This window comes from Anopheles ziemanni, chromosome 3 (genome assembly GCF_943734765.1).
Source record: "Anopheles ziemanni chromosome 3, idAnoZiCoDA_A2_x.2, whole genome shotgun sequence".
NCBI lineage: Eukaryota > Metazoa > Arthropoda > Insecta > Diptera > Culicidae > Anopheles > Anopheles ziemanni.
Window position 1 is genome coordinate 87,560,513 of NC_080706.1, and position 72,089 is coordinate 87,632,601.

Sequence of the window (72,089 nt, forward strand, 5' to 3'; positions counted from 1 at the left end):
TTGCTTCGGTTTTCTCGGTGTGTGTGTGTGTGTTTTTTTTTTCTAGGAAAGTCTGATTCTGGAGGGATCAACGAAATGTTCATCACTCGGGCTTTAGCGGGAGATTTCTTCAATTTACAAAGTGTGGTCGCGGTCGGGGGGAAAGAACTGTGGCGGGGACTGATCCGCTCATTAGCGGTAATGCAAGTTGATAGGTTTTGAGCAGACACGTCGAGCGTTCTTTGTGCGGGATTTATGCAAAGGTTGTCAAATCAAATCTTGTGAAAAAGCGAAAAACAAAGTTGTTGTTACATTACCGTCTTATACATTTTCAGTAAGATAGCAAGATTTATTGTTTTTAATTTTTAAATTTTTGAATTTCATCAATATTTATTTGAAGTAAAATCTCGTCTAGTTTTCCAATAGTAAATTCAAAATAATATCAAAAATAAATGCTTTCATTCCTTCCTTTCTCCCGTGTTTAAGTTATTGTACCTTTTTGTAGCTCTGTAAATTAGATCTAATTCGTATTTGTGTTTTCCGCATTTGAGCTACTCGAAATTCGACCTAACCTAAGCAAACTCGCCTCGTTACGTGCACGACGGCGACCATAATTGGTGGTTGGCCACACAAACACGCGTACAAACGCGGTGAAATGTGTGCAGTGCAAACATGATTATCTCGTGCCGGTATGATATGGTAATTGTTTTTCTCGAAAAGAAAAATCGAAAATGAAAAACAAAACCCGCTCCTATTCCGATGATCACACACCCGATACACGTGTATCCACGTGCCCCACGTGGCGGGGTCATCTCCGCCAACGAAAAGGGAAGCGGAGGTGGTGAGGAACTGAACTGAATAGAACTCATCATCACCGGCAAACTAGCCGGAAGTGGAATTTATAATTAATGTATTTGTAATCAAATCCATCAAAAATAACAAAACACAACCCCGTGGATGTTGGTTTTGCCCTCCCCCTCCCTCTTTTATGATGTGCATTCCGGGAAGGTTTGCATCAGCAGTGCACCAATTTCACCGGATCCGCAATGGAGGCGCCCAGTCGTTCACCTACTCGTGGATCCAGAGAACTCGGGTGGTTGGAAAGTGGTAGAGGTGAGGGGGTCCAAACGGAATGGATAAACATTCCGCAAACACTGGTCCCGACGATGAGCTGACCTTCCTCCTGTTGACACTGCACCGGCGTAGAACAATAGTGCCATCATTGTGGTGGTTTTGCTCGAGCGAGGGTGTATCCGATAGCCGCACACCTTCAGGCGTGACACGACCGCTGAAAAAAGGGCTAGTTTTCCATAATTGATCATTTGCAATAGTTATCACATAATTACACAATAAATCCATTAGACTGCGAGGTTATTCATGGTGGATTGTATGTGCCTGTGCCATCGGTGTGTTGGCAGCTTTGTCGCAGAACGGGGATGATTGGCATAGCAACGGTGCAGTAGGCGCTGCGTTGTAGAAAACATCAAACTATCACCTCTACTGTTCCTTTCCGAACACATGCACACTCCAACACACTGTATCAAAGACACCGTTGTCCTACCTGAAGGTTTGCCATAATTAATTCAAGGCGATCGAGCAACATGCATAATGGACGGTGTCCATGATTCATGGGTTGAATAGATTTCCCTTCCAGCCAAAAGGCTCATAGATTGCTTCTATTACCTCGGTAAAATGACATCAAATATGTCTTCTTCTTCTTGGCGTTACGACCTCTTGGTCATGCCTGCCCGTTAAGGGCTTACGAGACTTGTTTCCCTGTTGTACGTGGATAGTCAGTCCTCTCGTACAGGGGAGGGTCCGGTCACGGTTGAAATCAAATATGTATGGGAAGTAATATCCGGCCGGTTGGTCGGAGAGGAGAGGTTTGAGGTGGTCAGTGATTCAAAAGAAAAAAAAACGATCAGTGATATCGTAGATGTGCAATTATGCAATGATGGAGAATTAAACAACCAGATATCATAGTTTTTCAAACATCGCTGTGATAATAGCAATTTAATGTTTTCAACTCATGCTTAAAAATATATTGTTGCTCAATAATCATCCAAAAGGCCAACTAATTTTTTTTCAGTTTGCCTTTTTCCGGGAACTCTCGGCCAAGTGTATTTCGTATCGGGATTTGTTGGTTTTAAAAAATACTGTTATTTTTGGAGAGAAGTTTCATAGAGAGAATCACAGAATTTTTTAAATTTAGTTGTCCAATAATTTAATTTTCTTAAAGTAATTGTTATAAAATATGTTAAACGAAGAATAAGCAAACATAAATAACTTTAATGGAAAATTTCTTTCAAAAATAAATTTAATGGAAAAACGCATTTTCTTATTTTCGTGTAATATTAAAAATTGTTTTCCGAGAGATTTTCAAGATTTTTAACAAATTATAGACGTAAGAATTTTAAATTTCAAATACTGCCACGCAGGAGTAGACTTACTAAACGCTGTTCCTGAGAAGAGTGGAAAATTATGATGAGTGCACATTGCTCCATACATAAATTTGTTTAATTTAGTTGTTTTATTTATCTTTAACAATTGATCAATATTAATAAAAAAACGTAAAATTAGAAATGCAATTGTAAAATTTGAAGGAACAAAAATAAAATCCAATAAAATCATATGATTGAAGATTAGCCAACAAGATGATATTAAAACCCGAGCAAAAACCCCACAAAATAGGTACACGCTAACGATTTCCCACGCGTGATACATGTACTTTTCCGCTAATTTGATGTAAAACGGGTGATGATAGTTTCCTTGCCTCCAGAAGCCTCCCACCCCGGCCGCATAAGCAACCGCTTGAAGGATCAATTTTAATATCGACGCTGCGGACACGGTTGTCACGGTTGACGACCGAGTAGAGGTTGCGGCAGAGGTGATCCCCAATTTCCCACACTATATACTCACACACCGTTCCGGTCCATTAATGACCGTGTCGGTGAAGGTGTGTGGAATTTTTTTTGTTGCATTTTCCGCAACACGCGCTGCTTTCATCGGCGTTTCATCAGTGGCGGAAAATTGCTTGATTCCCTCGGCCATATCGGTGGGATGGGTAACCACTAAACAAGGGCTCCCGGGAGGCCTCGTCAAAAACTACCACCAGTGCCGGAAACGGACTGAAGTGGTGAAAACCCCCCGGAACCGAGGGACTCAGCGGTGAGCTTTGGTGCACGCGAAATTACGGTGGAATTTTATCGGAAATGAGATTAATCGTCAGCAATACGATTTGATTGCGTCTAATCTAAATTGATTGCACCGGAAAATGGGAGAAGAATGGAGTCTTCGGGAGGTCGGGAATCATTATCGGGGCAGTTTAGGTGCGTTGGTTCCCGATTTACGGCAAATCCGACGCACGGGATGCATTTTGTTTTACAATGCAAAGCTTATTGTATTTATATTCACAAAGGGTATTATTTGTAAACGAACACCAGAAAAGAAACCAAAACTTTTGACTTTATAAGTATAAATAAAGCACAATACATGGTATGAAATATGAAATAACAAATAAAAATAATCGTTGATCAGCAATTTAATATTGTTGATGGCTTTAATCGTCAAATATTTTTGAACAGTTCAGTAACGCAACTAAATAGAAATGGCTTTATTTATTCAAGGTATATTTAAGTTGAACAACCAATGCTTTAACAGAAATAAAAGCACTAAGGTTAATTTTGTTACGAACAAATTATCTCAACTTTTCCTCGTTTTCCTTCCTTTATCGTCATTAGCTGATCCTTTCGTTTTCCCGTGTGCGAATAAAAGAAGTTATTCCCAATTTCGTCACGAATCGTCAGACAGGGAAGTGTTTTACGTCCTTCACCCAACCGCTCCCCTAAACGCCAACCCTACCGGTATTCCGTTTGGCCAATTAATTCTGATAGAATTAATTTATTCCTCTTCCATTCCACCCGCGCATCCCACTTCTTCGCCGGCTGCTCATAAACACTCCTACGCCAGTGCAAGAGTATATGCTTATTTCTCTTTTACGGCGCTCATTCACTAGATCTTCGTCAGTTTCGTCTATTGCCGGAACGATTGGCCCCTTCGAACAAACGGCTTAACGTCGGCAACGAAGCAATTTTCTTCAAGCTTCTTCCACCCGGAGTGAGGTGAAGAACGAAATGGGAAAATGGAGCTACAAGAAACGGTACTACGAGTGATTATCGGTCGAGTGGTGGCAAAATGTGGCCTAATTTAGGGTGCACCTTTCGCAACTACATCTATTTGGTTCGTGCTACATTGCCGGATGGCGGAGAGGGGAAAGTTTTCCGGAAACCCCCAACATAGTGTGGGATGCAGTACGGAGAGTTTTTGTGCATAAAATACCGACGAACAATCGATAGCAGAGTTGGTACAGCCGGAACCGGATGCTGACATCAATTACACAGGTCTGGCCGGACCTTAAGAAGTTTACCAAATAGAAGCTGAACTTTGGAATAGGAAAGGTGAATGATAAAGAAAAGTTATACAAACCGTTGAAGAGAACCTTTCGCTTTATGAAAAGTTATACATTATTGTTTAACACACAGTAAGCACTATTTGTGAAGTTTTTTTTCTTATCAATTCCTTAATCACATTTGTTATTCTTTAACTGTCGTTTTATTTTCACCGTTGTATAAAATCACACTGTTATCTGTATTTTTCTCTTTTTTAAGTTATTATGTCTCCACTTCGTTTTTTTCTATACATGTTTTGTTTTCATTTAACCTTCCAAGGATACTCATCCTGGTCTGCGATCGAGTTACATATTCTTATATGTTTATCAAAATGTGTTTGTTTCATTACTGTATAGGTTTAACGAGTAGTTTTTTTTGCTTAATTGTATTTCATTTAGCATCCCGGTGAGCTTATCGCTTTCGTACGCCTTTCTATGTATCAACATGGTGCAGCGAGTACTGGTCATTTCGATCTAACATCTTCTCTGGCTTTAAACATTGATAGCTTCGAACGTGAAACGAAATGTGTTTAAGCAATCGTATTATCCTCCCTCGTGCGGGTTTTTTTTCCTCCCTCCGGTCCACTTTAACAGTCTTATTTCCTCGAAACTTGTAGGAAGAAAGGAATGAGAAGAGCTATTAGAAGAGTCGGGTTTGAAGCGCCCATTGATTTGTTTCTCTAGCAATTAATTTCTTACGATTGGATCCATCTTCATCTGGGCCAGTGTTTTTTTGCCAGTAGCTCAGTTCAATAAAAAATACTCTTCACTCGTTGCTGAGCTTGCTCAACACCAAATATTGTTGTTATTGCTCTTGGGATTAGCATAATTTTTCAACAAAAGTGGATTAATGAGGGAGGGAATCTCATTTAAATTTCTAAGTTTGCGTTCAGCAGGATAGAGTTTGAAATATTTATTATAAGTTTTATTCCCAATTGTTCTCATCAAATAAATTATTAAGATAACTAAAATCAGTTGAAGCACAATCACACTGATATCGATTTTTTATCAATTCAAAACCGTGATAATTTAAATGGTTTAAAGCAAGGTTTCCAGAATGCATATTTTAAATGAAATCCTACTAAGGTGTCCACATCATTCCGCCAAGCACATTAAAAAAAAGTGTGAATAAAATAACAGCAACATTTTCTTGCGCCTTTCCTCTTTTTCCCCGTCTACCCTACCTTTTGATACGCGACACCGCACAAAAACCGCCACCGAACCTTACTCCAACTTTGGGGACATTCCGAACATTTTTACATATCGTTATCATGCTCTTCAATTATTCATAACCTTTCACTTTGCCAGCCCGCCATCCGCTCCGCAGGCTGGGGCTTAGGCTCTAACTGTGCTTGCCGGATTCTCACCGGTGGATTATGGAAACATGGTTGCCCCCGCTGCTTGGGAATCTGAGCGACACGAGCGAGTTCGCTAGACCTTGCCATGTGGCCCGGGTCGCACAAGGATTTTACAAAAGTCTACGATCGATAATAAGGGCGCGAAAAAACGATGGCACTGGAGGAACGGTTTTCATGCAGATCGCGCGGTTGGTTATAGCATCGATAATTATTTTATAGTTTTGAAAAGCAAAGCACCAGCAGTTCGACAAAAGCGACGCAAAATATTCGCTGATTTCAACCTTCTGCCACCAGTTTCTTTCGTGCTTTGCATTTTCATATCTACTTGAATGTCGTGTGGTTTTCATAAACGCAATTGCCTTTGTTTTCTCACTGAACCTCGTCCTCCTTTCCTTTTTAACATACTTAAATTGTCATAAATCGTTTTGCAAATAATTTGGCACAAGTTCTTATAGCTAGCATATAGCATCACCGTCCAACAAAGGTTTTTTCATTAACCATTGTTTACTCAGGACAATGTACACCGACGTGAGGTTTGATTATTTGCCAACCTTCCTCCTTCACCCTGATTGGATAGCGTTGAGTACAGTTATGAAGAATTAAAGTATAGAGCAGAAAGGGTAAGATTTCCGATAATTTTTGCATTGGAAAAAGTATTCTTCTTTGTGGATTTATTATCAATTTATTAGTCATGTACTGCTATTCATAATTTTTATACATCAATCAACGTCTGTTATTTCATCTCGCGTTTGTACCGCCGGATTTAAGCATCTCTTCTTTGTTTTGGTGAGACTCTTTCCATTGGGAGGGTTGATGTTTTATCTTACATTCCAAAACGAGAACCATTTACACGGGTGATACATTGGACAACGGAGCAACTACCGACTACGGATACACTCACACAAACCGGCACACATACACAGAAACAATATCAATACTGCGTAAGTGAGCTATTGTTTCTCCTCACCAAACGATGCGCAGTGCAACACGGAAAGCGTTCAGTTCACTATTTGCAACATCTTATCATCGTTTTAATAATCGTTTGTTCGTGTGTTTTTCCAAACCACGTGTATAGCTAACAACAATCACTAAGGATCTCCAAACTTATCGCTCAATGACGTCCGTGGGGGGAGGGAGGGATTAGGTTTCATTCGCTTTGTTAAACAACGTCAAAAACTGTATTTAATGTACATCGTCATCAGATTCGTGTAGTGTTTATCTACGGTTTTGTAATAATTGACTTTACTATTATAACTCTCACAAAACACAGGTGTGACTCAAGGTTGTTCTCAAGGGAAAGAAATATTTTAATCTTGACACAATAATTATATTTCTTTATCTACAGAAAGTTAATCAAATTTTTTTACTGACGAATTTAATTCGATTCCATTATTTAGTTTAGTGTTCGTTTTGAAAACAAAGTATAATGTATGCAGAACTTAGAGTAAATAAAAATAAATTCATTCTCTTATGTATGTATTGCTTTCGCGTTACACAAGTGCCTAATAAGACACGTTCACAACCTTCATCCGTCGATGGACAACGTGCGGCGGCTTTTCGAGAGCTAATCAATCACTTCCGCTCATTTTACCCGTCAAAAAGGAGATTGAAAACAGGCTTCGAATTCGATTACGCCGTCACCTCGAGTACAAACCATTAAGCTACAGGGCACATTAACGACACGATCTAACGGCGTTAGGTGGCGCGAAACCAGAGTTACGGTGTGTATTACAGCGTTAGAAGAGGTGGCAATAGCAGCGCGAGTAGCAGCGGTAGAGCGTGCAGGATGCGACGCCAGTGCGATGCAAGCGATGCAATGGCGACCGGAAGTCCAAGCTGGGCGGTACCGCCACCTCCGCCGGTTCCGAAGATGGGAAAATGAATTTCTTCCGGCTCGAGCAGCTCCTCGCCCGTGTCGGAGAGTCCATTTCCCGGCACGCTGTGGACGGTGTTGAGCTTGTAGCCCGCGAGACCTCCGTTGACGTTGGCCGCTCCCGAGGACGAGGACGAGGACGATGGGGATGAAAATGAGTTTCCGCGCTTCCCGGAGGTCCCGGTCGACGGTGGAGGGGACACTGGGGACACGCTCGGCTTGCGGGGCAGCGTTAGGTTGACTCGGAAGATGGCCTCCGCTACACCGCTCGGCGACGACACGACGAAGTAGAACCGCCGCGGGACGTTCTCGTGCATGTGCACGTAGGTCAAACGTGCCTCCTTGCAGAATGGCGTCGGCAGGTCCTGCAAAATCGAGTGATAAAATGTGTGTGTGTGGGTAGCGTGTGAGTGAAAATGAAAATGTTGCAATGTTTGCCACCCACGAGCTGACGAGCGTTATTTTTCTATATCTATTTGTGCCCGCGGAGATCGCCTTCGGTGGTAAAAATTGGATGCGATTTGGATTTTTGATACGGTAAGCAAACACACACACAGACACACATACACATCTTGGTGGCCAAATGAATCCATACGAGATGGGTCGGTGGTAAAAGTTCACGTTCCACGCTGATGTGGTCACGTGCGTTATCATCAGTAAAATGAGAGTGGCTTTCGGTTGCCACCAAAGTGCAGCACTCTGCAAAGCAGGAAGTGCTGTGTTCTGATAATCCTGGGACGCCGGAGTGCAGCGTGTGCACGTGACTCATAATAATTTTTGGAAGTATACCGGTTATGCACTTTTGGGAAATTTTGTGGATATGCTCAATACATTGTAGAACATGCTAGTAGCTTGAATTCTTTCAAAACATTGAAGTTTGTTGATGTAGACTATGTTTATCCTTACTTCAATCTGTTTTTAAGTATTCCTGTATCAATTCTTCACCAATCTTTATACTCACCGTGAAACCATAAGCCACTACGTCGCTGCCGTACTGGTTTCCGGGAGTGTAGACCCGGTCCCCATGGAGCCACCGGGCAGCGTACGCAGGTGGATTGGCACAAAACTGCACAGACAGATGCAATGGCGTCCCGGGCAGGATGGAAGGGGTGGAGTTTCGGGCGATGACCGTGGGACTTACTGAAACGAAAAAGTGAAAAAGGGAAGAAAATGCATGTTAAAACATTGTGGGAGTCGTCTTCATATTCCAATTGAAGAACAATTTAGAACTAGCTTCGAAATAAATAACTCCATCATAAATATCAATTACATTACCCAACATTTCTTCTTTTATTTTAATGAAACTTCTATAAGTAACACCCGACAGTTCTCAATGTGGCCTAGAGGTTGTTCACCCTCTCCAGTGAGCATGCCACGTAGGAAAAACTCGTATTAAAAATAATATTGTATTAAAGATAGCACCAGTAGATATCATCACCGCATTTTGAAAGGAAAACTCGGGGGAATAATAAACGTCATTACGGTATGATACACATCTCGGCACATCTGCATGAGCCATGATGATGAAAAAAACACCCCTCAGTCCGCCAACCCTCCCCTCACTGCCGGCTTCAGGTCGGAGTCAAGCGACGAGACCAACGCTATAGCAGAATTTCTTTAATCAGGTTTCCGCGGGGCAAAGGATCTACTAATGAAACGGTGGCAAAGTATGCGGTCCGCCCGGTACTTGGCGGTACAGTATTTACATACTGGAGTACCTTTTCGTAAACGCAATTCACCTCGCAGTTCATTGGACCAAGGCCTCGGTGGCCATTGGGAGTTGTGTTTCGAAACGCTGATGAACTCTCCACGCTTCCTGGGATGGCGGGAAAAAACAAAAACGAAATAAATGAATCCGAACCCAGTTCTCTCGTTCGGGCGTTCGTTAACGCGCTCGAAGCATTGGAGGGAAAAAAACCCTTTTCATCAGAATGCACGTTCAGACGCGCACGGTTCCATCAGACATTCATGAATTATGTCCCCTTGGGCGTACCATTGATGTATAGAAATATGCCGCTTTTCATGCGGTTAACGAGACAGACTCATGAAAATGTAGATCTGGCTTAAGCAAAGGTGTAGCTTTAAACATATGTAGCAAACGTTTTATTTAGTTGACTTCCATGTGTGAGCAAACTATCAGGCAAAATATTTAAAACTCGTATACTACTAACAGTTTCAGACTTATACAAATAACATCGTAGAAAAAATGTTAAAATATGTCAAAGACGTCGAAGTAAGAAGTAGTAGAACAACTATGGTTAGTGGCAAAAATAACTCTCATTTAGTTCAACAGCATTCTTAACATTTCTAGAAAAGATAAAAGACAAGATAAGGAAGTCACACCCACCCCATACCACCCTTAGTTTGACAGAGAAAGGTGTAATAACAGCAAAGCAAGGTGTATACACATTCCATTTGGATAAAAATTGTATGTCATTCTCGTGACTAGAGAGCAATTTTTCATAAATCAGAGAAAATCAGAACAAAAAGTCATAAAATAAACAGAATAAAGACCTTAAAAAAAGAAAGTTACGCAAGTCGATGATTCCAAAACTAGTAAAAATAATAGTAAAATGTATAACTCTATAGTTATCAGTAGTGAAAGTGATAGATGTAAACAACTTCAGCATTTGAAGATAAAGAAATAGTCACGTCAAGTAAGCAAAACATAAGGATGTTACCCTTCGCAAGGTCAGCAAGTCCCAACTTTTAGGAACAATTTAAAGCTTTTTGAGAAGAGAAATACTCCTGAGCATCTGTTTTTCTCAACCAAAAGTAATGCTGCTCTACAATCAATCCCCGCAAAAGCGAGGAGCTGCCTTCGAAAACAGTGAAACAAGAAATCTCAAACCATTTCTTCCTTCACAATGCCTTCGGGTGCAATCAATATAATCGCCAACATAATCGTTTCATTTCCCAAACCATTATCCTAAAACCCAAAACCGACCTTGCCAGAGAAAAACAGAATTCGAGAACTAACCTTGGCTCTTTCTCTCCCGCCCAAATAACACATCCAAGTTGGTAAAGGTATCCCCGGTCCATCTGATCGAATTACATCGAGTAAAGCAACTCGTCGGGCATTATCGTGCGGGCGGTTGCTTGTAGCAATTTGTTCGGATAAAACTATTAGCAGATTATTATTTTACCACATCCGGCAAACGTCTTGCCCGTGCGCTTTCCGAGTTCGTCTGCTTTGCAAGCTTACATTTCACTACGATTGCGCTACAAATGTTCGTAAAGCAATCGCGCTAAGAGGGGTCTCGATGCGGCATTGTTTTTCATTCTACATACGAAAGAATATCCAAAACATTGGTTTTTATTGGCATCGCAACTGTAACTGAACATTCTTATTTTGAAAAGTGATTATTTTACATATCTTTAATCTACTCTGGACTGTAGGTCTTTGGTTCAGTTGGCAAGCATCGATTTAATTTATCTACCAGCTAAAAGCTGCCCACATTGGCAAACGCCATGACAGGCCGAAGGCCAAGGCCGGCAAGAACAATGACGTAATTAGTCATGTATGATTATAGAAATGCTCGTGGAATGTAGCGGCGGTTGGACGTGCCTCGTGCAAATGGATCGAAACCAGCACATTTCCATCCCAACGTCTCTCTGCGATTTGTTAGCTTTGACTTGACACGGATCTGGCTTTTTGTATCGAAAAACCCACGGCCAAATTGTACAACAACGTCGTGTGATGAGCTGGTTATTAGATGATCGCCATGTGCCATGTCGGAGGCTACACTCCGACTCCGTGGGCAGCTAGCCGAACCCATCGATGCACCCACGTTTGGCTTGTTTTATTGTACGTCTTTTTTCCAATTTCATGTCACTTTGTTGCGAACACAGAATGTTGTTTGTCATGGAGTGCAAGGGCGTGTATTAGACGTGCGAACACTTTTATCGTTTGTGTGGGCGTATTTTCATTTCGGTTCTTCGACGAATCCCTTTTTCCGTTGATATAACGAATGTTGTATTGTGACACTTTTAACTAAACACAAATTGACACTTTTAACTAAAGAAACGGATAAAGTTCAATTTTTTTATTGCGTTTTTATTGAAAAACATTCTCTAATCACATAGTCCAATCGTAATTCTATTAAACTTCCGCTCGATTATCTGAGCCGGGCTAGAGCCTTTCCAATCATGGCTTCGAAATGCTTAGTCTAAAAAATTACTGCAAGCGAAAACGAGCTACTGCGTCAATCTTAATGTTTCGACTGTCATCGAACAGAAGTTCTCGAGATTTTGGTTTCACTTTTTTATTCGTGCCCCCAAATACTTTCGCCCTCACGTGCCGAGCACGATGAAATGAGAAAACGTTCCGTAACGCAATAAAAATCGAATCGAGTTAAGCTTAATTTACTGCTCTGTCATGTTAACTTAATTTCGGCTTCGATTTTATTTTACACAAGCTTTCACTTTTTCCGATTTCGATTTGAGCGTGCGTCGGGAGTGCGATATGTCTAGAAATGGACGGGCGAAATAGAAGGTGGAGGTCTGCTCCACCGCTTATGCCTACTTGCAGATTTGCTTGAACGATTCCGAGAACTCATTCTAACTCCACTCCTACTGGCAGGCCCCCCTTTTCCTCTATTTTCTCTTCTTCAAACCCGGGGTGTACTGTCGAAACGAGAACAGTCCACGATAATGTCGTTTATATGACGAAACGGTGTTGACAATAATGAAGCAAAACATATCTTGTCGTCGTCAGCCGTTGTTGAATTGAGTTTCCCTTCGCGAAAGATGTCTCTTGTTGATTGGGAAACTTCATGCTTCCTGCATGATTTTGTGATCAAGGTTTTCGATTCCAAAAAAACCGTGTCAATTTTTATATTCTAAAACAATTTTCAAGCAACCGATACGCTCTGTCGAAAACTTACTTCGTTACGGAGCGATGTGAAATAATCTTCGCTTGAAGCGAAAAATGGGTACAGAAAAAGTAAATAGAACATTTAGCAGTGGAGACGAATTTTCAATTTACCCGTCGGAGACAGAAATTAAATGCCAGCATTCCCGGGGCCGATTGACAGCAGCGTCGGATCATGCAATCACGGCGCTTGCAGGGAAAAACTTTCGCTGCAACTTCGGGACGTTCGGTCGTTCACCAGAGGGTTCATCTCATTTGCTCGAAAATCAGCTTAAGTTATTTTAATTCAATTTTCCACCCATTTCCGTGCGACCCCCGAACGATCGGAAATATGCATCCTGGCATTCGTTCGGCGTTGAGTGGGATGAACGAAACGAAAAGGAAAGCGCCACCGGAGCTAAGACGACTCCGATTGACAGGAGCTGCAGGGTGATATTAAAGGATTATTTTTATTCATCCAGTCTGTTTTTCTTTTCTTTTTTTTCGTTCTCCCAATGCCATGGCGAATTAAGCTGCTGAGCCCGATCTGCAAGAATGTACCAATCCGGGAAAATCGGCAACCGGGTCACCGCATCGACCGTAACCACTCCGATGTGGTTACGATGTCTCAGAGATTTCCGCCATCGAGCCTGAACCGGCAACGTCAGAAGCGGGTTTTGCTGGCATGCAACTCTTGGCTTATGGTGATTATCTTCGATTTCAATTTTCAATTTTTACCCCCTTCGCTTTCCCCGGGAGGGGTTTTCCTTGTCAATATGGAGTTGTGCTCCACCGTTCGATTCCGATATTCTTTCTCGCCGGATGATCCCGAAAGGAGGCGTGGAAAACGAGTTTGAGTTAATTGAGATCAGCAGCAATTTTTGTAAGCAGTTTTAGCTTCCGCTTTCCCATTCCAGCTTGACTTACCACAAGCTTTTAGGGGTTTGGTAGTTATGCCATGCCATTTATTGTCTATCTCCTTCGATCCAAAGCTTGCAGCTCATCAGGAAGCGTCATCGAAGCGAAAGGTTGTCGGAAAATTTATGCTTCCCCTCCTTTCAGTTCCCGTTTTTGATTTTTGAAACCACTTTTCATTTTTCCCCAACTCTGCGGGGCAATGATCAACTGTGATGTACGGCTTGGAAGGGAAGGAAAGCTGCTGTAAGTTAGCTGATTTCAGTCTTTTCGTTTCCCGCCTGCCGGTGGCCACGCTTTAATCTCCTAATGGTATGGTAATATTTTAATTATCCTAATTGCTTTAACCTCGGGCACTATCAGCCATCGCCTGAATGAGGAAGAAATGCCACGAAACGTTAACCGCGTCGATCGCAGTATTTTGGCAAGCGCATTACAAACACGAACTTCTCCATTCGAAATTGGTTTGAATATCGCTTCCAGTCGCGCTTTCCATACGGCCGGGTAAATATGAGTTGCTCGTGAAACTTTTCGGCAAGTTTTAAGTGAAGCAAATTCCTTCAAAGCCGTTTCCCAAGGTCCCAAGGAAAAGGCAACTTTCAAGCACGCCCATCTTGATAACAGTTCGCCCCAAAGTGAGACAAATGTCGGTACAGCTTTCCCAAAACCGGGTATCTATTCCTGGGCGGCCGTGGCCAGCCAAGGTTGACAAATAGCCATCGGAGTCTAGCCGTTCCCGGGACGTGCTTGCTGGGCAATAAAAATGGGTCTGCTTTGTCACAATTTATGCTCAACCATCCCCTGTGTTTGCCATCACGTGTTTGCCGCGCGAAAACAGGTAAATTTGTCGTCCATTTTGCTGTCATCATTATGATGATTATTATATTGTGATGCTTTTCTCGGAAATGTAAGTGAGGAATATTTTATTCGGTGAAGAATTTCCACAAACACCGGCACGGACCGGGTGGAAAATGGCAGGATTTTTTCTCGCTTTTTTCCACCTTGGATCGGTTTCCACCACCACCGTACAATAATATGTCAAAAGATGGCCGCCCCTGGCGTGATGCAGGCAAGATAGCACCAACAGTTTGACCATTTAACTCGCGCTGGAAGAGGAGGAAAAATGATCATACCGCGAAGAACCGAACGAGACAAAAACGCACCGGAGAATGCTCTGCATGAGCAAAAGTATTCTTTCCGGAGGGGGGTTTGCTTTATTGCTTTCCTTTTGTCGCAGCAAATCGGAATAAATTTGACATCAAGTGAAGCGTTAGTTAATGGTTCGGCAGAAGGGCCGTGTCCGATGCGGGAAAATGCTTGGCCGAATGAAAAATTGAGCCCCGCGGCTACAAATTGTGGTCCTTTTCGGGTGCAATTTGCTCGTCCGGCGATCGATAAGTTTGGGCGCGCACACATTTTCTTAGTTTTTCTTCTCTTATTGCGGCCTTTCGCTACGGGCAAAGATGGCCCCAAATAAAGACGTTGCAAATAAACTGCCACCAAAGTAACATACTCTTTTATCTGCCGAACAATTGACGCGTGATTTATGTTCCACTCTGGCGAAAATTTTTATCGTTTTTGGTTGTTTTTTCTGGGCCTGCTTTTTTATGTATTTTGTTTTGTTTTTGCACAATAAGATAAAACGAGTTAATTGTGGTTGATTTAACCAAAGAATCCCATTTTCTATTTGAAATTTTAAAAGGATTCGAGTTTGGATTTTTTTTTAAATCCTTAAAGATCTATCTCAACTTAAAATAATAAGATGGTTGGAAATTGTGTTATTGATTATGATGCGGAGTATGATATGCTTTCAGTTTTCTTTTGGGATCTAAGCTAGGCGCATTAAATTTTCCTTTTCAACAAACGAGGCTTTAATTTATTTTTCATCCACGTCAATCATATTTGTTTCTTCTTGACCTTCGTCGTTAACAAGTCTTACGGCAAGCTGGGCACTGCTGTTCTATACATTTTCTCTTCTAATTTGATTTTTTCCCTTTTCTGCTGAGCTAAAATGTAGAAACATTTCTTTTACGAAAAGTTTGCGAAATTGTATGACTCCGAGCACCGGCGACGCCGGTCCGGATGAGCGTCATTTGTCTGCGTCAAGCGAACGAACCGGTCAATGTTTTCTGATGAGAAATTAACAACGATGAGTAACGTCCACTACCGGTAGCAGCTTGAAGCGATTTATCTTGCGTATGTTTTGTGAAGAACTGCTGTTTGGAAATGCGTTTATGAATTGTTCAGGTTCGAGATGTCTCACAAACGTTGAAAAAATGTCGAGCTACGACTTGTAAAAACAAACGGATGTGATTCGGATAATTGGTATTTTCTGGCAACGTATTTAAAAATGAATTTATGTAATGCTTTCCTGAGAATAGAAAAAAACTTGGGCAAACTTCACTAGAATGTTGAGTAATTGATTTTCAACATCTCTTAAGTGCTCTTTTTTCTCGACAATTTATGAGGAGTTTCGCTTGAGGATTATTCATATTACGTTTATAATCTGTCGATAATTTTGAAATGGTAATTGATTCTATTCTTTCCTACAGTACTATTTCTAATGGCAAGCAAAATAATTTTCATCGATTGTGAGTCGCATAGCTATGAAAGCTTCTCCGTGAAAGTCTGTCAAAACCAAAACGGCAACTATGTTTCACATTGTTACAATGTGTTGACTGAAAAATGCTCCCACCAGCGCTATCAACGGACGCCAGCGGTGTTTATAAATCCGAGAAATTGTGATGCAATCGAGCGAGTCACAGTATTACAACCGTGCGGTGGAGCAGCAACGGCGGCAATCATGGTTGAAATTGAGCACCATACTTATTACCATCCTCCACCACCAGCAAAGAAGGTTACCCATCGGTTTCCACCAAGAACCTGAGCGACCGTTCGACTCGAACGAAGTGACGAGGAAAACCGACAGGGTTGAAACTTTTTCAAACGAAAGCAAAACGGTATAGGAACTGAAATCCGTGCGGCCGTGAATATTTCATTACTCCCGCAGCGCATAGCAGCACGTTGAATAAAGGAAGCTTGTGAAGGGCCCGTAGGGTACTAAAGTAAGTCTAAACTAACATAAGAAGCTGCCGGATCGGCAATTTGGTGCACATCGGAGCAATTTTCGTAATTATGTGGGCAATTGTTAACGTTTTAGAAATATGTCAAAAATTGACATGTTCACTGTAAAACAGGCAAAGGAAATAGAAATCACAAAGCGTTTAATGATTATTAAGAAACAAATAGGATTGGACAAATTGAAACAACGCAGAGATAAATAAATAAAACTGCAACTATCTATTCAATTTATATAGATAAAAAAAGTGGTTAAAATGAAACTCCAATTAGTATAAACTATTTTTTTCCTTTTATAAAGCAGTTCTCAGTCTATTGCCAGACATTAAAGGTACCTTCAAAGTAAGAATAGAAAACAAATCATAGAATCACACAATAATGTGCTTAAGGCGTAACCATGTGTGAGTTTATTTATGTTGTGATTGAATTGATTTCTCTGACAAGATAAGTTTAGAAAGATACACTTCTAGTAGCACGTTTCCGTTTTGCCAGGATGGTCGATCGTTTTTTTGTGACCAAAAGTTGCCCTGCAACAATACGATGATGGACGAGCTGGGAAGGAATGGCCAAGCGGGGTTCGGTTTCCTAGCAAATGATACGATTTATTCTATTGCTATTCCCTAAACTGGTTTGGCTCGATGCACCTTTGGTACATGCGGGAATAACATCAAGGAACGAGTCGTTCTGGACATGGTTGTAGTTATACACAAAAAGGCACACAGACGGGAAACTAAGGAAACAACCGACGAGCCATGAAGTTCTCCCGGTGCAGGAAAGCATTCTCGGTGTGCGTTTCCGGTGGACGGTGGTCAAGACGGCCGGACACCGAGCAGAACGGCCCTATGATTGATCATGAAAAGCCAAATAGAGCGAACCACTTCAACCGTGCAACCAGGTTGCACCGGGAGCGAGTTGAATAGGAGAAAATATTCTCGACCGTCGAAGACGGTATTTTATTTCTTTAGATGATTCTTTCCACTGAAGCACATTCACTCTTTTTCAGGCAAAGTGAGTTTTGACTCGACAAGGCAAGTTCGTTAGAAAGAACGTCCCGGAAATCGGAAGCAAGTTCCGACCGAATGAAAGAAACTTAAAGAAAAAAAATGCAGGAAAATAGCTACGACAGGACAACGTCGAAGGGAGTTGTTGTTGTAACTTTCCCTTCCTTCCTGGAAGCTTTTTTCTATCGTTTGCTCCCCGGTTACTGCCAATTTTCTTCAACCAAAAGCCAGTCTATAGTTTATGTTGCACTTCAGTGCATTCACTTTCAACTTGCAGAATTACGGACAACACTCAGACATTTTTCAATTTTAGCTTTAGTCATGTTGCGTTTTTTTTCTCTCTGTCTCGCTTTTCGCCTTTTGTGCATTCATCAGTCTAGACCGAACGGATTCGTTGATTTCTTTCTGCTGCCAAACCAACCGTATTGGAATTCTTAAGTCTAGACTTTGGCGGCAGGCAGTAAAACTGGCGAGTGCGGTCCATGACGGCAAAGGCAAAGGGAGATAATTATTGCTTTTTGACTTGTGCTGCTTCACATCGCTCGAAAATAGTGTATTGAAGAATTTTCATTGTACAATTCTGGGAGTTTTATAATTCATAGGTTTTACAGCAAGCTTGCTGATGAAATCTATAAACTTTCAACATTCTTCACATAGCATTGGTGTGTTTTAAAAGAAGGTGTATTAAAAAAACAGATTTGAATGAATAAATAAATATTTGAAAAATGTCCTTTTCATGAAAACCAAATTTTGTACATAGCTAATGTGTAGAAAGAATGACGGGTATACGGAAACAATTAGCAGTTAGAAATTAGTTAAATGTATAAAAGTATAAGAGATCCGCATAAACAAACAAATATACTTGAAATAAAAAATCGCCACGAAGCTAATATTAAAAAAAAAGCTTTTAACGGTCAATGATGTCTTATAAGGAACACATTTAACATAAGAGAAAATAACAAAATGACTTATCGAGGAAACATAACATCAAGCAAAATTATGCACCTTATCCGAATCGTTCCTTAAAAACTGTGTACCAATTTTGTACTATTAAATTTTTGACACTTTTAAATTTTTGATAATTTTTTTAAATATTTGACATTGTTTGACTCTATGATACTTTACTGTGCTACCATAAATGCACAACACTGTGTGTTAGTACAGCACATCAAGAAGCGTTACCTTACTCAACACTATTTATACCTGTTTCTTTACATTTGTGTAATCGGTTAGTAAAAACCATTTAACAACTCTGTAGACGATGTACACTATTGCGATTTGAAAGCAATATATTTTTGCTACGAGAACACAATTTATTGCCACAGCAACTAGTTCGTTTTGCAGAAAGCTAAAAATGGCGCCACAATGGTTCCACTTTTCCTTTGAGTGAAGCTATTTGTGATGGAAATGTGGAATGAAAAAGAAAACGCAAGTTCGGTCTCGATTTTCCCAACGAAAAGCTTTGTCAAAACAATGATCACGGCTCTCATTGTTTCCCAAACGACTGGCAATACCGGGGCGGGTGCAGTTTTTTTGGGGGGAGGGTGGACTTGCAACGTGCTCCCCGGCCCCCCAATTGGAGACGCCCAGCTGGAAATCGTTTTCCTCTGGTGACACAGTTTTTATTTTTCTACTCTTGTTACCCCCCCGCCCTAGCCTGGATCCCAAACGAGTGTTAAATCGGTTCGGTATAAAAAGAAAGGTTACAAGAAAAAAACGCAGAAGAAAGGGAGTTGTAAAAAAGCATTTAACCAACGATTCGAATGGATTCGACGCTATCTTGGTTGTTTTTTCTTCTCTCGTTTTGCTATTATTGTCTGCCGTTCCATTTACAACCACAATTCAAACGCAAGGGAAACTTACGACCCCGGTGGTATTGCAGTTCATGGGTCGGTTTTTTTCGAAAACGATACCGTACGAATTTTCCCCAACCCCGCTTAAAAAAAAGGGGATGATTTCTCGGTAGCGATAGAACCGAGTCGCCATGGAGGAAAATAATGTTAGGTTAGGTTTGGTTGGCCTTTGGCCATTTGCCCGGCTCGAGCAGTGTGAGGTCGGCCGATGGCACAGACAACTTCACCTGGACGGTCGTGTACGAGAGTTGGGATTTTTTTGAAATGTAGAAAGGTACACCAAAGGAACGAGGGTAACAATAAATAGCTCGTTGTGGTGCCCAACAGGGCCTTATGTTGCGAAAAAAAGGTGGCAGAAGAAAGCGGAAGCGATGTCCCCGGGGACGATGTAGGCCACACACTCCTATAGACAAGTCCGTTCCGTTAACTCGCTGCCAAGCGCGCGTTGTTGGATTGCGAACGGTGCACCGGATCGGTCAGTTGCAGGACGAGATACTTGCAATCGATTGCAGCGGGATCGTTAAGAAACCCGGGGTAGAAAAACTGGTACAAAGAAACAAGTTGAGCTGAACGAAACAAAACGGAAACACCGTCAGATGGAGCGCCCCTTGTTGAGGACCATTTTCAAAATCCTTTCCACAATCCAAAGAAGAGGAAGGAAAAAAAAGGAACATACAGCTCGTGGGCTTGTGGTTTTTCCTGGCCACAAGGAAAACTAGCTTTGATCGTCGTCCTGGTGCGGTTTCGGCTCGCATTGGATTCCAGCTCGAAAGTACTGGAAAGAATTGGCTCGAACCCGGGGAAATCCTGCCAAGGAAAGGTTTATCGTTTTATTTCGCGGCGACGGTACGGTCCTGTTCGTTCACTCGTTGGAGGTCAATTGGTGCATAGTGATGGAAAAAAAACTACACAAGAAGAAAGAGTTAAGCCAATATTCAATAAACCCACAGGAAAAGCGGACCCTTTTGCTTTCCCTTTTTTTTGCCGAGCGAACACAATTAAAAACTAGTTGACCCGACATCGGAACCCCCGTCTAAAGAGGGGCACGGCATTCCCCACGGCTTACCTTTGGCCTCGGGCGAAACCGGAGTCTGAGGTGGGTCGAGCTTTTTGCGGTTGCCGCCCGAGCTCTGGCCGACGCACTTGTACGTGCCGGCGTCCTGGTAGACGACGTCCTTCAGCGAAACCTGCCCCGTTTGGCCGGACCCTTTCAGCCGAACCGCGGCCGAATCCAGATGCGACCAGCAACCGAGCGATCCTGCAAAGGAGAAAAGGGAGCGTTTATTGATTTTATAGCGATCGAAAGTGGATACGACGGCGAAGGAGACACTTAGTTTTAATAGAATTAGCAAGTTGAGCTCCCTCTGATCGAACGCGGGTTCGGTTGAGGTTGGGAGGGGACGAAAATATTCAATTTAAAGATTTTTAAACCCATTTTGGTGGCATTGAAATTAATATACGCACACGATTCAAAAACATACGAATGCCAAGCAAATGATATGTTTCAGAAAACCAACACTTATGTTGGCTAGGGAAAAACAGTCAATTTTGCAAACCCAATGAAACTCATAATTTGCCTAAATTGGTTGGGATGGATGAAAGGCAGTTTGCAGCACTCGAAAACTTCCGGGCACCTGCCGAACGGAAATGGGTAAAGAGCAAAGTTTTGCCACGTGGCCCATAATACTGTTTTTCTTTCATTACCATAAAAAGTGAGTTGGAAAAACGAATCGGTGCGGAACTTTCCCATCCCCATTTACGGGAAACTTTTCTCCGATGCCACCTCGTCTCGTAAGAGCCTCTTTGATGCCAGCTCTGTCTCTCTCGGAAGCAACCCGAGTGGGCAGTGCGGTTGTAATGGTTGATTCCATTTGCCACTTCCCGGGCCAGGCGCTCGGCTCTTGCAGTCGATCTGCATCTCGTCGCTTGTCGGGTGGATCAGTATGTAAATCATCTGGGTCGTAGGGAAAACTTGACTTCTCGATTCGAAGCGATGGCAAATTTGACTTTCCTGTTAGTAGTTCTGCTGTTTTTTTCCAGTGAGCTGGGGTGGTGTTGGCAGCTTCCGGCTTTGCAAACTGTCTACGTCAAGTAGATAGTTCCGTGACACATAATCCCGCGGGGAGGGTTTCTTATTTGGCCGCTTGACTAGCATTTTCATTTTTCCACCCTTGGTCGAAGGGAAAAAGTTGCTCCTCACACGCAATCAATGCCCACGTTGCCAACGTTCCGAACGGGGGGGATGATTACGTACGGTGCAAGCAAGAAAAGCAACCGTCACGAAGAAAGCATTATTTGTATGCAAGTCACTTTCCCGGGCGTTGGGTTTCCAAGGCGACGAGGAAAACGCACATATGCACACGGGGAAAAGTCCTTGAAAAGGAAGTGTTTCAAACAAAACTGACAGCCCTCAGCAGCCCGGTCTGGTTAGAGCAAGTTTACTCCACGGGCCCGAAACGACCACACGACCGGAAAGACGCCGTGGTGAAAGTTTTAAGCAATTTAATCCATCGCCTCTGCTTGGTTCCCCGGCAGGTCTCACGTACAAGCCGACGTACCTTGAGGACACTGGAGCGTTACGGAACCGCCGAGCTCGACTTCCATTTGGCCGCCGGGTTTGAAGGATCCGATCGGTGAGCCGACCGGAAACGGACCGAATGGGGGGCTGTTTTTCACCGGTCCCACCCCGTTGCTGGTGGATGACGAGGAAGCGGACGAGACGGAGAACGTTGACGAGGAGGAAGCCGATGAGGATGATGATGACGATGAGATCATGGAGAGATCCTGCTCGACCGGTTCCGACGTTACATCGACTGGTTCATCTGATGGCGTAAATACAAAGGTAAATAGTTTTACGTTAGTACTAATTAGAAAATCAAACTTCACTTGCATGCATACAGTAGAAGCTGAAAACGATGGAAACCTCATCAAAGATGGGAATAACAATGCTTAAACGGAAACGGATAAGTAGTAGTAATAATGTTACACACTTTGATTGGACTATTTGTTAAGCAAAAATTTAATAATAGTGATAATAGAAGAAGCTCCCGGATTCAATATAGACCGGAGTTAAACAAACACATCCCAAGAATAATTTAAAAGAATGAAAGGAAAAGAACACCGCGAAATGAAAAAAATAGGTCAAAGTGTGGCAAAAACCCAGAACTTTTTTTGCTTACACGCCATTTGCAACTAAATAAAGTAATAGAACATGTTCATTGTCATTACGTTTCTAGTTTTCGTATTAAAACTGGTGAATTAAAATACATTAGAACAAAACTTCTGGATATTTCTGGACGTAGTCTTTTTAAGTATGGTATAAACATTCTATATACCTGAAAATTATTAGATTAGCTAGTAAAAATATCAATTCGCGATAAGTTGCCCTAATTAACTAATTGTTCATGTGGATCGTTCTAACCCGTTGCATGGGCTATTTTAGTTTACAATAAAAACTGACACGTGGAATAGTGTTCTCTCAAAAATCTTCATTTTAGTCGCAATCTGAGAGGTTTGATGACAATTTATTGTTTTTGACAAAAGAAGAGATGTTAGAGTCTTGTTAAAAATTAAAGTTTTTCGCTAAACGGGATGCATCCTCCTTCACATAACTTTACTTTGAACTGTCATAACCGAACTCCTACAAAATGCACCGGAACATGCCATGTTCCCAAATGAATGGGAAATAAGTAAAACCCGAATCGCCGTATGATAGAAATGGCGAATTGATATCACACTCACAGCGAACGCTCAGATAGTATCCGATGCTCGAGTACTGGAAATTGAGATGCCTCGAGGTGCACTTGTACCAGCCGGAATGTTCGCGCCGGATCGAGCTGAAGTTGAGGAACCCGTCGCCGATCTGCGGCACCGGCGTGTCCCCGTCGTCCTTCTGCCAGAGCGGTGTGCTGGGCGGATTGGAGTCGACGTCACACTTGAGCGAAACTTCGATCCCTTCCCGCAGCGGATAACCGAACCCGGGCGTCCTCGTGATGGCGAACGACGGCGTGTCTATGGAGGGAAGGGATGAAAAAAGTTAGTCAAATGTTAGAAAAAAGGACACACGGAAAGCTTTGACAGTAGCAGCAGACGTTCCGACAGGATGCGACCGGAAAGAAATGAAACAGCCACAGAACGGATCTCGTGCGGACCGATGCGCCATCGATATCGGCTAATGAAAAATTCCACTCACACTGCACATCGAGCAGAATCGATGCGTTTTGGCGCACTTTGAGCGTCGGATGTTCCATGATGCAGAGGATGCGGGCATTGTGGTGCACCCGGAAGACGCCCGGCAGCTTCGCCTCCGACACGGCCCCACTGTTGATCTTGTACGGTTCCTTGTCCTGCAACGAGCGTGAAACCGACGGAGAAAAATTCGATCATTGATGAGCTTTCCTGTACGTGTTGCTTGTTTTTGCATATTTTAGATGTGCTTTGGAAGTTGGAAAAAAGTATCCACACGCACACCAGCACGTAGTTGTGAGCAAATCAAAGTCCGTCCTTCGCACGAAGTACACGGCTTTGGTTTTGGATTAACAGCTTCGACAACGCCGGGGAACAACTTCACCCACGCAGCGTGCGCGTGGGTTGTCTCGGAGGAGGAAAGTTTCCCCCCCCAGCACGCCATAACTAACCTTATCTTTTTTCATCTCCTGCAGCTCGAGCACATCGTTCGGCAGCTTCTGTGCGTGCCGGTCGATGCCGGGACTGAGCAGGACCTCCCAGGAGAGCGCCGGCTTGGGGTTACCACCCTCGCTGACGCAGGCGAGCGTCAGCTCGGCGTTTTCCTTCACCGGGATGAACATGTTTCCCGCATCGAGGCGCCGGGAATCGATCAGCAGGTACGGCTCCTTCGGTGGATCTGCAAGAGGGAAGTCCTGTGTCAGTCCGTGATTGAAATGCCTCAGAATAGCAACCGAAAGCAACTTTTTCCAGGAGGCGTTGCATCAAGGATGTCCTTGTTCTTGTTCGGAGAAATATGACGGTAATGGTTCTTGTGAAACTTTCCTGGAAGCCTGGAGATCAATTTACGGAAATGCTTGAATGGCGCCGGGAGATACATGGTGATACGCAGCGTTAGAGAAAACTAAAACGTCTGAACCCTTGGGGACACCAGCAGCCTGCATCAGCACTTTCATCACAACATCCCTGGTCAACTACTTTTCCTCCTGTGGGGGGATTTTCAATCAGTTTCCCAAAGAACGGAACGGTCCAAAAAGTGGATTAAAAACTGCGTGATTTGTCTGGGGAGATATATCCGGGAGCTCGGAGATGGCGAGCAACTCCTCAGCGAACTGTCGCTGCAGACGCGCAGAAAAGTTCATTTCCTTCCTCGTTCCCGCTTCCGGTGGCTTTCAATAAGAATCAATTGCGGTTGCAACGAACGCCGGCCATTTGACGGGGGTGTTCTGGCCGGCTGGCTTGCTGATGGAAAAGTTGGCCGTTTCTGCCCGCGCCCTTATCTGCCTTCTTCCAGCGCTGGCGAAAAACTTTCCACCGCGGCGGCGGGGGGTTTTTCCTAACGGATAACTTTCAGGGACCCCACCCAGGTCAACTTACCCAGAACGATCAGCTTTATCGGGCGGCCGTTGAAGAGGAACCCGCGAGCGTTCTGCGCCTCGCACTGCCACACACCGTCATCCTCCATCATCACGCTCCGGATGGTGAGCCCGCCGAACGATTCGCGCACGAACCGGACGTCGGCGGTTCGTGACTTCTTGTCCGTCGCGTGCACTATCTGGCCGTCCTTGAGCCACACGCTCGTCGTGATGTCGGCGTCGACCTCGCAGTTCAACCGCACCGGTTCCCGCTGGTCCGCATACAGCACGACGACGTTGTCCTCACCCGCCAGCTCCGCTTCGGCCGGATCACGAACGATGGGTCGCAGCGGCAGAGCTAATGGTTCCTCCAATGGTTCCTCCCCATGATGGTCTCCCGCGTCGTACAGCTGCGAAACGTCGCGAGCAACTTTTCCCATCGGGCGTCGGGGCGCGGTGTGAAGCCCGGGAGCTGGCGACGATGATGACTCCTGTTCGACACTTGTCTCCAGCAGATCTGGCCCATTGAGAAAGATGATTTGTTCGTCAAAGTTTCGACCGGCAAAGATGCTGGAGTCGAGCGTAGGTAGGTTCGGTCCCGCTGAGCTCCCATTACTCCGACGGTCTTGCGTGTCGTGTGCGATGTAGACACTGTCGTCTAACAGAATGAAACCCCGGATGCCTTCACTAGTCGTCGAAGAATGCGTCGGTGTAATTGCTCCTACATCCGCTGTCATCCGACGAGACGGTCGTTGTTCCGGCGACAAAGACCTTTGTTCGCTAGCATTCTCCAACTCTTCACCTTCTCGTGTGTCCAGTGTCTTCAAATATCGTTCGTCGTGACTTTTCTGCTCCATTAGCTCCGGCTTCGAATGCTCCGCAACCGCTCCATCGCTTCTAGGTTGCACTGAATTACTCACTTTAACGTTATTGATCACAGCCCCAACGGCATCGCCTATCGGCAGCTCTGAGGAACTGACGCTTCTATCCTCTTTCGAACGCCTACTTGGACTACTGGCAACCGCGTTGGAAAAACCATTCGTCTGTTTCGCCTTCACGTCCAAGTGTGCCGGGGAGAATATCGCATCCCGTGAAGACACATTGTCGCCATTGGCAACGGATGACCTGATGGGCGGATCGTCTTCCAGAGGCATCCAACCCACTGTCGATGGCACTTCCGATGCCGTGCTGGCTTGGACGGCAAGGTTCTCCACTGCCCGCCGGTGTCGTTCGTTCGTGAAAGCATACTTTACGCTAATTTGATCGGGCGCGTCTACCGCCTCAGGGTTTCTATCAAACAACGGCTCCTCTTGACCGTAGGATGTTACGTCTTCGTTGGGAATAAACGTATCATCTACATTCGAGTACGCTACATTTATCTGGTGCCTATGATTAATTGCTCTACTTAACGATGGCCCATCGTTCGCCCTGGGCAGCCATTGTTGACTCACCGGTCGAACAGCTTCGGGCCGCTCATCGGGACTGGCGATATGGGCGTTGTGAAACATTCCAGTAAATTCATTGTTATCTAATATTCGGTGGTACAAATTTTCTAACCGAACGTCGGTCTGTATCCTTTCGGGTTCCTCGTCGACCGGTGTGCTTCGTAAAGCTGTTTTCGTGTAGAAGCCTGCAATGGAAGAAAAAGTCAAATGGCTCCGTTTTTATTTGAATCATGTGGATGATGTATGGTAAATTATAATGCACAAAAGAAAGATTCAAAATCAGTCCAAACCATCTGCGAACCTTTTACTTATAAATTATGTTCCTTCTCATACAAACACACTTCGTTCTCTAAGGCCAGCATCGCACGAAAGATATACTGAATCTTTAATGTTACATGAGTGTGAGGTGAACTTGAAAAAAGGTCACCATATGACGTGAGCCGTCTCGTCGGTTCGTCTCCATTCGATTCGCTCGCTTCAAGCTGGATTGCGTCTCAAATGGATGTTAGAATAAAATGGAAAAGATTTTCCTTCTCTCCCTACCATATTCGTTCCAATCGTCTCAAGGATTATCGACTTTATCATCATCATCATCATCGTTGTCATCGTCTTCGTCACCTGCTTATTTACTATAACGACCCTCGAGACGGGACGGCGGATCAATTTACACGCTTGAAAATGGACGGATGTGTAGGTGTGCGATACGAGAGTGGATGTATTTAATTTCTGCGTGTCTGAGCAAGACGTTTTGACCTGACGTTCATTAGAAGACGGAAAGATCTTACCGAAACTAGTCTTTGAGGAGGTGTGAAGAAAAGGTAAAGCACAGCTTAAGTTTCGTTTAATGAAGGTTAATTAACAAATCTGATGTGTTATTTGTTTTCTTATGCTTGAACATGAACAGTGCTTTCTGTAAATTATTTGACTGTTTTATTGTTCGATGTTTAAAATTTTCATTCGGAGTTCTCATTCGGTTTTTGTTGCTAAACAAATTATTGTAATTTTTCATGTATTTTTAAGCAATATTTTTGATGTCACTTTTAAATATTTTTCTCCCCCAGTATTCCGTAACACAATGCAAAAATGTCACAGCTGTTCCTAAAAAAAAGGAAGGTTGAGAACCTCTGGTTTGCAGTAATGTACTTCACTCACTTCAATGAAACAGGAATAAATTGAACAAAAAATCTAGCACAATAAACAATTGTGTCTTTAAGTTTTCATTTCGCAAGTGGATCCTTTCGCGATACTTTCCACGGTACAGAGCGGAATCGGAGCACTCCCGTTATCGCCAAAGATAATCCCGCGCGAAAAACAAATGAAGGATTTAAGAAATCAGCCTGTGAAATAGGATAAATTCTAGAGAATGAGCCCTTTTCTGGCGTGGGAGAGAAGCAAAGCAAAAGTTCTATTCGAACCAGTCTGTCGCCCTACTCTGTCGGGGACTGTCAGCCAATGTATGTATGTGACTGTGGGTGTGTATTTGTTTTACCAGTTCAGCCGGAGATTTTAATCTACCCTCAAGAGGAAAGATCTACGAAATCGTAAAATTCACCAATTTAAGCCTCTTTTGGTCGGATTACAAAGCTTTACTGCACGGAACAATTACCCGTTTCGGTCCTGGTAGAACACTCCGTGCGACGGGTTTGGTTTTCCTTCTATTTCTGTCTGGAAAATGTTCTCAACTCGGTGAGAAATTCGAGTGAAAAGAAGTGGAAATCTACTTTCTACGATAAAAAGGAGCCACTTAAATATGTTTCAGGCAATAGTAGGAGAAGAAACCAACCAAACCCGATGCCCTCTCAAGGTTTTCCACCGAACGATTTATAGGCTGCTGGAAAATTAATCCTCACCGATGGAGGATGCCCCGGCCCGGGTGTGTTTTTCCTCACCTGAGGGGTTTCTTTTTCCCTCGAGGCCAGGCTCTTTTTAGTTATTTGACGATTTTATGAACTTTTGAAATGAAGGTATAAAAATGATACGCCACTCGGAAGAATGTGTGCAGTTCTGCCGTCGGAGAATAAAAAAAAAATGGTATCACAAAAGTGGTAGTAATAAAAGATAACAGAAGAAAAAAAATACAAAACACATTTTCCTTTCCCGATCTGCCGCGGCAGCTTGTTTGGGAAAGTTTATCGGTACTTCCGTCTGCAGCGAACGGATCGTGTTTTGCAGTTTTCCGCGTACAAGTGTTCCGGGATGCGTTTTCCGTCGTTATTTTATTTTTTTTTTGTTGGCCTCTCGCGCCATTTTTCCGTTCAAGAAAATGTCTTGCCCCGGGAAAATATGATCCATAAAATGTTCATTGGCTGCTTGCTGGCTTGCGCTCGGTATTGTGTCTTGGGTGGTGGTTCCAACGTACTGGAGGATGAAACTCGGGCGCTGGAAGAGGAAGGTGCGCTCGGGAAAAAAAGGTAAACGCATAACGGCACAAGCGAACAATGCGCACGAGTCGTCACAAACCAGCCCAATGCCGGCTTGGGAAGGAACGAACAATAAGCAGTCCATTCGGAGTAAGTGTACGCAATAATGAAACGCGACACCGCAACGTGGCCACGATGGTGTTGTTAGCGCGCTTTTCCGAACAAGCTTCCCACTTGAGCTTCCGCGGACCGGGTCGAAATGGACCATGGGCGGAAGCACTGACGGAATGATTGGCAAAGGAAATGGAAAGAATTCACCGAGTAAAAACGATGACTCAGTTGACTTTTGTGATGGTTTTTGATGTTCGGTTGAGCCTCCTCTTTTATTTTCACCGTTTTTTCCTTCACCTCTTTCCAGCAGAATCATCGGCATGGAAAAGCGTTTTGGGGCTATGAGCTGAGGGTTCCATTTTTATGTTTACGATAGCGGGCCCCACCCTCCGGATGCATACGGGCTTCTATTTTCCGGCCAGAGGGTTTTTTCCCTTCCCTTTGGCACGGGCCACATCCGCTGTCCGGTAACATCCTTATGCTGTCGTTGATTATTTTTATAGATTTGATGATCTAATTTTATGAGGCGTTCAGCAGCAGCATTTTTTCTCGTTCGTTCCGGCCGTTGAGCTTTCGCTCGGTGTTGTTGTTTGTTTTTTCTTCCTTTTTTTTCGTTTGTTATCAATTTTATTTGCCAAGGCTAGTCATGTTTTGTCTTTGGTTTGCCCTTTTTTTCCCCCTCTTGTGTGCGTGTGTTGTTCTGTTTGATGTGGAATGGAGAACGTTTCGTTTGCGGGAGGCTCGTTTGGGATTTCCACCACGTTCTAGTCTTTTTTTCCTTTTTGTTCCGGTTTGGGACCTCACACACCCACTCTCACCCCCAACAGTGGAAAACTTTCGTGGGAATCATTTGTGCCGATTCGTAGCCAAAGGGGTGCGAGGGTTCTTTTTACGACCCCCGCTCTCCGGAAGCTCGAACCGAAAGTTTGGAAAAGCGCTTGGTGTGCTCCTTTTAACCCCTATGCTGATGGGATGTTGGCTGGTGAAGGCACGATGGTAGACAAAAATTAAAGCGAGAGAAAAACTAGACAGCAAGAGAAAAAAAAGAAAGCAAGTGTACTGGAAGCTACTACCACCGGTTTTTTTTTCTCTCGACCGTACTCTGGTATTAGAGAAAAATCTTCTACTTCTAGCGTCAGAGATTTTTACGATGGTGCCGGATTTTTTTCCCCTTCCCCCCCTAACCATTGTTTCGATTGCTCGAGCGTGGATGAGCTTGGGTCCCTCGCAAATTTGAGTTGGTCCGTGCACAGAGTTTAACCGTCCGACGGCTCAAACTGGCGCCTCGAACGTGGGTTAGAGGGTTAGAAGCTGAGTTTCGTTTTTTCGAGCATCCCCTAATCCCTTAATACTCGTACGATCTTTCACCGAGAAGGCCTGCCGGGAAAGTTTCTTTGTGTGAGTGTTCGCCGCGCCCGGTGTGCTCGCTGGAAAGCTTCGGCACTTCTAATAGCTTTTCCAGCATGAACCACTCCGCCCGGACCGTCCTCACCCTAATGGAGACCCCAAGTTTGCTTGGCTTCGGTTTTGTACCGGAAAAGCGGGTGAGGTTGTGGAAAAAAAACCTGTGACGAGGAATTTTTATGCCCGAAAGTTATCAGCCCTTGCCTTTGGTTAACGCTTGTTCACTTGTCACAGACTGCAACGGCATAATCGGTGCCAACTTGTCGCCTGAGCTGAGGAGCGTTTTTTTTACAAACCCTGAAGCTAAATTGAAGCACCAAAGTCGTTGACGATGGGTCGTTGAGGCTCGTTCGTTCCGGAGCTGCACGGGCAAAATAAACATGCTCCATAAAACAGCACAGCTAAGTCCCGTGATTGACCTTTTCCGGGCGGGTTGGGATGGCTTCGGGATAGATGAAAGTCGAGTTTTAACAAGCAACCGTTTACCGGAAGGTGAGGAAGGTTCATGATCGAACTTTAACTACTATTTTCTCTTTTCGGTTCAAGGTAATGGTTAGTGTGAGAGATTATAAATTGATTTGATTGATTTGATTTAAATTGAACCTTCAATAATTAGTTTGCATGAGGTTTTTCAAATATAATGATGCCTTAAATATCATATATACGATAAAATAAGAGAAGTTTCTTGGAGACAAAACTCTAACAAAAAGAGAATACTTCTTAACATTCTCCTATCTTTGTCCGTTAATCCATGTTCCATTTTTCTGATCCAGAAAACAAGCAGACTTTCTCGGCATAGATACATAGCCGGGACTAAAATTCATCAAATCAAACATTGGACCTAGCTTTTCGTGCTCCAAGAGAAAGGATAACATTCACTGGGTTGTCCTTCGCTTCCAGCTCAGCTATCGAGAACGTGCTTCCGCATGCGAAATCACGCATTTTCCGGCTGATTTGATTTATTCGACACACTTTCGGAGAAAAATCGCTCTCATAAATATACATACACATGTGTTTGTCTTTGTTTGAGCGCGTATGTGTGTGTGAGTGAATGCATCTAGTCTTCCTTTGGGGCCATGCATGTCCTTTATGTTATACATGGGTCTAACATATCCTGCGAGCATACTTTTCATTTTGTTTGGATGGAAAAAGACGTACAATTTGCTGAAAGCAAAAAGCCATTACAAAAGCATCGAGTAAGAGTTTTTGTAAAAAAAAACATGAACTCAGTACGATTCGTGGCGAAAAATACAACACATGAAAATGCCTGCTAAACAAAGGATGAAGAAACAATATCGAATGAAATTTTGTTAAGTGCATTCCACCATCCTATATTGGTTGTTTAGGATTTATTCCATCGAGTCCATCAAGTAACACTACCTCAACACTTGTCCACACATCATTAATCTTTTTCATGAGACGAGAGGATTTCTGTGCTGTTGTTTTTCTTGCAAAAATAAACAGATTATAAGAGGATTTATTTTGCAATTTCGTAATAAAGGTGATTCATGCATGTCAAAGTTTGGGGTTCTATTGTTTCTAATCCAAACACATTATTCTTTTTAATGCGTTTCAACCTAAAACGGTTCAAAATATATATAGTGTTTGGTTTTAGATTGAGCAAGTGCAGAAAATTGAAAAAAGGTGAATTACCAGGAAAAGGTTCTTTTGTTTAAAAAATACCACCTTTTCTCGTTTGCTTCGGCCACCGGCTGAAATATACTAGCTGAATTTCAGGTCAATAAAACCCATCCTCTTCTGTTCTGATGCCGGTGGCGCTAGTTGACCTCTAGATATTGCCAAAATATATATTTTTGTTTTATTTTATGATCCTTTGAGCAAAAGATTCCTCGGATTTCTAGACAACGAAAGAGAAGTGCCTCTTTTGCGACCCCGAACAGCGAACCCCGGTTGCCATACAGTATCCTGACAAACGTTTTCTTTATTGTCCATAAAAGCAAAGACAGCCGTGATGGCCGAAGCGAGCCGAGTCGTGGCCGGTGCATTTTTCTAGCTTCGGGGTTGGACGCCGAAGAATCGAGGTTCGTAAACGTTTCTGACTGTACGTGACTTGACACCAAATAATGGAAAAGGAGATATTCTCAGCTTGGAAGAGCGTTTAGAATTAGATATGCGTTTCATTTAGTTTTCTCTCGTGGAAAGAAAGCTTCTTGTGTTCCTGTAGAATCGGTGGGAAGAAAAGTTCCGCCTTGAAAGACTGGGCGCCTCCATTTAAAGTGGAATGCAATAAAAACAATCAAATAATTTCTATATTGTCAAATATAAGGAATATTTGTTTACAATAATTTAACGAAATAAAAAAATAAAATAACGAATTTAAAAATCTCAAAACCAAATAAATGACTTGGCGTTTCCATTTCATTTGTTTGAAAAGAGATGTAATCAAATAAGCGAGAACCTCATCGATAGACAGTCCTTTTCCAACGATTTAATTTATTGATGGAGCCATTTTTGACAAAGGTTTATTATAATTAGTCTCTTTTTACACTTGTTTTCACACTTTTCTCAAAAACGCACTGTTTTTGAAAGACGAAAGTAGTGATAAAATATTTTCTATATACGGAAGCAACCTGCTTTTAAAAACCAAACGAGCGAGATGCACTAGGTCAGTTCAACCGATAAGCCATCAGGCGTAATCACCAAAGTAACCGCAATCGCTATTTGGAGAAAAATAAAGCGAGAAATAAATCTGATCTTCTGGAAACTACTTTCTTATCTTCCGTCCGTTCACATACAGTAACTTCATCGACAAAATCGGCGCCCGAAGAGGCGAAGAGTGATAATGAGATTTCATTCTGCTCACTTTTCCAATTATCGCGAAGAAAAGCGCTGCCGAAAAAGTACGCTCAGGGCCGTGCTCCTCCGGAAAAGCCAGCAATGCCTTGCCAACTGACAATCGCAGCGCTGGCCCCGATTCGACCGAATGTGGCATTTTCGACAAACCAAAACCAGAAAAAAAAAGCGGGCGAGCATCTCCAGTCAACAAGGAAAATAAAACACGAAAGAAAGCTTGAAAGCGTGAACCAGGGTAGAGAGTGAACGAACCGAACCGGAAAACCCGTCATAACCGGACACCGGGACGTGGCCGGAATCGCGGTGACATACTTTTCGGTCACATTTTTGAAACCCACCCGTCCACCCCCCCTCCCGATGGATGGTGATGAAATAAACCTTAGCTTTCGTATTGCCTGGCTCCTTCCTGAGGACTCGTAGCTAGCTCATTCAGTTGGCATCCACACGAACGGAATATGATGGATAACGATGGCGTCGAAGCGGGCCACCATCGGAAAAGAAACGACTGGTGGAATGTGAGACTGAATTGATCATTCCTCGGTCCACGATAAGACGAATAAGAGAGGGGAGAGGGGCGAAAGAAAAGGTTCTTCCGGTCAGTTTTGTTGGAGGTCGGCAGAAGAGAAAGTCGGTCATTGTGGGGTGGATTTTCCGCATCGATTCGCACGTGATGAATGAAGAAGGCTATCCGTGTTTCGTTTTGTTACGGTTGAGAAACGACAAAATTACCAATAGGAATAAAATCGAGGGATTTTATCCATACAAAAGAGAGTGAACACGAGAAAAAGGAAAAACAGATGAGGAGAATAATTATAGTAAATATTATATAAGAGATATATTGGAGAACATTTTTGTTAAGGTGATGAAAAAGTGAGAAATGATAAATAAAAATTTCAACTGACATGTTTTAATGGAAGAAGATGGAAGCAGACAAAACTGCTTGTCAACCAAACAAGAAGTGCCATACGAATGAATTGTTTCCATGGCTAATACAGAAGAGAAAACCACTATTTAATCATTTGTGCGAGACAAAAAACAAAAACACGTCGTCCGGGAACTCGGGAAAACAAAAACCCAGCGGTGTGCTGTCAGGGCAACTAACAACGTCCGACATCACCCAACTACGGTTGACGCACTTACGCACTCACATGTACACCACCAACAACAAAGTGGCTAACCGTTCCATCCTCCATTTTCATTCGAGCCTCGCCAGTCTGTCAGTGTGACCATTTTTGCTTAATTTTCTTTCCCTCTTGGAAAAGCGCGGAACCGTAACGACTGAGTGGAGTTTTTCCACTGTCGGTGGGGACTAGTTTTTCAAACCCAACCCGGTATCCTAGGCACATTCCACATGGCAACAGCGAAGGAAGAAAAAAACATACCATACGGACACATAAAAATCAAAATGACTAGCATGTGGCGGCAATCGTGTAAATCGCTTGTACTTTGCACCGAGAACATGCATTCCCCGAGCGCGTTTCCTAGTTGCGTTGGTTTGCAAGTGCTTGGATGTTTGTTTTGCTTCCCGTTGACGTTTTTCACTTTTCATTTATGTTGCCATAGGTTGTCAACTTTTTTCTTTGAAGCTAGGGGGATGTTTTGTGTTCTCATTGATTTATATGCTTGTTACGGACGATTTTGCTTTATCTTTTTCTAACACGCACAGGATTTAGAAAAAGAAAAGAACCGATTTTTTAGCATCAATTGATGGGTTTTTGAATCATATAATTGTAAAAGAACACCATTTTAATCGTTTCTTGGAAGATTTGTGAAAACCAGCATAAACTTGACAGGTACCGAAATAGAATATCGACACTTTTCTATTCCTCGAAGAAAAATCCTTTTGTTGTTTTGTTATTTATTTGTTATTTTGTTGTTTTCATTCATAGTATAAAACTGTCCACCTTAAAGGCTTAACAATCAACGCGACTTTTTAACCTTAACTAATACAGGAAATTAGGAGAACAGATGGAGAGAAGCGGCAGAGGAAAAGAATTATGATGGGGTAGAAACAGGAAAAACTGGGACGAACAGGAACGCACATAAGATCGGAGAGATGATCTTTTCGTGCAAAACGAGCAAAATAATATGTTAAGCTACCTTTCAAGTATGAATAAAGGTGGATATTTTTCTGTAGAAAACATACACAAGTAATTAAAATTCATGAGATAAGTCAAGATTCAACCTTTCTTTGTAAGGATCATCTGAACAAACCATCTTCAAAAAAAACATCGAAGAACGTAAGCACGAAACAATATTGGGAAGCCGAAAACCATGTTTTTTTCCCAGCCGTTCTAACCCTCACGTTCTGCCCCGTTCCACCTCACACCGGTCGACTATTAATCTTGTTCACGGCTGAATGGCATTGATCAAAAGTTAGGTTAGGAGCGCATGAAGTCGCGACGAGTTAGTTATCCAAATAAAAACCCAACTAAGACGGCTGCTAAGCAGCACGTACGTGCTCGTCGAGTCCGCTGCCCGGGCACCGTGTTTAGCAATTCCGGCCAATGTTGCGGGAGGAAAAGCGTCCGTTTAAGACCGGGGTACGTTTCTTCATTAGGGCGATAACATAATAAGGAACTTTCACCAGGCACCGCACGTGCCAATCGGAGAAGTTTACGGTGATGAAGATTCACCGAAGCTAACGGGGGAGGGATCTGTGGTGGTAGCCAAAAGGGACGCACACTGTTGGCACGTTCAATGTGTGTAAATATTAAGGAAACGGTAGTACCATTTGGGGATGAAAATCAACTGCCTTGTTTCGATGCATTTGGGAATTTTTATCGTGTATCATAGGCTATGCCACTTTCGATAAACCTAGTGCCTTCACGCTGCATATAGCAATAAATTCGATTTAAACAGCTTATCTATTGCGAAGCATTGTCGTTTTTCCTGATCCATAGTAAGGATAAAACAGGAGAGAGATGTCATACATCCAATGGAACACACCACATAAGCCTGGTTGGCCAGATAGTTTTATCTCAATTATACCCCATCTGTATGTTGCAGGCTCATTTTCGCTCCCAGAGCGTGCCCATTACCATCCGGTAGGGTTCCGTGCCATTTTTGAAGGAAAATGTATGCACACCAGTCCGTGACCTTTGAACCCGAAAGGCTCAACCCAGGCTCGTTTCCACTGTGAGCGATGTTAATTAACACGTTCATCACAAAAAACGATTCGGTATACCCTTTTTCTGCCCTCGGGCTAAGGGCGGGGGTCGGTGGCAAAACGGGAGTGGATAGTTAAACTATATAATTGCCAGGCGCTGGGCACAGTACACCCTCTTATGGCGTCGTCGTCGTGCGGGGCGTCGAAAGTCGATTCCTCGCTTGCACGGGTACAATGTTACGGCAATAAACGTACAATCTAATGTGACTGTTATCAGCTTCACTCATAAAATATATTTTATGAATATTGTTATTAGCTAGGCGAGCGTCCCGGACCCACGGCGTGGAAAGTCTATTTTGTGCGGACGTTATGTACGAACGGAACGGAGCCTCGAACGATCTCGCATATAGCAAACTACCCCTGACGTTCGTCGTCACGGAGCGGCTTATCCTTCGGTCGAAAGTTGGAAAACAGGCCGCGCTCATGTGCCCGGGTTGTGGAGCGAGTGTGAGCTTGATAAACTGAAACCATCCCCCTTTCCCACAGTTTCCCACAGTTTGCTTGTTTATCCGCCTCCCTCCTTCCGCCTAGCCTTTGCCAAGTATCCGCCAGGGGACGATTTGTTAACCAGCTTGCAATGGCCGAGGGATTTTTTCTCCTGCTTTTTTCCCCCTCCGATGCACTTGCCTGGGTTGCACGGCCCGACGCTGTAGTTGTGTGGCGCTCTGTCCGTGTGAAAAGAAACCGCTTCGTTTACATATTTTTGTTTTGCTCTGCGCCGCAAGCTGGTGCCATTCCCATGTGCAAAATCCGGAGTGGACAGATTTGGTCTGTCCAAAGGAGCTTAGCAGGGGCTGGGTGTGTATGTGTGTGTGTGTGTGTGTGTGTGTGCGAGTGTAGTACACCGTTCCATTAGCGGCACTGGATCGCATCCCAAATCACTTTGTCGTGACCTAGTCTTCGTTCCACCGTTTGCGAAAGGTTTGCTCCCGAAGCGACGATCCTGTCTATAACGGTCCGAAAGGGGACATAAACATTACTCTATAGCTTCACTCACTGCTCCTGCTACTTATATCACCAATCCTTCTGGAACCCTTCCTTGGCTCGAAAGGATGGAAGAGAAAATTCTGGATCCATCAACCGAATTTGGAACGAAGTGAAAAACAACTCTGTGATACTCTTCCTGGTTTTGTTGGAAGAATATTACCCTGTCTCTCACCTCGAACACGGTCAGCATTTCTCGGAATGACTTGTAAACAAGAAAACTAAACGTGCCTACACATTTACATCTTCTGCTACATCTGATGTCTAGACGCCGGTTGAAACTATAGTGAGGGTTCTCTGAGTCGGCAGGAACAGTATCGATCGAGGTATGGATCTTCGGCCTCCCAAGAAGTACGTAGCTGCACGAGGGATTCATTAGTCATTTGGAACCGTTACGCTTCTTTCTTCGGACGTCTTCCGTCTTAGGATTGTTTTTATTTCGTTGTTCCTTGTCATCGTGACAGGCCAAACAGGAACGGGCCGAAGAAAAACTCCGACAACTGCAAGTTTTCCATTCACAGAACAACACGGTAGAGTCTGGTCTAGTGTCTCATCCCGATACTGAGACTGTAGTCAACCAACAGCAAACAACACAACGGCCCCCATCTCTCCCACGACCGTTGTTTATCCTCGCAATCAACTTCCCATCCGAGGATTTGCTGGATGGAAATAAATAAAGCAAACAGCTGCGTCGCCGATTGGCCAAATGTTTGGGGAAAGTTTTGCCTGGAGTGCCGTTCATCGGTGCCATGTTGTCGTTGTTGTTACCGCCACTCCCAGTCCAAGCCTCCCCCGGGATAGCTGAACGACGCTGGGTAACTTGGCACTGATTGTCCACCAAACATCAAAAACGTTTTATTAAATACATCTGGGGTGCGTAAAGCTGACAGCAAAACAAAGCAAACTGTAAATCAAGGAACAATTCCTAGTTTCTTTTTAAAGTTAATTCACGAAAGAGATCAGGGAAAAATTGAGCTGTTTTGGTGGGTAGTTTTCGAATCGATTTTTGGAGTTTTCCGAGCCGTTTACATTCACCAATAAGTAGAAATAAGAGAAGCAAAGTGAGAACTATTTTATGTCGGCTCTTTTTTATACTCTTTTTATGTGAGTAAGTAATTTATTTACAAACAGCTACTATAAACGTGAAATATTCCTCAAAGTATGAACAGGAGTAATTTAATTACTGGTAGAAATTTGTCTGGCACCCTCCGGTATTACGAACGGCTGACCACCGATCTATAATATACCGTCTTTCGGTCACACAAACTCTCTTCGGAGAGAGGCCTTGTCCCACTAGGGGATGTCGTGCCACATTAAAAAAAAAAGAAATTTGTAGAATCTTAAGAAATGTAGATGATAAGAAATGGAAAGGAGTAGATAAAACGCACTTAGATCGAGGCCAGATATAAACAATAAAGTCTTAAACAATAAATAAAAGGCCCATAAACAATCAAATAATCGGAAAATGAAATTCGACTGAACTGACGATCCCACTGTAAGTGTGCACCCCTCCGATTAGAGGCCGTAAACTGGTAATAATCGGATAAACGGTACACAATCCGCACACATTACATCGCATCAAATAAGTGCACACACTGGAACGCTCACGCTTAGGGCACACAAATTCGTCCACAGATCGCAAACGGGGACGGCGGAGGATTCCGATCCATTTTACGCGAACTAATGCTCATCCAATCGAGACTCCACTGCGACGCCCATCCCCAATCGGATCCAATTTTAATCACCTGATTTATGCAAATCTCTCCCAAATCCCCAGGACGTGTGTTGCGGGTCTATCGATGTTATTAGTTTCCAGGGGGCGCGCACGTTTGTCTATGTGTTGCATCGAGAACTTCCACCTTGGTTCGAATGTTGGGTTCCGGACGGTTCACTCGCATCAGCCGTGTGGGATCCAATCCGGTGGCCAGGAGTTGGCAAATCATTCCGTAGACTGTACATTTGACGAGTATTATCCTAGCCGGGAAGGTACTCTGATTGAACCGAACCTTCCCAGGCACAAGCCGGCCGTTTCCTCGGGCAAAACTAATCATGCTAAGTCATAACACATAAGCACATCCGCCACAGGGCTGTGCTGGAGGAATGAATGCCAGCAAATATGGCCATGCGATTGGAAAAAGGGGATTGAAAAACTCCATGCCACTGCTTACACCCTGGTGGAACCACCGTTGTTACCTCACCCACGGCTAGGCTCGGATGGAGATGCTAGCGGATGCGCATCCACGTAGGTCGATTCCGTAAGCCGTCCGGGCCATTTTGCACATGTCCGCCGCAGGCCTGCGGGACCGGAACTCGGCTCCACTTCCAGCGGCAAGTTTACTCTATCGATACTTGCAAATCTATTAGAATCGGAAACAATCTGGGGGAATTCCATTCCGAGCGGAGATTTAAATCGCAGTGCAACGAAACGAGCATCGAGCGGACGTCGGATGTAGAAAGGACTGAAAGCCCGGGGAGGATGCTGTGTAATGGTAAAAGGAGGCCAACAGCACTAAGCTTCACCGGTACAAGAAGGGTGGGAAAAGTCGTCGAGTCAGACATATAATCGAGAACCTCGAGAACCAGAACCCTTGCTGGTTGGTGCTGGTGACAATGTTTTCGCTTCGGTGAAGCAACCAAATACCCATGGTCCGGGAATTGATTCACCTGCAGAAGGCGTGCAAGCAGCAATCGTTGTACCGTGGTTGTCCATTTCTCCGGTACAAGATGCGGAAAATTAAATCCTCGTACAATGCTGGAGGGCCGTCTGCTTCGGTTGAAAGCAATTGGAGTGCTGCCTTCCCTTATTAGGACTTACAAGGCGTCATGGAGAAAACTAGCGACTATGAGTAGAGAGCTTCAAGTCTCTCCTCTGGCAGTTACGTATACAAATAGATGTTTCCTTGACAATCTCCAAGCATTTCGTTGCGCAGATTTTGATATCCCTAGAATCTTACTTATGAGAACCATTTACAAACAATAAAATTACATTTGAGAGGATAAAATCCAACCTAAATCCAAAACTAAATCTTCATATTATTGGAAAAGATACTTGAGTTTAATTAAATTCCTACGAGTTACGCTACGAACCATCGGTTGATCAAATCTAGTTATTTTCGACCAAAAGTTATTAGAAACTTATCTACTGTAAATCTGTAACGATATCAAATTTGAAGAATAGTATTTATAGAATAGTAGTAATTGTTTTAGTATGAACTGTTCTTTGATCTTCTCTGGATTGACCCGTAATAAATTAACGCTCCAAAATTAATATTTTCCAAACAGATTGTGCTAACATCCTAGATTTCTCAAGCATTTGTCAGGTATCCCATGATGTCCTTAACGTTATACATCATTGGTCTTTGAGTCCAACGCATTTTCCTTTGAGAAATTTTACAGATCTGTTTTAAATATGCTTCAAAAATAAATTACAGTCAAAATATATTTGGTCTTTTCTAGGTTTTCTGTGCTACTACTAAAAGTACACGATACTATCACGTTGTTAGTTGCAAGACTAAATGTGCTACTATTGATACCATTACCCTAATGCTTTGTATGATTGCCTATAACCCATTGTGCGGCATGGTAAAGTTCAAGTAAGAAAGGCATCCAATATCAATCACGTTGAACCAATTTCTATTCTTAACAGCTTAAGTGTTGTTCTGTCGAAAGTAGTACAGCAAAGCACAATCTCCTCACTGGTGACTCACTTGTGTTCAATCAATCTTCTCTCCCTGGCCGACTAACAAATTTAGCGTCTTGCGCCATCGTTTGTAACAGATTGCAAAAAAAAACCAAGCACAACCGCTCGAGAGGGCTCCGATGAAAGAGGCGACGAAAAATTGCTCTCATCTTCCGAAAACCGAATTAATTCATCAAGTAGGGTGTTTGTTCCTTCGGTTCCGCTTTCAGCGGTAGCGCCATACTCCGCTCCATCCTATCCTGCGCTCGCAACGCGAACCAAAGGTTGACTCCCGATTTTCCGACTCCCGCACGTAGACCGCCGTCAATCAAACCGGAAAAGGGGAATCCGGCCCGGCCGTCAACCAAAATCAATCAATTTTAATTAAAACATTGTTTCCTTCACCGGGCGTGTCCGTTGTTTACCTTGGCTGGCGAAAGGAGCAGCCTACAAACACACAGCCGGGTTTCCATCGGTACCGGGTTCGAGGCGAAAGTTGAAGAACGGGCCTACCCTTCGTAACCCTTCCGTGGCACGAGGTGGGATGCCCTGTTTCGGGGGACTTTGAGGTTTTCGGTTGCGAGGTCTCGCTCTCGCCCAAACCGCAAACACAATTTCCCGCCTCGAGCGCTCGATGGGCCTCTTGAAGATGCCATAATCCCTGACACTTGCATGCTCTTATTAATTTGAGTAGGACATGGTGGTTCCAGAAAATTTACCACGCCAGCCTTACGTCAAACTTTATCATTCTTTCGTCACGGATTGAAACGTGCCTTTCGTGGGGAAAACAGCACAATGGTTATGTAAAGTGGTTGAAAAAGTGGTATACAAACATTGAAGAAATTTTTCTTATCCAAAAAAATCATAAATAAGAAATTCCGTTGCAATTTATCATGTTACAACATCAGCGTATGGTTTAATTAGACGTTGTACCCGTCAATGGCGTGAGCCCCGCGAAGTGAAAAGTAAAAACCGATCCTATGAACGATTACTTTTTCTACATGCAACGCACAACGCCAATCGCTCCCGTACAACGTAAAGCTTCTAATGATGCTATAAATCAACCGATGCGTTCGCTGGCTTTTGCCCAAAAAGTAGATAACTTCTGGCATGTCCTTGGTTTCGTCTTTCCCTCTCTCGCCACCAACGGCGCACGATGCCTTCGTTTCACGTTCGGATGGTTTCGCTAAAGCCGTGTTCTGGTGGCGTGATCAGCTGCGACCCTGCCAAAGATGGCTTCCTTTTTTTTTTGCTTTTTGCCTCCTAAACCTTCGCCGAACGACCGAGTGTCAAAAACGGTTTAACCAAAGCAGATTACTGAGAGATCAGAACGGAAAATTGGGGATCTCGTTTGTGAATTGAGGTCAGCATTTGCATGCTGCTTGTTGCGGAGGTAATCTGCCAAATGGTAGTTCTTGCGAGAAAGGTTTCCCCTTGGCACGACGGTATCTTGCGAAAGTTTGGTCCATGAAGAAGAGAAAGGTAAAGATTAAGCAGATAAAGTCTAGACATTTACAAAGACTTTTTCTCAGAATAGGGTATCCAGTTGGAGTATAAATGTATTTGATAAATCATGGCGATCATCGCCTTCTTTTAACTTTTCATAATGGATCTAACTTGGAGTTTTTATACCAAGAGAACAATAAACACACTTTGTTTAAGTTACTTCAAATATCCAATTTGCTGCTTATCAATCTAAAAGCATTTTGCGATTAACATAATTAAAAATCTTGAAACTTGTACGTTTTTGTATTTGCTCTAACAAAGCTTTTCTGGTAATTTGAGTACGCATTCAAGATTCCAATGCCAATAAATGCCTGTGATGTACGACTTACAAATATAATGGCGTTAGAAGAATTGCATTTTCTTCTTTCTCAGTTTTTGGAAAATTGAAAATAGCCTCAACTACGTATTTGTAGGGAAGTAAGATATTACTACGACGCCATTGACATGCCACCCACCGTGAGACAGCATGGGTGACAGCATGTTTGACAGCAATGAGTAAAATATGTGTCACCGATTTTGGAAGAGGCATTCACCTTCCACCATTTGCTGCGATTTGGTCTATTCCTGTTGTTACAAGATGTGATATACTCTTGAAAATGCGTAAGAGTTTAGGAACATGAATTTAGATCAGGTGCTTGTTAGAATAATTTTCAGTTCTAGTTTAAATCTCACCAGTATCTGTTTGTGTACTAACATTTAAAATAAGTAAAAATACCTTCTCCACGTATAACACTTTTTGTCAATGACGTTCCTGATTATCGAACCACACCTAACACCACCAGATTGCCTGGTTGGTTTCCTCGTGATTCGATTAGACTTTCCTTTCCCCCCCGATTCGCTATACCCTGAAGCGAAACCGTTCCAATTTCATGCCGGCGCTCGGTCGCGTGCCATTTTGTTTGGGTTCAGGATAAGCATAAATCAGTGCATCATTACAGACGAGTGCCCGCTTCTCACCGAGAGGATTAGGTTTGAATTATTTTTCTTTTCGTCATCCCTCGTGCACTTCTTTTTCCACCACCCGCCCAATGGGCAATCCCCGTGTACGTCTAATGTTGTGGAAGTAAAAAATGCGCACAATGATAAGCACAGGGTAACCCCTTTCGACTAAGGGTGGCTCGAAGCGGAAACGGTTTTATTTTCGGCCCTGCAATCTCGCTCAGCGCGCGTAATGGCTTGTAAGCAGAAATATGTACTCCCGGCTTTTTTCGGCCCGCCCGCCCGGGTGGGGTAAGAACTTTTTCCACAATTCATTAAGCAGCAGCACGTGCCGGGTGGTGGTGGTGGTCGGCTAACGGGGTTGAGCGAGAAATTAATCGTATCACGATATTTATTGCCCCACGCTGGGACGTTTCTCTGTGGGACGTCTTGTGGCACAAGAGTTGCAGGAACATAATGAACTGTTGTCAAACGTTTCTTTTTCACTCATGAACGGACAGTGCGTTCAAACGGGAGGAAAAAAGGGGAAAACGAAAAGGGATATTCGTCTTTCTTAAATTAAATTAATTACCCTTAGCAAGAGCTAGACTTTTTTTAAGAAGTATATTTACTACGAAACGGTAAGTTTATTACGAAACATGCGTGGTTCGGGCTGAATTTATTAAGTTCGACTTGAATGTCTTGATAGGTACCATATTTTAAAATAATCTTCATCTGTTATATTGCAGTAATTTTATTTTACGTACATTTTTTTATTTCTCGTTGTAAAAGATATGTTGGGTTTACACTCGTGTGAAAGTATGTTACTTTAAATTTAGTTATATCAGCTTTTTCTTCTAAAAATTGGGCAAAAAATCATTTCTATATCTAAGAAAAACAAAATTTTATTTGTTTTGCATTTGCACCACTTTGGAACTCCTTTTAAGAATAGTATGATTTCGTTATTAAATGCATTTATGTTGTGGTGTAATTCGACTATTGTTAAAACTAACATAATGTTTTACAAACGAGCCACGAAAACATCTGTTTAAATGGTAACGTTCATCTTCAAGTTCAAGTCAATACGGATATTTACGTTCATCATTTTCCAAGAACTTTTCCTTTACCGACCGCCCGTTGCAAACCTGTCATCGGTGCAACAAAACTACTTTCAACCCGAAAGTGAAGCTGCCTGGCGTGAAATGATGAATGGTGTAAACGATTGAAACACCGAGGGTGCAAAGATGTCAACACACAGGTTTCAGTGGCCAGAAAACACCTGCTACCTGTAAATGATACAGGATCAACTCAACAGAACATTTCCGGAGAGGAAACGAAAAGAGGAAAAATGCTTGAAACAAACCATCACGTGCTGGATAAAAACATGGTTTCAAACGTAGACACGAAGGACGCTTTGAAATTGCAAAAGATAAGAGCGTAACCGTAGCAGCTTCTCTTAGCGGTTTTTCTTCTCAGCTGCGCAGCTGGTGTGGAAAACTCCGGGCAGTATTTCCACTGCATCTTGATTTATGGAAATAACATTACACACTCATGCATCGGAGAAGCGAACCACCGTCGTCATCATCAGCTCCTCATCGCTTCGGAACGTGCAGCTGGTAATTTCATACAAATATATCGGCCAAAGAGATAAGTTATCTGTAATGAAATAAATACTATCAACACCACCGCTTCCCTGGTGGAGTGCAGTTGCTTTTTCGCCTGCAACGAAGTGGTGGATGCATTTCCTCCCAACCACGTGCGGGGGACAAACGAAATCTACTCTACCACCAGAACCGTTACGCAAAAGCTCGTGCTAGTTCGAGTGTAATCATCTTCCGAATTTGATGAAACGGGCTGTGGCTGAGGGCACATCGTTTCCGGTCCCCCTGTTTCGGTCTTCCGGTTCCGGCAGCAGTGTTTGGTAATGAAAATGAGACCACCATCATACCTCCATCCCGACTCTCCGCCTTGGGGTACTACACGGCAAAGCCGCCTCTAATCCAGATTATCATCATTATCAACGTCGTGCGCTCCGACGCGGTTTCCAGAGACCGAAAGGTTCGTCAGTGCTGATACCCGGCTCCCTATAGCATGCACGACACTGTGTGCGGGGGCACACTTACACACTCACCCAAACAACCAACATGGCAGCGAGCAGGATGCACCTGCTGCACCGGATGCGAGTGCTGCACCCGAAAACCTCGACGCCTCGCAGCGGGACGCGAGTTTTCCACTCCGGAAGGAACCGGGAAGGTGGAAGGGGGCGAGGGGCGTGTGCGGGAGCGCACGTTACGAGATAAGATTTGCTAGAATTTATCGCGAAAGGTGTTCGGTCGGAATTAAAATGGAGGTAATGGAGAGAATTAATAGAGAAATGCACCAACCCGGAAGTCAGTGCTGTCAAGGTTTGGGGCTTGCAGGGAGTCGGCGTCCTATTCCGTTTGCGTTCAGCTTCGATGCGATTCCGGAAGCAACACATAGTACTAAAATGCGGGTGGAGTAGTTCTCCTGCAGTTAAATTACACTGGCGAACATTGGTGAACATTCTCCTCTGACGCAGTGAATTCACGGAACGTTCGATGGTTTATGAACTGAGTCTCTGAAGTAGTTCTGTTGCAGCTATCGAACGGTCGAGCAACGCCTTGCCTCACAAAAAGATGTAATTAAATCTCCGGACCTTCATCCACAACATTACATGACCCAGTTTTCGTGTCAGCACGGCTTAAGAAGGTCAGTTATCCAGTTTGTTTTGGTTACCGATTTTTATTTCAACCGAAAACACATTAGTAATCAAAAATAAACAAGGAACTGATAAACAGTTACACTTGTATAAGTAAAAAATATCTAGTTAAAACATTGGCAACATGCAACATAAAAATTATAATAATAATTAAAACCAACTTGGGAAGCTCAGTCTTTGAAAGTCGTCGGTTTGATAAGTGTACTAAAAAAGTGTGCTAAAAACGCTTGGCAGTTAATGTGTTAGTAAATGTTAAAAACAAATTCCATCAAAAAGATTCTAATAAAACAAGTGTGCCAAAAACGCCTGGCAATCAACGTGTTAAAGGATTTTATCTAAAAGGTCTAGATTACTCCGAAATGGTCTTTAAGTAAACCTTTAAGTGGAAAACTCGAATGAAAAGTAAATATACCTTAATAACCTTTGAACACATTATATGTAACGAATGAAATATAATTCCTTATTATAAATACAAAAATACAGCTATTTTTTCATCCATCCGTTGATTCAGGAGACATTAATAGAAATCATTGCTTAAAGATCCTTCATGGTCATACGACACACCACAGTAATTTTATTTTCCAAGTAAATGATAAACTTTCCGGGTTAACTCGTTTTCCTAGAAATAAACTAGCTATCCATGTATCTAAAACTTGAAATCGATGACCGGATTAGCCCCTCGACCGACCTTCCCACGCGCGAAGAAGACGCTATTTATAAAACATCGTTATCGAACTTTCCCCAAACTGACCGTCCGAAGGATGTTTCCCAAGACAATGAACCTTCGTGCGGTCGTGTAGGTTCGCTTTCACGCCAGCGCTCTCGGTTACATGCAAATCTGGATAAAGATACATCGTAGTCCATCCAACCGGGTCCCGCCCCCCCTCGGGAACGGAATTGGAAGGGAAATTGAATGAAGTGACCGATATGGGGTTTTGCGAGCGAGAGAAAATTGAATGGTCCCTTCGGAGGGGGGACGCGGGAAAGGTCATCCCTGCTTCGGTCCGGCAAATCGTTCGAAGGTCGGGGGGAGGGGGGGGGGTGTGAAGGTTAGCCATGGGGGTTAAGATATATTATATTTGACTGTAATATATTTATTTTTCGCATTATCGGGTGTCGATCCGTGTAATCCGGCCGGCTTAGGGCCGATTCGCCGGGATTTCCGTTTCCCAAGTGAACATTTCTTTTTACGACGTCACATCAGTTTGATGGGGTTCACTCTTTAAGACGGAAAGCCTTACGACGGACGTGTCGGTGGTGACTAAAGGTTGTGAAAGGACGCTTTAGGTCCTTTTTTCATTAACTTGCAAGCAAATGGTTTTGTTTTTCATCCATTGAAGGGTAATGGTTGTGCAATAAAGCTACTTTGTCATGCTTAAGAGTTCATGCAAAATTATTTTTCTCACGGTTTTCCTTCGCTTAAGCTAAGAAATATGCGACTGGTGTCCCTTTAAGAAAAATCTCGCTCAAACAAAAGACAAAACCTGACAACCACAAGAGCATGAAGAGCCAAGGAAACATGTCCTTAAATGTGTTAGTCGCTCATTATACCGCCTTCTGTCCACAGTTTGATTGTTGTCAGGGCCATGTTCAGCAAACTTTCATCCATCGCAAGCGTCGCCCTACCGTGTGGCTCTTTCCCGGTCACCTCGGTTTCCGGTGGTTTTGCGGTGGCGGCCACTTTACGCTTCCACGGTTGTGTGTGTGTTCCACCCAACTTCGCAAAGCCACTCCGCAACACCTCAGTGTAGAAGAAGTCCCTGTGCTTTTTTTTCAACACTCTCTCTCTCTCTCGTACGCTCGCAACGGAAGTCCTGCTTTCAGCAGGAGTTTTCGTCACCCATCCCAACCCGCGTGGAAAACGTGTAATTTTCCCACCCCAGTTCCCAACTTCACGCTGGGTCGGGTGCCGCTAGGTAGCGCAAGCAATAAAGCCACTCACCCGGAAAGCTTCTTTTCTGGGTCGGTGTGAAGATCAACAAGGAAAGCCGTAGTACGGGCAAGAGCCGGAAACACGCAGAAACGATGTGGCTGTCGACAAACGACAAACGACGACGGCTTCAAGTCAACGCAGGTTCAGGTGAGACCGAAGGAATCCTTAACGTGTGGATAGTGCCTTCTGAGTGCAAATTATTTTTCATGTCAAGTTTTTCGTCTTTCGTCGAAAGGATGATTTTCAGCAACGATTCGTGCTAACAAATTAATGAATGGGAATTCAAACAGGGAACAAATTGATGTCAAAATAAAATAAAATTCTAGAGTTGCTTCAACACGTTCCGTACCGCGTCACCCAATTATGGGTGACAGCAGTTTTAGTTCTAAAATTTTTTTGACCCATAAATAAATGAAAATGCAGCATACAAATTATTGTAATATTTTATATAAATATTTTGAGAAACTAAGTCTTAGCTTGGCCTTCAAAAACCATCGGTTTAATAAATGTTATGAACAAATTTTATTTTAGAAAATTGTACTAAAAAGTGTGCTAAAACGCTTGGAACGCAACGTGTTAACACGTTGACTACCACACGTTTTTAGAACACTTTTTAGTACAATCTTTCTTGATTAAATTTGTTGTAACATTTATCAAAGCGACAGTTTTCGAAGGCCAAGCTAAGACTTAGTTTCTCAAAGAATTAGTTATTAATATTACTAAAGATTGGTTGTTGCATTTTCATTTATTTATGAGGCATACACTTTTTAGAACTAATGACAGCTGGCTACCAAAAATGATACCCATAGCAGTCAACGTGTTGATAAAAAAGTCCAAACAAGAACACAAAGCAAAAATATTCCTACTTTCCCTCTGTTTTAAATTGTCTTCTCTTCAAATTCAAATGTATTTGCTCAGTACATCAACCGATTACGTCACGATTTGCACATCCGCTCGTGCCTACGTGCGTGACAAAATAACGGCATTTGGCATAATTCCGGAAGTGCCGCGAGAAAGCATCCGACATATTTATTTGCATGTCTGCACGGGTGAATTATAAAATCGCGCCGGAGAGTTCTCGTCAAGGTCTCGTCTCGAGGGAATGTTGGCATCAACGGAAAGGGGGCAACGAAGCTGGCGACCAGCGGCAACCCCACTGTATGATTACTTTTGCTGATGGGAATGGGTTCTCGGGAGCAAAGTGGTGGCGATGAGTGGGGAGTATGATCAAAAGAATGTCATAATAATTTTGCGTTTAATTAAAAATTGGATGATGGGAAAAGTTTACGAGTGGAATTAATTCAATCGGCCTGGCGAAGAAAACTGGATGGCCGGAGGAAAACGGTGAAGAAATGTGACGCTTTAAGGAGAGTTCTGGTAGTAGCGTGAGGGAGGACTAAGTTTGTATCGTAGATTGGGAACGAGGTTGGGTTTTCTTGAACGAACGAAATACTTCAAACTTCTGTAGTTGTTATTCTAGTTTGATTAATACTGGGGTTGATTCATTCTTCCTAAGAAAATTCCTTTATTTAATTACATTTCGGAAGAAATCCAGTGTTCTTACAGATATAAGGAATACTTCAGTTTAGAGTGAACTTTCTTCTTTGCCTAAAAATTATCCACACATTAAAAAAATAATATTCAAAAGACATGAAAAATACTTTTTCCGATACTTACATTGCAACTGAAGGTACCAAAAAACGATAATCCAAATGCGATGGCTGACCGGCGATCTCATGTCGTCATTCCACGCGATTCCTCGCGCCGAAGTTTAATCCTTCGAATACGTTCTCGTACACGCACATCTACCTGCTCGGTATCGCACAATTTCACGCATCGTTTCGCGTGGTGTGTATGTCACTGATGAAGTATTTGACCTGTAAATAATCACCAGACACCGCACGGGCACAGAACACGATAGGAGTCGCTGGCGATGACCTTTTTTCTACCCTGCACTGCGAAGCGTGAATGGAAAAATACAAGCCTTGTATTAACCTCGATGCCCAACGACGCACGACGCCAGGAACGGAGGAATGTGATAATGAACACTTGCTTACAGGGACGAATATTTTGCCGACCCTGGTTTTTTAATCCCCTTCGGTTAATCTGTCCCCCTTCGGGTTGGTTGATGATTTTTATGCCAGTGATTTTTCTGCAAAAAGGTACACAGCCCCATTCGAGGCGTGATAAACACGACGGGGACATGTATGTGGGATAAAAAGGTGTGTTCTCGATAGCGATCGATGTTGAAAGTTGCTCACTATGTCTCTCGGGCGTCTCGACAGTCTCGCTCGGAGTGCATGTAAATGTGACCAAACATAACATCCTACACCTGAGCTGGCAGCGATTCGCCGTAGATTGAACGATACAGATGCTTGCATTGGAGTCGCACGATAACACAGCGTTCCACAAGGCGTACCATTTCGTCGGCTGAAAAGCCAGGAAACGCTGAGCAGAGCGCTGTTTGCTTAGGACTTTTACGACTCTGCCGGTGCATAATTAGCACCGGCGACGAGAAGCAGCACACCCCGGGAAGAACTCTATCGACGCGTAACGTCCTGCTCGCCGGGTATGTAAAGCAGACCATCGAACGAGCCGTCCATCGGCAGTCGCTGATGGTGATGAAGAGGTTTCGTTCGGATGCCATCACACCGAGATCGACATGGAAGCGGGGGTTTGCCCGATTGTAATCCGATGGCGATGATGTTGATGGGCCATGAATTTTATCACATCACGACTTACTGATACACCCGTCGGCCATTTCTGCTTCGATCGATCCATCGCCCCATCGCGATGGGGCGAGATAAAATGTTTCCAAATTAATTTGGGTCACTCGAATGACGTGAGAGTTAATTAGCTTCTGTTCCTTTTGTTCCGGCGCTGGTTGACAGAATCGGTTCGACCTTAGGCACGGCTAATCGATCGTTATCGTTTATAGGACGAAATTTGCCTTGCTCTATCGGCGCCTAACAATCTTGCACAGGCCGGAGCAATTCATTCACAAAACTGCCTTTTGTGGATCTCTTTAGTTGTGCAATAGCTCGTTTCAGGAAGCATCTATAGGAAAGAAAGAAAGAAGGAAAGTAAAGTAAACTAACATTAGTAATTCAATCCATTTGAAAATAATGTGAAACAGATATAGAATAATGTAAATCTGTTGTATAATGTTATTATTAACATAATAATAATGGATTTTTTAATATTTACTTCGATAAGTTGTTTCATTTTTCAATTGTAAGTGTTACAGTTCTTTTTTTAATTTAATGTAAGGTAACTTCCAAATGATCTATATTATTTTTTAATTCGATCAGTTCAAGGGACAATTTTGTTTAATTGAACTTAAAGTTAGTATTAAATTTAAGTTTACAATCTTCATTCAAAACAAAAACACAAACTAATCAATTTTTTTAATTAGTGCTAGACGTCCATCTTAATAATATGTCATTTTCAAAACTAAATTTTATGACTATTACCGTCTTTACTGTTTCATATAAAAGGTCCTCCTCTGAATTCCTTAATCTATCCTGTTTTCAAGTTTTGATCTATATTAACTTTAATTTAAAAGCTTACTCTTCTAAGATACGTAACTTATTCCCTGGCGTGGGTATAATGAATCTCTGTGGATCTTTAATGTTATGAAAAGCTTATACCATATTTCATTTGGAGACGTTTTTCTTTACAAATATTAAAACATCAAATATTATTTATACCAAGAATTATACAGTTTTTACTGTTTCCTTCGATAGTTATACTGCTTAGCTTTACTTGTAATACTCTTCATCATCCCTCCGTGCTCCAACTTTTTCCGTTGAGTAACTGTTCCTCCCGCAATGAGTTATCAAGTTTAAAACCAAATCAGTCAATTTAAACCCAGTAACCGAGCTTCAGTAATTTTCCTGTCAATTTTCCCCTCACACGACGGATAGGACAGATTAAAACGAGACAAAAGAGTACCTCGCACACCACGATAGTGCCGGGAAAGGGACGCCCGGGTCCAACCACACCGAAGATTAAATCCATCCGGGTTAATTTTACCCTCATCTCGTACAAAACCAATTAGTTGGCGGTGGCGTCGAGGCAGCTTGGCAGCAATCCGCGTTCGGTACCGATCACCCTTGGCTCGGGCAGTTTTGCTCTTGAGGTCCACGGAAAGGATCCAGAAGAATACTCACTTTTCAGGGATTTGTTTTATTTTGTTCTCCTTTCGTCTTGCGGAGAGCAGAGTGGGAACACATTTTTAAAAGATAAACCATGTCGGATCCAATTAACGGTAATTTGTACGAAACGATGTGTTCGATAGGACAGAAGGTTTCGTACTCTGATGAACGATACACGAAAAAATAAAGTAAAGTTTTTAACACAAAGGACTTTATTTTGTTCTCTTTATTTGAATTGTAAAGGATAGTAAAAATTGCTCAAAATTATTCCTAAATGGTGGAAGGCATAGCAAGTGTAACTTTGCAATAAAATAAAAGTAAAAAGAAATAAACCCATTGTAGTATCATTCAGTAGCTAGAGGCTTTTCCACAAATTTCATTCCAAACAGGAAAACAAAAGCGAACCTGGCCAACGAAACTGGCACGGAAGGTGGAAAATATGTTTGTACACAGCGTGTTATCATTCCACCCCTTCTCTCGGTCCGTGCACGTGTCACCCAGTCAGTTCAGGACGGTGGGCATCCCCCCCTCAGGGAGCGTTTGACAAAACCAAAGTAGAAGAGAAGAAGCAACAGTGGAACGAGAGACAGAGAGAAAAAAATGCCACCACAGCTTACGTCGCCAATTTGTTCGCCCAGTCTTCCGACTCCTGCGGGGCAGTAATTATTCACGCGAAGTAATTTATGTGTGATTAATTATATTTTGTGATAAACGGTCCCGTGGCTGGCTGCGGGCGTCTTGGGCCGAGGGACTGTGGAGACACATTCCGCTCGCTTCCAGTTTTTCTCGTAACTGGAGAGTTCAGTGGAGTTGGGGAGCAAAAAGTCAAGCGATACTACAGCGGAAAAAGCACGGCGAATTCTAGGAGTTTTGACGATAAAACGGACACGGGGAAAATACCGGGAAAAAGTTTCGAAATTGCCACTCAACTAACCGGAAAAAAAAATTTGTCACGTGGTCAATTTTAAAAGTAATTTTTTATTGTGTACGCTATCCGTCCAATTAAATACAAACGTGCCAGGGCGATAATGAAAAATACATTCTTTTATTTTATTCCATTTTCCTTTTGGGTGAAATAAAACAAAAACCAACGTTTGGAGGTTTTATCTAAATGTTTCCTCGAGGATCTCGAACAATCACTTAGCTTTTCCGTTGCGATTGTATCTTTTTCCGTTCGGAGTGAAAGGTTGACACGCTTTCGGGCCAGAAACCAACGGACAGGTCCTTTCAATCCTCACGTTCCTTGCACTCCTGTCAGTCAACATAACAATCAGCGTTCGGACAAATCGAATTACCGACTTTCATATTTTATTACCATCGAGTAACTAACCACGGAATGACGTGCCGTTCGGTACCCATCCCAAAAAGACTCGGTACGATTTCGGCAAACCGGGCCGGCTAGTGCTCGGGCTTGCCGTTTGAATCCATTCCGTTACAAGCGCACCTTTCTGAAGAGGGTAGCCCTAACCTCGGCACAACCGAAACCGACACAACGGCTTAGCAACGGGGCAGCACCGTTTGTGTAATGCCTTCGACATGACATTTAGACAAGCCGGCTGAATATTGTATAACCTACTGCCCCTACCCCGTGTCAAATCGCTCCGCACGAACGCAAAAGTTCTGGCTTTCTTTCGTGTTATTTGTCCGAACGGTTTTGGAACGGAACCCGTCGGTCAACATCTACGTGGGATTAGCGGTTAGCTGGTTAGCTTCTGCCCTGTGTTCTGACTGGCACAACGCAATCATTGTACTTTGACGAGCATTAAATGGGCTTAACTGCTCCGTATTAAACTTTGTTCCGACTGCCATTTCGATGACGTGAAAGCTACCCAGAGACTGGATGACTAATTTTAAGAATAATAAAACATTAAATTGGTCATTTCATTTTTGAAATAATTGAATTTAAAATTGCTCATGTTTCAGACGTTGAACATTATTCAAACTAAAAAATTGTGTTTCACCGTACATATTTTTCTTAATATATCTAACTTATCCCATTAAACATGCGTGTTTTCTAAAAGGCAAAAATAGATTTTTAATTTGTTTATTGCAAACCAAAATTTTTGTTTGGAATTTTCATTTGCTAAACATATTTTTGGAATAAATAACCTTTTGAACTTGCTTAAAACTTTTGAGTCAATCATCTAGTTTATTACTTGTACGATTTTTATACTTATCAGTAAAATATTTCCATCTTTTTATTAAATCAATAGATAGTTCAGGAATAGTTTTAATATGTTAACCATTTTTCCTACCAACGATTTCGTGTGCTCTGTGAGCCTTAAAGGGCATATTAAAGAACCGTCCAAAACTTGGCAAACATTCAAAACCACATTGATTTTCATCACAAAACCCTGGTGACGCCGAGTGAGAAAACGTAGCCCATTAACCCACTGCTGCTCCCGGCGCTCTCGAGCGCTCAACATGTCCGGTTCACAATCTGGCCCAGTTGGATTCATTAAACGGTAAATGATTGTGCATGGCGCGTGTGTCCTTCGGACACCGAAACCGAGCGTCCCCGGCTTCGAGGTCATTCCGACAGTCCAGCTCTGGGCGCACGTCAATCCCGGACATTTCATAAATTGAATAACACATTTTGCATCCACCCTGACCACTTCGGGGCCGGTTCGGTTACGGTGACGGCGTGGAAAGCGGGGATCCAAATGAAACCATTACGCTCCAAGTGCATCTGGCTGCTGGGTGCCGGTAAGTTCTCACAGGCTTCCAACGGGCTTGGAAGCATGTTCGAAGGGTGGGAAAAAATATCGTCCTGCCGGACCGGAGAGTGGAACAGACACATACACACGCACATATACATTTAACAATTAGGCTAATTGAAATTTAAATGTTATAAAATGTCGATCGCGCTTGTTCTACGAGGGACCAACCGTGCCGGCTGCTGACTTCTTGCTGCAAGCAAACACACACACACACACGTACACTCTTCAGGCCAACTGCAACTGCTTGTGGAAAGCTGGTCCCGAGTTCGAATGGATGGTAATAAAAAAAACATGGAAAACCTCACACATACAAGCATGGAAGGACTTTTTCCTTGCAATGGTTATCGCAAGGTTCATTAGATAGAAAATGTTTTCATTCCACGCTCCATGAACTTCGTGAATATTCACCATCCGATGGTGGGGCGGGGAAGTTTTCCATGGCTACATGCTTGAAACGAAAAACCGTCGGAGCAAAACACACATCGCTAGTTCCATTTTTTTCCCATCGCACCTTTTCTAGAAATTTTCCGGGCGCCAAAACAAAGACCAAAAAACCAAAAATACAAAAACTCATCTCACCAAACTAACATCACCATAACCACCGGCACTGGCGCGGCACTGGCGCGGAAAGCTCACCGCGGATACTCTGCATACCGTCCCTGCAGGCCGCACTCCGGATGCCGGAGGAAATATTGAGCAATTTGCTAAACGGTGTTCTGGTTTTTCCGACTGCCTCGGAATGCACGGTAAAAATTAAATTATTAAATTACGAGCGCCGAACTCGGGGACGATAATGGGTAACGGTCGGTACGGCTGCTGTTCGCCACCGAAAAGTTGCGCGAACCAGCGCGCATTCCGTTTTGTTTGATTATTCTAATTTCACTTAAAAATGGCTCACGCTTAGTGGCCAGACTTATGCAATGGTTTATCGGTTGGAAGAAATTTTCCCCATTACGTGCGCCGTTGGCATTGGAAAGCTATTAGTGTACTCGGCTTTGAAGGGTGCTTGTCTGGTTAGAGATTTTTTATGTGTAATTATAGGTAATTTCCGTGGAAAAACATACCGGGTACGATGGGGGATGGGGTAATAAATATTCTTGTGCCTATCGATTGTTTTAAAAATACCCTGCTTTCCTTTCTTTTCTCTGTCGTACGCCGTTGGAAGCGTCTTACTCTTAGCTTCTCGTGCATGTGATGGTGGATAAAAAAGCAGAGACGCACTTGTTGTTTTTACACGTAGGGAAAAAATTTAAAGTATGCCCTGCTTATGAAAAATTATGAATTTCTTTATCGCACAAGAAAAAAAAAAACCAGTGTTCTCCATTTTCCACCAGAGAATACGATATTAAGCGATTATTAAGTAGAAAAATTATTACTTTTATTGGCTATTTATTTTGAAGTTAACTTTATAAGGTCGTACAAGAAAATAAAAGACGCAAAGTTTTGTTTCATTATTAATATCTTGTTTAACAAACGTGTTAAGAATACATTTAGTTTATAAAAATCAAAATAGACTTATCTCTTCAAAGCATAAGTTTTGCAATTTCGTCATCCTACTTTTACATTTGAACAATACTATATTAGTATCGAGCGTCAAACTGTTTTAATGTAGTTGAGTAACTTATAAAATAATACCATAAAGCATATAGAAAATGATCTTTCAAAACATATGAGATTAAAAAAAGTGTTTTTTTACAAACGTTAGGAAAATTAAAATCAGATTTTGTATCATTTCCTCGCATGTTATTTTCTCGTAAGCGGAAATTCGTAATCAATATTAATCTTGTTTTATTTTTCTCTCTTCAATCGATCGACGTTTCGGCTGAAAAGCGGGCTCCCGCCATTTGACAATGGAATGATATGAAATGCGCCCACCTCCAAACAGATCCTTGGAGGTCGTATCGTGGCATAAACATAAGTTACCCATCATTCTCCCATCGTTCGCCAAATATCTGCTCGGCTTTAAACGAGCACGCCCGAGCTCACACGTTTGTGTGCCAGAATCTTCTATGTTGTTAGCTATGCCGCCGTCCCAATTTTGCTCGACTGGATGCTCGTGTGTGGTAGAAATATTGAAAACTTTCCAAAAACCACCACAACTTCACGATGGTCCAGGGGTTTTTGCATGGCGGCCCCGAGAGTCGTTCTTCTTTAAACAGATCCGGACCGAGTCCTTGAATGGTTTTCCCGTGAAATGCTGAACGGGGGTGAAGGTTAACATCCATAACCTGCTCGGTATGTCAACAGCGTTGTGTGTGTGTGCGAGTGTGTTTGCCATCCTTGAGCACCGTAATGGCACATTATTTATAACTTGTGTAAAGCTGTGGTTACGTCAAACCGCACCATCCCCCCCTCCGAACCGTTAGGCAATGTCGCTGGAAAACGGGAAAACCCATTAGCGGCGTGGGTGTCATCTACTCCGCCAACCGGGAAGAGGTGTGTGAACGCTGGATTGTGATGGTTTTACACGTCACTAAAGCCCCGTGCCTTGTTTGTGCTGACGGTAGCGTGAAAGAATACGATACGCTGCTTCGGCGCCACGACTGATAATGAACTTCTTACCTTGACGTCGTAATTTTAATCCATCCATCTCGAGATGGAAAGGTTAATTAGAAGTTGGGTGAAAACTAAGGGGTGGTGGGGGGAAAATGGGCGGTTTCCTTAGGGAGCATTCAACACGATACGGCGTAAGATGTGGTGGGTATGCAGACTTCAGCTTTAGGTCATAAATTCCAGACCAGATGGTAAAACAGAGTGAAAGAATTCACTTTTAATAGTTAATACATTTTTTTATGGAATTTTATACTATACTAATACACTATCGGTAAACTAATAGTTCACCGAAGCCACCGAAAACTTCTTCTATAGTGAACAATTAATTTCAAATTGATAGCTTCAACCGCCGCCGCCTTACGTTTAGAATTTATGAAGACCATTTTAACTGACATTAGCAACACATGTTGACATTAATTTGTGCCACGTTGTGTCCGGGAGTAGGAATTTCTTTCGCAAAGTTTCGAACTGCAGCTCGGTGTTCTTTCCTGCCCCGTATGTGAATATGCATCGATATTTTCCAGCATAGTTCGAAGACGAACATAAGGGTGAAGTGCAACTGCTGCACGCTGGATACGGCTTTCGATGGATAATTTTTCTGCGTGCAACATTTTGGGGTCGAAACGTGCACAAAGACGGTCCCCGGAGTGGAAGACCTCGGTGGGAGACCGACTATCAAAACCAGCCGGTGCCATTGGTTGTGGTTTTCGGTCACAGCCAACGACTCCGAACGGACAGTAGTTGGTCAACGAAGGATGGAGCCTGCGTTCAACTGCTGCAAAATGTTTGCCGGGTCATGTTGAAACTCTCAAGTACCTTCGCGAAACCAGACTATGCTGCAAAATATAGATTCCTATTTTTGTTTAATCAAATAGTTTTTAAACGAGTTTCCTCTAAACATAAATTTAACATTGGGTTTGTGGTATTTTTTCTGATAAAGTTACCTCTAACATTTATCGAAACAAAATATTTGAGAGTTTTGCTTTAAATGCTTGTCATCAGAAATGTTTTCCCAATGACTTCATCTCGCATACTTTCGGCGGTGGTCAAACACACATCCTTTCGGGAAAGCTTGCACATCGCGCCGAACGGCTTAAACTGCTTTTATGGCTCCCGCTGAAATCATAATTTTATCGGCGGTTAATCGATAACATCTAAGCTTCTGATTTTACGCTACATTTGTGCTCTCGCAAACTGGTCCGGACCTCGGATGTGTGACCGCACCGGAACGGAATTGGTTTTGCGTTATGCGTTGGATGTAACGATAGTGGCCATCCTGAAACTTTATGGTCGTTCGAGAGCCGATACAGTTATCCGCACAAACGGTCAGTTAATGTGTGTTTAGCTTTCAATTCGAATGAATAAAGACAAACGTTTCCCTTTTCAGTGGTTTTTGGAGGGTTGATTCATAAATAAAGTAGGTTTTTTAAAGGATTCATAGGAGAATTTATAGGAGGCGATTCATAAATAAACTCGACTCTTTATAGGACTAACCAAACAATAAGATTCATTTTAATTGAATGTTAAAATACATGTTTTCCATTTTTTCTTGATCGGAGAAGGTTTCAATGAAAGCAAGGGCAAAGATATGCTTGCTTCTACATACTTCAAGCTTGTGACTTACTCTTATTTTTTAGTTTTTGTGTTTTACTTTTATTTCATACTTTTTCGAACGAAGTTAGATCAAATTTGTTTATTGTTTAGTTCAGTGGTTTTGATATCTTATGTTTGTAACGGTTTTTGAATTACACATGTTAAAGAAAGCTTAGAAAGCTTTGTTGAAACCAACGAAAAGGCAATTCTTTTATTTTGTTTATCTCTTTTATAATTAAAAAAGTTTTTGATTTAATCATACTACATCGTAACTCTTGTAATCATCATCTCATAATTGATTAGTTTTCAGTATACACGAATCCTTCAAAATAGATGTGCAAGCGTTATCCGTTCCACAAACCCTCCAAGTGAACAAAAATTCTGATGAAAATTATTTCCCTACACGGTTTTCTCCGAATTGAAGAACTACTCGCCTCGAACCGATGCCTTAAACCTTTGAGTTCCAGCTGAACCGGATAATATTTAAAGGCAGACTTAAATTCTACGAAAATATCGTATGGTCGTAAAATCAGGACGCCTCTTCGGTTCAGTACGGATTCGTCAGTGTTCGTAAAATGCAGATGATCATGAGGATGCTGACGAGGTGCAAATACTAGCGACGAGGGCGGCGCCAACGCCGAGGAAAACTCGGTGAAACTTTCTCCCTTTTTTTTTTTGCTCAACTACTCAAACAACCGGTGCTTGCGGCGCAGTGGCAATCGTCGCACATACGGCACCCAAAAAAAAAATGGCACACGTACTAAAACCCCGAAAACACACACACTCTCCAACAGATCGAAAGGGGAGGCTGATCTGCCATAGAGAGGACCCCTTCCCGCTCCTGCTACGCCATGTGCCGCGAACAACTGTGTTTCCGAAAACGCTCCGGGGAGTTTTTCATCGAAAAGAAGAATAATGTCCGATGGGGTAGCAGACAGAGCGGAGTTGGGGACCACTACCACAAAGGAATGAAATATCGTTACCCACCGTATTCGAAATACATACAAGACGCACAGACGGGATTGTAGTGGTGGTACAAGCAAGAGGCAAAAGGATATTCTTAAAGACACTCCTAACTCCGCAGCGCCTTGCGATGTCGCAAAAGCAAAGTTGAAACGAACAAGCAAAGGATAGAGATACCGAAAAATGCTCTCTTCCGAAATTGGGAATCCACTTTTTATCATATGCTTCTTCGATGGCACAACACACTAATCTTCATACTCACATTTTATTCCAAGACATACTGCTGAGACCTCGAGTTCTATAGATGGACGAAAGTTTCGGCCGGCTTTCGGAACAAACGACACACCGAGATAAAAAGGAAACACCCCTCGGATAGGCGCAAATGTTTTCTCGAAAATCCTGGAGATGAAAAACTTTTGCCAAACAACTACTACTTCTCCAAACAGAACCATGAGGGGTGCTTTCTTTGTTCGGTCTTATTCTTTCTTCCGCAATATGTTTTGAAAGTGGATTTTTTTTAAAAAAAAGCAGAACTACACACATGCTAGCACACAGGAACGTGTTATTTATCTTGAACGAAGTGATTCACTTGAGAACACAGTAAGAAAAGCGGACGAACATCGAGAAGAAAGCGGTAGAATATTGGAACACTTTTGTAAAACTTGAAATGAGCAATTAGAATTAAAACTACGCCACAAGATAGCATCTATCCAATCGATAAAATAATTTACCGGTCTTTTAAAGTCTCTAAAGTCTTGGAAGACATCATTCGGCCACAATTCCATTACCTCTCTTCTCTCAAAGCACACTTATCGACAATAAAAACACATTTATTTAACATCCTGCCACTATGTGGATCCTTCTCAGAACATTCGCTGAAATTATTTTGGCCATCGCCAACCGGTACCGGTATTTGTGATTGAATCAACTCGCGTCTTCACCGGAAGTCGAAAGAAAAACGTTCACGCTGGGATGTATCCTCTCGGAAGGACACTCCGACACTGACGGCTGGAGACAGCGTTTTTTGAGACACCGAATCTCTCGCCTTTCGTTCCACTCTCTCTCTCTCGCTCTTTCTCGTTCTCCCGCTCTCGGTGGTGGAAAACGTTACACTAAAAGTCGAGAGTGAGATCCTAGTAATCCTTGAACTCGGCTGAATGTGAGGCTTGCATCGGCTTTTTTGTGTTTTCAAACAAACCACACCGTGGAGGTTGTTGGCGTTTGTTGGAACGAAGGAAGTGGGGGTAGTGAGGGATATTTCTGGTCCGGAGAAAACCGGCAAAATGTAGTGGAATGTGATAGGCAGGAAGTCAGGACAATGTTCTCCTTTCAAAGTTTCAGGGTGAGTTATTCCGAGCGTTAGTGAACTGTTTAGTAGAGTGACCATCATTGGACACTTTAGTTATTATCATTATTTGTATTCGTTCCATAAATAAATTGCACATTGCAGAAAAATCAGTAGAAATTGTGTTTGAAAAATATTTCTCAACTAAAACGACAGTTCCCCTTACTTTCAATAAAATCCTTCGAATGGCATCGATAAATCTTTTCTCCGTCATAAAACGACCCATATCGAGTCAGTCCGACGCTGATTTATGCATTGCTTGACAGATAATGAAATGGAAACAAAGTCATCAAACGTGATTGCGTGCCGTTGCAGGACCGGACCCAAAATCTGGCCGGAGATCTGGCTCCCATGAGTGTACTTGGATGAGCTAGGAAATGCCATCATCATTTCGGATGCGATAGACGGTCCGAAGTGGAACGTCCCAAAGGGTAGATGACCATACCGGAGGATGACTATCTTTTAAAAACGAGAAGAGGGATGCGATTCCAGCGAAAAGTCAGACGCACACCACGGCCTTCACATTCCGGGAAGCATTTTCCAGCACACAGCACCGATTCGGACTCATCGGTTTATCTTACGCCGGATTGTGAGAAATGACCCTTTATGTCTGAGAATTGGCGTCCAAATTGTAGGAAAGCGCAGGCGCCATATTGAATGAAAGATGGCAAACCAACCGGGTGGTGGGGTGGGGAGCTGTCAAAACAAAAACGCGACCTTCAGGAAAAGCCCCCTTTCGTTTCCAGCAGCGGAGACCGTTGCAATTTCGTTCGGTGCGGAAATCGGTAGACGTCATGTGGCCCCGTTACCAAGGCGACCGGAAGCAGGATGCACTGTTTTCCATTCCGGTTCCTGCAGCCGATTTTGGGAGAGTTCTTGCATCGTTGCGAAAGAGCGGGAGAACAATCGGGAAGGTGCACAAATTTGCAAAATTTCCTCCGCGTTGCGAGTTTGCTCATCCGTGTTAAACTTCAATGGAAAGTCATTCTTCCAATGAAAATGAACAAATGGGATGATTTTATTCATTGGGAAAGGTTCATAAAATGAACAATTTGTTTCTTTTTTCGAAAAACTAAAACTCCCAAGTTATGGAAATGTGTGTGAGATAAAAATTGATTCATTTGGATTTTAAGAAAAACCAAATCAGTAAAAATATTATCAAAAACTTTAAAACCTCTGATATTGAATAGAATTAAAATGTTAACTTTTAAAAAGTTCAAACGTAACACTGGTTGACGTTATTTTCATTGAACTTTTTACACAATCGCTTTCATTGTAGCTCCCAAAACAAACGTGTCAGTCAGGCACGTACCAGGAAAAACTGTCAAAACCTGACACAACTTAGTTTCAAAAGATATCCAAGAGGTGCCAATGGCCAACAGCGTGTCGAGGGGAGGTGCGCAAACCCAACTTGTTCGAACTGACCATCCCAGAAGGACCATTGGCAAACTTTTCCACCATTATTCAAACTCAGAACTTTTGTACAATGTTTGGGGTACTTTGAAATTCGAACAGCCGGGATTTGAGGTTCAGTTAAGCTCTTGCTTGCGATACGTCACCGAAAACGATACCATCGATGGTTGTTTGATTTCGATACGTTATAATTTTTGGACTTACATTCAATATAAAGAACGTTCAGAAGGAAATGTGCATTAATAAGTTGTTTCAAAATTCTCCGCTTCTTTGCCAATTTGAGAAATAATCTAAGTGTATTAATTTTCCTGCAACTAACAACTAATAACTGGTCTTTCAAAACACAAACGGAGGAGGTACTTTTTCTGCTAGTTCTGAGTTGTATCTCGAATGTTCCTGCAAAAATGCAATCCCTACCTTCGCAAACACGAAAAATTCCTTACCAACACCCTCTCGAACGCCAGCAGAATATGCAAAGAAGTGTGAACTACGCCCCCGGGGGTGCCACGGGAGTTCCACGAAACGAATTCATCAGATGAAAATTTTATTTTCAACTCACCTGAATGATGCAGAAAACCGAAGAGGTGTGTATCGTTTGTGTACTCCGGGGGAGGATATAGGAGCGCAGGTGCAACAACATGCGGGAAAACTTAAGTATTTGCACGACCGTCGGTACCACAATGGAAACGTTTGATGGGGAGCTGTTCTATTTTTCGCGTTCAACTGGGTCAAACTGGTTATTTGCCTCATTCCCGGCGAATAGTTTTCAAGATAAACTGCTCAACTTCAACACGAGAAGAGTTGAGCATAGTCCATGTTGAAGTATTTTCATTGGATGATAACGTAGGAACATCTTGTTGCAGTTTTTTAGAGCTTGTTAAATTAATTATGTTGTAGCTTAATGTGTTCTTACAAGTGGTAGATGTAAGTAAATTTATTTTAATACTTTGACCTTACATAGATCCACAAATTTCACAGTAATACAAAACTATGAATGAATAAAAATTAGTATCAACGAACGTTTTAGCTTACTTTGAAGCAACAAACAATCAAAAGCATTTAGGTGATAAATATTATGCTCATCGGATGCACATTGTTGTTGAGCCTATCTCATAAAACATCTCTGCATTGTATTTGCTTCGGCTCGCTTGTCTACGATAACTGGTTGACAGCTTGTTAGATCACATATGAAATACCACAAGAACTTTCTTGTGGGCAAGATAATTGAGTCCTATTTCAAAGATCTCATCGACTTACGGACAAGTTCAATGAAAAACAATGTTGCTACTATCATTAGCAAGTGCACTTCAACGATTGGAGCTTCTGATAAATCCTCCGTCTGTGAAGTGACTGTTGAGATAGAAGTAAGAAAGATGTTTATGATTAAATTGATAACCTTCCTATTGTACTGACCACTTCCTTTCACTGACTTCTTGTCGACAATTTCCATTGGTCCGATGCTTTTTGTTGACAAATTCAATGTTCCCATTTGCTGGCGGGGAAATAAATAGCCTCAAGCAACCTTTCCGGGTAAGCGAATTACGTCAGGTCGATGGGAGAAAAGTGGCAACCCTCGAGTGTGAGGTAAATACATTAACAAAAGTATCCTTTCACGACGCTTCACAATGGCGGGCGGGAAACTAAAGGCCGTACTGGGATAAGTTTGTGCTTGTATATGTTCTCCGTGGGCAGCAATAAAAAGGAAGCTCATTTCTCACTTGGGTTATTTTGTCAAATTGCCTTTTACACATTGCCTTGAAGACTTTCTTTATGTGCCAAGAGCAGTTTAGCCTTTTCCCTTTTTTCGGGGGCTTTTTTGTGTGTTTGTGTGAAGAATAGGAAAAATGATGCGATACGGTATGGTGGCTTTGGAAAGATTCACAGACAGGACCAGACCTGATCAAATTGATACAGACCCAAAAATTAGTCACCGAAAAGGAAGCATTTCTTTTCCATAAAGAAAATTATTCCGGAAAAAAGTCATACTTGGGTCACGAAATGAATGTATGTTTTCCGTGTTAAGTTTTCCACAAAGCATCCAAGTATGGATCAATCTCTTTCCTTTGAATTCCACCTCGACATTCGACCCGTTCGCATGCCAACATCCTTGCGCGTGTTGCCCCCGTGCTCATCAAACATTATTTAGCCGCAAGTTTCCACTGAAAAGCGCGATAACGAGGTTGATGATGCCATCCAAGTTTTCCTCGGCGAGCATCTAATACCTTGCCATACCCTGCGACACCCCCCCAGTACAACCTCTCGGGAGCTGTTTATGTGCTGTTTTGCACAGGAATCTCTTTTATGCTCGCTGAATTTTCTTACCAGGCGTTTTCGAGCGCAACATTATGCATTCCGCGCACGGAATGGAACGATACGACGGTGCTGATGACGATCGGTACCGACGAGGGGGGTTTTGAAAATGCAGAACCCCCCCATAATCCTTTTCTTGAAGCCGATGAGGAAATGCATAGATGTTGAGGGGCCTTGTATAATCATGAGTGGAAAAAAGATGAAGCGCTGAAGTGGCGACGGGGTATGCAAATCATTTTTATGATAAGTTTTCCTGCTTGTTATGTTATATTTGGCGTTTACCACTTATAAAGTGGTTTTGCTTGAATTTAGATCATCCAAACATAAACACGATTTTCCTAAAAATGTCTACCATTAGGAATTTAAATTAAAAATTTCTACTAAATTAAGGCAAGAAAGTTATTTTTAGTAAAGAGTAGATTATGCTGCACACCTCAAAAGGAAAGCTATAAATAATCCGTGTGACTAATTAACAACTTCGATGGCTTGAACGGTGGCTCTGATAATTATGAGCATCCAATCAATACGGCCAACGGTTGTGCTCTGAACGTGTCTAAGCTGGTGTATGTCTCCTGCCCGTTAATGCCTCGTGACAAGGATGTGCATGTTATTGTAATGGGAAGAGGACACTATCATCTGCTTTACTGCTGACTATAGGTTATCCTGTTCTTCTTTGGACGAAATTAATCCAATAAAATGTGGACCGATTATTTTATTATCATAAAAAGCCGAACTGAGACTGTGTCCAGTTATTTCTAAAAAAATCACAAAAATATTGATAATTTATCATAGTGTAGTTTAATAAAGATAACCATTCTTACCATCGCTTATCCAATAGTGCAAATTTTCTATAGTACGCCGCTACGGCGAAGTTACTTACTCTATCGTCGTAACTCAACTCAACCGCATGAATTCGGTGAAACTCTTCAGAAAACGGCGACCGACGTAAGAAGATGTTGACGATACCGGAGACCGAGAGTTGGGTTTGGTTAATTGATTCGTGTGGGCCACTGGCCGGTGTCTAATCCGATCGCCAGCGGAGCGCAAGTGTGGACGATGCTGGACGACTAATAATTAGCGCGCTGTGCTGGAACTAATAGCATAATTCAATTGCGAATCTGACTGACGATTGAGTCGAAGCGGATCAATATCCCGGGCCGGGAGCAGCGCACTGAACAAAGCCCGTCTTGTAGCCGTGCGGATTTCGTAAGGACTTTAGTCGTTTCTGTCGTTAAGTTATTAACAGTCCAACTGTAATTCATTGGAAGGTAACGAGCGTGAAGGTTATTTAACAAGAATAGAAGTCTGTAAGTTACAACAAGATTTCTTCAAATTCTGAACTCCAAATTACAGCTCACTGAACGAATAAAATACTGTAGAAGCTATATCTCCGTGAAGAGACATAAAGTAACGTTTCTGGATCTTCATAATTCTCCATTTAATCCTCGGAGGGGAACCATCACCATTTACACCTTTTAAACTGTTGTGTCAAGAAGAAAGCAACACAAAGTCGCGTCTAAATAGAAAGGTTCTTAGTTTTACAATCCCATCCTGTCAGACTCACAGCGTGAATCCATAAGACGGAAGACAAGTGGCAAATTCAGATGGGAAGCATTTCGTGGGAAGTGAGCAAAGAGCAAATTGTAAGGCTTTACGTGAATGATTGTGATTCCGATTTGGCCTAAAGGATTATTCTGTTTGGTGCATTTGGATTGATTTATGCCGACACCTTGCGCACAGATCTTGGTAAACACTTGACATCCCATTTTGTCGTTGACTATAAACGTCTTCTCTTGGCTCTGTTATGAATTTTGCAGGATTTTAAGGAAATGCCAAAACCATTTTGAATAAAGTACTTGTACTTGGAGTTGGCCACGCTTGATGAAGCAATTCGAATGCAAAATTATACCACTCCGGTTGGCTTTAGTAATTATCATGCTCGTTGAATTTTACCGACTGTCGGAGATTCTCAGATGTGAAGTTTAATTAATTTAATTGACTTCAATTACCTCCCTCCACCCCGCGCCGCGCCCGGGTGGGAGGAACTTGATTGGTCTTGAAGACACTACAATTCGGCATCCAAGATCGAAATGAAGTGCCAGAAAGTGCACTAATGATGCCATTCGGATGCAGATCATCCGTGCCATCGGTGTCGATAAGTACTCGGTGTCTGTCGGTACTTCGTTAATACCACACTTCCACAAGCCACACTTTTTCAACTTAATGTCATCAGCCGCTCGATTGCATTAAAGTTTATTTCGTTAGAGAGGGGCCCACCCGTAAGCTCGCGTCGTCGTCTTCCCATCTGATGGTTTCGGTAAAATGCTGTTTTCTAACATTCCACAAACCCGCCGGACCGAAAACTGTAATTGCTTTCCATTTTGGGTCGGTAATGGGTCGTCGAATCGAATCGTTCTGCAACAACACTTCTAGCCCTTGGACGTTGTCTGCATTGCATCTTATGGAGTTTTGAGAATGAGAGGCTTTTGTTTGATAACTTCTCGGTTTCAAGAAAATGGTTGAACTGAAAACATTATTATTTTCTTTTAAAAGTTTGATCTGAGAAGATTTAGATCCAATATCTGCATTTCACCATTGCAAGATATAAGCACAAATATATCAAATCATATTTGTGTATAACGACTAGTTCATGAATAAAACTAGAAATGGAACTGTTTGATGGCAACGCCGGAAGCTAACGTATCAAATTTATTTATCTTTCTCCACCATAAAAGCTCACGTCTAAAGATTGTCAAAAGCGCAATTGCTTCCAACATCTGATTACGCTCGGGCAACGCTTGCGTGCACCAGAAACGGTTGCACTTCCACGAAAAGAACATGCACATAAATCCGATGACAGCTGTCAAACATGCTATTTCCGTTCCATTGAACCGGGGCGCGTCATTTGCACGGCAGAAAAAGAAGCTGCTGAGCGGAAATCCACTGCATTCAGCTCAACTGGCAAAAGCAACAACAGGACATTATGTCGGACGTGACACGGTCCGCCAACTCCGAGCGATTTCCAAAGCAAACCGGTACCGGTATCGGTTGCAATTGAAAACTCTAATCCTTTTCCGGTGAATGGGCGGACGAATCGAAACCCTGACCATTCGGCATTGGGAGGTTTTGCCGGCGATCCCGCTTTTCCTGCCCATTTGCTTGGGCGCTTCATTTGTGTGCGTTTCCGGCAGCTGGTGGACCGATGCGTCTCCGGGTTTTGTTTCGGACCGGACTGTCGGGTACATTGTGACTGTTGTTATGACTTTTCCGGCCGGCGGACTTCAAACCGGGCATGGAGCGATAATTTTCAACAATGATCGCTTCGGTACGGTGCGTAAAATACGGCATTATGAACGGTGAACGTGAGGCAAACGGGAAGAAAAAAGCGCTAAGCTGCCCGGAATCAACAGATGCGGTGGTCGCGATGAAACGAGCTCATTGTGTAGCAATTTTCCGGAGCGATAAATACCTCTTCCGACCTGCTTTCGTCGTTGCAAGATGAGTTGCAAACGGTGTCGAAAAGAAATTATTTTCAAATAACTCAAAACAAGTAGGAAATGAATTATTGATTACCTCGGAGGCACTGACTTCAACCATGCAGCCGTCCATCCGCACAGACCCGAGTTAAATGACTTTTTTCCTCAAATTTTTATTCCATTTTATCACCATTTCAATCTACCAAAATGCCCTCTCGAGTACCGAGTTGCAACTCGAAACGAACGAAACAGGGTGCTGGATAAAAAAAAAATATATATGTTGGAGAAAGTCATAAATCAATCATTCTCCTGTCGTTTTCATCCATACAACATCCTTCCTGCTGGTATAAAAACGAACATGGCCATTTTTTTCTACTCGCCTTTTCACTTTATGTTTGTCAAAGAGTTTTATTTTATTTACTTTTTCGCCAGCCATTTAATATTTCTTAAAAGGTTGTTATTTTACTTCGCATGTTGATGCTTCCGCATTTTTTGTCATCTGCTAGAGACGTTGCACGGAAAAAGGTATCGAATTTATCGGACAGTGAAGGACGTTTTTAGCACACGAATAGGCATCGGACCGGTTAAACCGGGTCCGGTTCGGTTAGGGTGCTTGAAGTGAAATATCGAGTAAAGATAGCTTTCACCCATTCAAGAGACAAAGAATGTACAACAACAAAAAAGAAAGAAAAACTTGCCCGAAGGAATATATTCTTGCAAGAGAAGAGGAAAAATCATAAATATCCCGTGCCGAAACGTGCGTCTGACACCTATTATGTCCAGATAATTTATCAGATTTATGATTTACTTATACACGGCCGTCGCAGCGAATTATTCTCGACGGAGTCTTTATCAGTGGTGTGCACCCGCTTCGGCTTGTCTGAAGAAGCCGGGGAAGTGGGGCTTTTTTTTCTCCACCTTTTACCAATGCCACCATTAACATCGCCATGTCGAGCTCATCATTTGAGGCGGGGAAAGATGCCGGGGGAAGGAAATGCAACAGAGTGTGATGATGCTTGACCGTATCTTGGCGTGGACGATGATTTATATTCACGTTTTAGACACCGAGCGAAGATAATAAGTTCCTTTTGTGAAAAACATCGTACCATGTAGACTGTTCTTCTTGTATTAAGGACTTCTTAGGCGAATTAATGCCTGCCTTGGGTCGTAAATGCATCTTCCTTGATTATTTGAAATAAATTTACAAACGACAAATTTCACTGAATTATTTGCACTCTTTTCCGAGAACCAAAGGACATTTGCAAATAATAAAAAAATGCATATACAGAATATTGCCTCGCTTTTTCATATTTATTTTTTTTTCAATAAAAAATATGTAAAACAGAAAACAGGAAAAGTGAAAACAAGAGCAAAATAACGGTCCGGTTCCGGTGGACAGTTTCGCTGACAGGACATTATTCAGTATTCTGCCAACGTGCCCACTTTTGCTCGCGTTGACCGATGTTCTTTCCCAATTAATTACTGAAATTAATTTTCATCTATTTATTTCAGCCATTTCCACTTTTCGCAGATTTTGGCAGAAATAAAAAGTATGGCTAGAATTTTAAATTTCAATTTTTTGCTGCCTGCCATTCCGCTGAGTTTTTATAGAGACAAAGGCATTGAAGAGTTTTTAAATTGCTGCCTCTTTTTAAGCATAGAAGCATCAACGAGTCAGAAGTTTTATTCAATGGCAGCACAATATTCGTTGGCAGTATTGTAAATTAAATTGCTAAGTGTAGAAAATCTCAACGAAATTTATATCTAACTTGATTTAAATTAAAGTAAAATTAAAAGTAATTCTACTAATTCATACTACTTAATTAGTCACAAAACATACAAGAGAAAACTGTAAATGAAGTACAACACCCTAGTTTTTGAAACAGCTGTCTTCCGTCCAGTTGACCACCAATGACAGTTCCTAACAAAGGATTATCCTTTCGTTTCGTACGCACTGCACGTTTTGGGATGTAATAAAATTATGACTTGAAACTTTGGCATCTAGCTACGGGTATCTCTCTCGTTTTATAGTGTCCCTGATGGCTCTTTGTTTTACGCCGTGCGGGTCTAGGCGAAAATATGGTCGAAATCTTTCCGAAATCTTTCGAACTCGGCAACTGTTTATAGTTAGATGTTATATCATTTTTTTTCCACTGGGCCGGAGTTTTCTGGTAGGGCAAGAACAACCGATTACCGGGAAATGTACGGTTCGATCGTGTCCGAAAATAACCAATGAGTACGGTTTGGTCAGCAGCTCCAGTTTTGATACTCCACCCGTGAGGAATGGTAGAACGGAAATGGTAAGGGTGAAATTGAATAAAAAAAGTCAGTTATGGCAATGAACTAGCCAAGAATCTAATCATAGTTTGTTTAAACAACTACAAGGATGCTTTATTGAATTTTATATTAGTTATATTTAGCAATATTTTAATCAATAATTTCGTGATGTTCGACATGATACAAAAACAACTGGCTCTTTGCAGCTGGGCACAGAAAGAAAGTGTCTTAGTTAATAAATTGTAAGTTTTTTTCGAAATTCGACATATTTTTCATAAAGTAAACCCAAACCAAAATTAACCAAAAATTTTGGCATTTAGAGACTCTCCAAAATTGTAATCAACATCAACTTTTCAATTTCCTAATCTGTGCAGAAACTATAACATGATTGTTTTCGCTTGAATATTTCTCAACATCCTTTACATACAGTTAAAATTAACACAAAAAAGTTAAGTTGCCTTTTGTCGAGTTGTATTGATTGAATCTATCAATCAATAACAAATGTTTTAAGAAATATTCTTGGATTATAACGTGCAGGTTCCTCTGTGTTCTGTACAGGATTTCTGTTTGTGTATCAATTCAAGGAATTTTTTTATTAAATAAATTATTCTGTGTAAATAATTTTTTTTAAGGTGCAGTAATTGATATGCGTATCGTATAATTAAGTCTAGTAAATTACATAATTTTTGTTATAAGACTGCATTTGTTATAAGCAGAGACTACAAAGAGACTGAACATATAGAGTTTGTTTGGACAAAATTGCGTAAAAATGTTTCTAAAATAAAAATAAGAGTTTGTTCAAATTTTACTCAACCCAGATAGTAATGATGAACTTCATTTGTGTTGAAACCAATACATTTCAAAATCGCAACACAATTGCTTGTAATCCGATCGTTGAATTAAGCGGTTCAATCAACTTTCCGTTGCCTCAAGTGAAAGTGGAAACTGTTGGCACTCATTTCCACGGCAAATATCAATCCCTTTCACCGTACGCGCGTTAATCGTGTCGAACCTTCCGCCCTTATCGGAATAACGCTTTTCTTTCTTGCACCGGCCACACCGGGATCCTTCCCCATCTCCTCGGTCCTTTACAAAGTAGAAGTTTGTTATTTCAACCCTACAAACCCCGAGGAAGCGAAGCGAGCCGGCGCACGGTCCCAGCGGATCGATTCGGGTTACGCTCGCAGATGGATCCCTCGTGGCGGGGTGTAAAACATTCAAATTTATAGTTTTACGACATTGCCATCCGGTACAGCTAGTTTTCGGTATCGTTTTACAACCCTTCTTGGCGTGGCGCAAGACGGCATCGTTTAATTCGGTACG

The 72,089-nt window shown here is 42.5% G+C and overlaps 1 protein-coding gene across 1 annotated transcript; it reads right to left on the reverse strand.

The window, feature by feature from the left end:
* Positions 1 to 7,512: 7,512 nt before the first annotated feature.
* Positions 7,513 to 26,404, reverse strand: LOC131285733 (uncharacterized). Its single transcript, XM_058314590.1, has 9 exons — positions 24,919 to 26,404; positions 23,994 to 24,220; positions 23,549 to 23,702; positions 23,098 to 23,367; positions 21,915 to 22,178; positions 20,442 to 20,614; positions 9,210 to 9,226; positions 8,619 to 8,793; positions 7,513 to 8,022 (listed from the first exon to the last, which is right to left on the reverse strand). The coding sequence occupies exons 1-9, from the start codon at positions 26,402 to 26,404 to the stop codon at positions 7,513 to 7,515; spliced, it is 3,276 nt and encodes a 1,091-aa protein (XP_058170573.1).
* Positions 26,405 to 72,089: the final 45,685 nt, after the last annotated feature.

Excerpts from the sequence above, each read along its gene's own strand:
- LOC131285733 (XM_058314590.1), bottom strand. The coding sequence starts at position 26,404 with ATGTTTCACAACGCCCATATCGCCAGTCCCGATGAGCGGCCCGAAGCT. Across the intron at positions 23,703-23,993 it reads AGGAGATGAAAAAAGATAAG|GACAAGGAACCGTACAAGAT; the intron begins GTTAGTTATGGC and ends CGCTCGTTGCAG. Across the intron at positions 23,368-23,548 it reads GATTCTGCTCGATGTGCAGT|ACACGCCGTCGTTCGCCATC; the intron begins GTGAGTGGAATT and ends TTCCCTCCATAG.